The 72089-nt window shown below is 36.1% G+C and overlaps 4 protein-coding genes across 5 annotated transcripts; 3 read left to right on the top strand and 1 right to left on the bottom strand.

Moving 5' to 3' along the window:
• The first annotated feature begins 11309 nt into the window (after window positions 1-11309).
• Window positions 11310-19877, top strand: LOC125659224 (uncharacterized). Its single transcript, XM_048890829.2, has 3 exons — window positions 11310-11373; window positions 12428-14527; window positions 16759-19877. The coding sequence occupies exons 2-3, from the start codon at window positions 12436-12438 to the stop codon at window positions 16815-16817; spliced, it is 2151 nt and encodes a 716-aa protein (XP_048746786.2). The 5' UTR covers window positions 11310-11373; window positions 12428-12435; the 3' UTR covers window positions 16818-19877.
• Window positions 19878-24413: 4536 nt separating this feature from the next.
• On the top strand, window positions 24414-30261 carry LOC130050024 (uncharacterized). The gene is made up of 2 exons (XM_056148443.1): window positions 24414-24797; window positions 27522-30261. The coding sequence occupies exon 2, from the start codon at window positions 27558-27560 to the stop codon at window positions 28524-28526; it is 969 nt and encodes a 322-aa protein (XP_056004418.1). The 5' UTR covers window positions 24414-24797; window positions 27522-27557; the 3' UTR covers window positions 28527-30261.
• A 7399-nt stretch (window positions 30262-37660) lies between these two features.
• On the bottom strand, window positions 37661-40327 carry LOC125658634 (uncharacterized). The gene is given in 5 exon segments (XM_048889945.2): window positions 37661-38105; window positions 38346-38741; window positions 38744-39739; window positions 39742-40047; window positions 40050-40327. Coding segments are annotated over 5 exon segments (1974 nt in total). The 5' UTR covers window positions 40207-40327; the 3' UTR covers window positions 37661-37986.
• Window positions 40328-48434: 8107 nt separating this feature from the next.
• LOC125659514 (uncharacterized) lies at window positions 48435-66246 on the top strand. Of its 2 annotated transcripts, none has more exons than XM_048891195.2 (3): window positions 48435-48584; window positions 63612-65711; window positions 65991-66246. In XM_048891195.2, exons 2-3 carry the CDS (start codon window positions 63620-63622, stop codon window positions 66035-66037), a joined length of 2139 nt encoding a protein of 712 aa, XP_048747152.2. In that variant the 5' UTR covers window positions 48435-48584; window positions 63612-63619; the 3' UTR covers window positions 66038-66246. The 2 variants fall into 2 exon arrangements, with proteins under 2 accessions (XP_048747152.2, XP_056004419.1); XM_056148444.1 differs by lacking the exon at window positions 48435-48584 and adding an exon at window positions 49912-50212.
• The last annotated feature ends 5843 nt before the right edge of the window (window positions 66247-72089 follow it).

Below are 72089 nucleotides of genomic sequence, written 5' to 3' on the forward strand. Positions count from 1 at the left end.
TGTTACTAGTTTTACACGCTTTTTATACATGTAAACTGAAAAAAAGATAGCATACAGAGTTAGAATACGTTTGTGCATCTAGACATATAACATACTGCAAGTTAGAGAGAAAAGAATTTTTTTTCAGTATTCTTGTTGAAAAATAACGACGAATCTTGAAAGGAAGGAGAAGATTGCGTAGTATTTCTGACGAAAAGACGTGAATGAAAGGTGAAGATAATGAACAGTGATCAATCTCATAACTCGTATAAGCAATACAAAATAGATGGCTGGTCAAACACAGACCTTTCGACACATCAGAGGTGGGATCAGGTACTTAGGAGGAGTAATCATCCCCAGTCGACCGGTCACACCTGCCGTGAGCCCTATATCCTGAAAATGTAAACAGAGTAATCCGTAGTCAAAATCAGTGTGCCAAGATTGACCTAATAATCGATATGAAACACATCAGACAACACTTGACCTAATGATAGGTTGGATTGACGAACTACAAGTATATTGTTATAACGACCATAAAATTTGCGATATGCTGACTTTAATCGAGCATGTTGAGAACACTGTACCATCAACTTGTTTGTTAGTAGCTTGCCTCGATTTAAAAACTGACCATACGCAGAACAAGATCATGCCTATCGAATCAGTTGAAAGATATAAACACCATATGCTGGTAATAATGGAATATTGCTACAGTAATATGGAAGTTGACAACTGAGAAGCTGAAATCATCCGTTTGTCATTAAGTTGAATTGTCATTTTGCCGCCAATGCCCACCTCCAACAAAGCATCCAAATAGGAAGCAGAAGTGGACGACTCTATGGTGGCTTTTATTTCGAGCCCACATTGAAGGTTTTGAAAAAATTCTGCTTCATATGTCCTATCATTCTAAGTGTGGCTTAATACGACAATGCAATAGATCTTATGGTGTATTTACAAAGTGTGGCTTAAAGGACATGTCCCACGTTCGTGAATTATTTAGAAACTGAAGTAACTTTTATCACAATACATATAAAAAATGATCTCCCAGTTTTTAAAGCAATATTTCAGGTTTAATTTAACATTTCAATCGACTCAAATCGACTTCCTGATTTCGAAATCTCTACTAATGAGATAGCGGGTCACGTGATACCGTGACGTCATATGCGACAATCGCATCTCTCGCCGATCAGCTTTTTGTGAAGAAACCTGTTATTATTTAACTTCGTTTGATACCAGTGTGGTACGGGTAGATATTTTTTTTTACATCAATGACGAATTTGTTTTATTAGATATTATTCCTTTACATTAAAACTGTTCAACAAGAAAACGACGAATGGAATTTATTGATATAGCCTACTGCATACCGTGCATACTGACATGCATGTACACGCATCTACATTACGTTAACATTTTGTTTATTTGCATTATTTATAATTTACGGTCATTCAATTGATTACTAATGTTCTTCATTTATATATTTTTAAAAAAAATATGCCTTGATGTGAATATTTTACTTATAATCCACGCGTAGCTATCGAACGATGTAAACATGGCGAAATCAAAATAAAACACAATTGCTAAAAATAATACGTAAATTAGGTAGGGCTTTTTACATGTCTTATCAAATATATGATATATATATATATATATATATATATATATTTTAAATCATGAACGTAGCCGGGGGTCTTTTTAAAAAAATTGAATTACGAGAAAATAGCAGTTGTGGACAGGTCAATGCTATCAAAACTCTCGAACACAGGGCTTCCTCAAAATCTAAAGAATACCTGTAGGTACAGGCTGTTATTGTTATCAAAACCGTGGTCTACAGCTACCTGAGAAAGATGTTTTGATAACAATCACGGCTAATGATGACCGGCAGTCTTTAGATCTCGAGGAAAGCCCCTGTATACCTGAGTTTTGATAGCATTGACTTCGGATACCACATGGATTATAAATTACACAATCAGAAATCAAACAATAGCAAAAAAGCACAAATAAGTTATTGAGAACTGTTACAGTAGTAAAAAAAAAAAAGGAAGAAGAGATATTTGTATTTATAATTTATCACGGCTTTATATTTATAAAGGGAGCGAGTTATTGAGATATTTCTATTTATAATTTATCATGGCTTTATATTTATAAAGAGAGAGAGAGAGATAGTTATTGAGCTATTTATAATTTATCACGGTTTTATATTTATAAAGAGAGAGAGAGAGAGAGAGAGAGAGAGAGAGAGAGAGAGAGAGAGAGAAATGTGTAAAACTGTAGCAATAATAAAGATAGATGAAATAATATGGCAATAGTGTTGCATCTTATGACAATAATTACTCATTTAGTCAATGATTGAGAGTAAGGGAGAGAGAGAAAGGGGGGGGGGGGTTTAGACAATCTATGTGTCAGCTACTGTTTGGGATATCATCATTACACAAACACTACGTCCACAGAAACCCTACAGACGGCCCATATTGAGGGGTATCTTGATCATGTTGTACATGTACACAATTCTACTTGGATTTATTCATTCTCTCGAAGCATGGATATTTTACCTACTACACCCACGACACTGCGAACTCCCAGGACACCAGGAAGTGCCCGGAAACACCGGGTAATATTATATTTTAGGAAATTATTTATATACGATAGATAACAGTTTAATTAGAAGTTTTAAAAAGCACAGGTTTTTGAAATGGGCTAAACCTGTTAGCTGCAATACATAAATATGACCAAGTTTGAAGGTTTCGGGAAATAGAAATGCGGTATGCATGTAGGTAGAATTTTTATTTTTTTGCACAAATCGAGACACTAAGCATAATTTTTGATAACCTGAGAAGTTTCCTGTGCAGTGTATATCATAAAAATATACACAACAGCCGATCTGTAGGCCAGGTAAATCATTATTACAAACAAAATTACCGTTTCCTGTGTTTTTATTATGTGTGGTATGGAATAGACCATTACAACTATTATTATAGATAAAATTACCGATTCTTGTGTTTTCTCATCGCTCAGATTACAAACAACATCAGGCATGCATTGAAAGCTGGCCATTTTCACAAAATCGCCTGTTATTTAGAATCATCAACACGCAGTTTGAACTTGACACGAGCGATTTGAAAACAAACATTGTAACATTGAAAAATATTTTTATCTATGACAATAAAAATCCCAGCACATTTAAATAGTATCGATAGAAAACCACAATTATCCCGTAACTCAGTGACTTTGAACAAACGAAGAGGTACATGTACATCTAGGCCTGGCATGCTTTAAGTAGAATCTTTGCCCCTGCAAAGCCAGTCGCCTTCTAGTTCTCAGGATCTCGGTCTAGCTGAAGTTTTGAAAAGTGTTCTGAACACAACCGTCTAATATCTGTAGCATCAAACTTGTGTGTGATCCATGCCATCCTCCGAGCTGCATCCTTTGAGGAACTAAAATGATTAAATCGGCACCCTTTCTTCTGAATATTGGTGCAACCGTATGCCTCACAATACACCATAGTCCATTAATTGATGGGTAAATACACAGATAATGCTGTTAAAGTGGTTTTATAGATAAAATAATAGGATTATCACCTAAATCACCACCGGCTTACTACGTGCTTTCTCATTCCAATTGTCGCATATGACGTCACAGTAATATGGCGCGTAAATCTCCGATCGAAATATGCATATTGCTGTATTTGAATTTCAACTCGCAATATCTCTGTAAATATGCTCACAACAATTTTTATTGTATTTAGTATCCTTTTCAACTATAGTATAAAGAATATTTTTCATAAAATTATGCAAGTTTTAAAATTACGGGACAAGTCCTTTAATACGATACTGCAATATATTTTATGGTGTATTTACAAAGTGTGGCTTAATACAAAGCTGCAATAGATCTGATGGTGTATTTACAAAGTGTGGCTTAATACAAAGCTGCAGTTGATCTTATGATGTAATTACAAAGTGTGGCTTAAGGTAAATCCATACTCGCAGTTTTATCTGATACAAGTTTTAAAAGTGTATTTATTTCCATTCATTAGAGTTAAAACTAACAAATTATCAAATAAAATACATAGGTCATCACACTTTGTAAGATGCGAGACATTAAACAGAATCATATATCACCCTCAGAAAATTGCAATTTTTCTTAAACAGCGTTATCAAAATTTCATACAAACTGGTTATGACGATATAATTACATTCATAACAATTTCATGAAACTGTATCTTCACAAAAATATACAAAATCTCTGTACAAATAAAGGAAATCTCTCACATGATAGACTTGATAAAGAAATCAATAAAAGAGTTATTGCCCTTTGATTCAATATTTTAAAAGATGTATCATTGACTATTCATCTATAACTTAAATTTTTGAAAAGTTTTATTAACAAGAGTTTTTTACAATAGCTATCAGAAAAGACTCTAACAAAATTTATGTTTCTATCATGCATAAATCAAAATAAATCATTGATTTTGCAAAATCTGATGACATCACAGGAGGGTGGAATTACTTTAATGTGATACTGCAATAGATTTTATGGTGTATTTACAAAGTGTGGCTTAATACAATATTGAAATAGATCTTGTGATGTAATTACAAAGTATGACTTAATACGATACTGCAATAGATTTTATGGTGTATTTACAAAGCGTGGCTTAGTACAAAGCTGCAATAGATCTTATGGTGTATTTGCAAAGTGTGGCTTAATACAATAATTAAATAGATCTTATTGTGTATTTACAAAGCGTGGCTTAATTCGATACTGCAATAGATCTTATGGTGTATTTACAAAGTGTGGCTTAATGCAATATTGCAATAGATCTTATTGTGTACTGCAATACTGTTCTGTATTTACATTCATGTTTTATTTATAGAAAGAGAAATGCCTACAAGACTATCATGACCATCACTACTGGCAATGAAATATCCGGCAACTCTACAAGACATTCCTTAACTGTTCCTGTCCCTTTTCTCATGTGTGTATCACCATTTTATGTTTACTACGTGTAATACATCTATGATTCAATTTATTACAGTTCAAAATGATAAATTATCGAATAAAATATATACATGTAGATCATTGCACATTTTATGATGCAAGATACACATATACAGAATCATGGATCAACTTCGAACATTTGCTTTTAACAGCATCATCAAAATTTCACAAAAACTGTACCTTTACAAAAATATACAAAATGTGTATGTAAAATAAAGAAAATATATCGCAAAATGGACTTGATCAATAAATCAATGAAAACAGATTTATTGCCCGTGGATTGGATATTTTGAAACTTTTTGATTATTCATATATAACTTCGACTTTTAAAGCATTTTATGTTTGATTATTTACAATAAATTTTGGAAAAGACTCCAACAAATTGTGTTCGTATCATGCATACATCTGAAGAAATCATTGATTGTGCAAACTCTTATGACGTCATAGGAGGGTGTAATTACATGTAATTTAATAATGATGGAATTTATCAATGAGGTACACGATTATTGAGTGACAAATGAGTTAAATGCACTATTCCCTGGAATATCCTTCAGTGTAGTAGTGAATTAATCTAGATGAAAAGGTGAAGATAACGAACAGCGATCATATCATAACTCTTATTAGGAATACAAAATTATGAGTTGGGATCAGCTGCCTAGGAGAAGTAGGTATCCCCTGTTGATCGGTCACACACGCTGTAAGCCCTATACATTGATAAAGTAAACGTAGTGATCCGTAGTCAAAATCAGTCTGTAAAGAAAGGCCTAACAATGGGGATAAAACATGTCAGATAGCATTTGCTTCAATGACAGGTTGTATTTGCAAATTAGATCGTTATAACGACAATTTGCAAAATGCTTACTTTAAACGAGACTGTTGAAATCACCGTAACATGAACTTGTTTGTCAGTAGCCTCGATTTAAAAACAGACCATACACAGAACAAGCTCTTGCGTATCGAATTAGCTGAGTGACATAAACATATGCAGGTGATGATGGACTATTGTTACATGAATATGGGATGTTGACGATGGAGAAGGTGAAGTCACCCCGTTTGCCATAAAATTAAGTTGGATATACGCACCGCGTCCCCATTGCTGTCCCCACAACTCTGAAGAGAACAGAAGTACCATTGGGACGATGGTCTTGTGTACCGCATCCTAAAAAGAAAGCAAACACTGCGATTCTACACTCCAGTCTTTGACATACTTTCAGGAACCTTTTTATTAGTGTTATGGAAAATAAACTTACTACAGCCACAATGTAGTTGTCTTCCTTGTCCGCGTTACGTAAGTGCCTCATTCGTTGGTTTAACAGTGCCCCGACTCTCTGTTAGTTGCTTATAAGTAAATTCACCATAAAATTTTCTTCCTAGAGTGTACCCCTTCATCGACCGTTTCAGTGGTCTCCCTCTTAAATCCTTCCAAGACATCCTCATCCTCTTGTAAACATCTGATTGGACACACTTCTTCCATTGTATAAAAATATAATGATGAAATAAACATTCTTTAAATACCTAGAAATAAAACTTATAGTACCGTCATCTTCTGCTGTCTTGATGACTCTCCTTTTGGCAATGGAGGGTTGCAGAGCTCTTGTTCATCTCGTGATACAGGCTGTATTTGCGAAGACGACTCTCTTTCCACCATATCAACAAGGTAAAATCCCAAAAAGTCCTTTAACGACCTTTAAAAACATACAGTGTAAATTAGCAAAAAACTGATAAAGAAGGCCTAAGTCCAATTTGCAATGTTATATGAAGATTACGTATTTTAATAGCTTACCAAGATAGCTTCGGGTGTTATCCGGAGCCTGATGATATCCGGGGCATGCATTGCTTTAGCTGTCACCATCCAGCTTTCCCATCGGTAATCGAAATGGGGCCCAGAGATGGATTTATGCCTTTCCAGATATTCAGGATCTGCTGGCAGTGCTGGTCTGCTAATATATCTTCTCGATTCTTCTCCATATACATTTGGCATTTCGTAAACCCCAAGATGTGTTTTACTGTAAAACCTCATCGAAATATGTTTTACTGTAAACATTCATGGAAATTTCAAATGTAATTAGTACACGTACACGCAAAATCTAACTGGGTGTGTTCATTAACCTTACAGTTTCCCCATTTCTTCCCCTCTTCCTCCTTTAAAATGTATACCTCCTTTTCTGCAGTCCTGTTACTGTTATTGCTTGAACTTCTATAGAATTGAATGTGACATGATTTGTTATAGCATCAGGGTTTGCAAATCCTGACCTAGATATCAACATAAATTAAATATACCATCTACTTTGCTGACACTCGGCATTCATGACCAACTGGTGGGCTTGTGATCCTTTGGCCATCTTATGGAAATAAACAAGATGGGAGTCTAGGCTTCTTACTACCGATCCCCATTTTATGCAGATCTTGAGAATGAAGAAAGAATATTTGATTGTTTTAAACTAGAAATTATTGGCACCTTTCGATGCATGAAGATATCGATTTCCTATTATTTTTAAATATACATGTAGCTCGTTCCGTCAATTTATCTTTTCGTACAAGCGTCTTTGCCCCTATTGTTGTCCTGTAGATTATGAGCATCCATCAGATATCTACCAGACCTACATACGGTAGAGGAAGCACATGGTGCTGTGAATCCTTTTTTAGTCGCTTTCGGCTACCAAACATCAGAAATTTAATCCAGTAACTCATGTTTTTGGTAATAGAATATTGATTTGCAACTCTCAGAAAAATAATCTTCAAATCAGGCAGATATTTTTTTCATCAGAAATAAATTGTCTTTAGCCATCACTAATTTGTATATAAAAGAGTTACCCAAGTGAAGCGTAATTTTTGCAACTTCGAATTTTGAAGAGTTCCATTTGTTAGTTCCTCTATCCCGTATTAACCTCGATACTGGTTTTGAGGACTCTTAGAAGGCTCTTTAAAGATTGCTTGTTATTTACCTTCAATATTAGCACATGAGAAGTAAAATTAGGAACTTGCAGGTGAGGGCATTTAACTTCAATGGCCGATTGAAACCCCTTCAGGGTTATATATGTCCTCTACATTTTTATTTATCTCTTGATCAGTTTGTTTCATTTAAGTATGGTTCCATGTAAAAATCAGGTAGAGGGTGATAAGTCGACCGTCAGGGATTGAGCCGATACTTATATATATAGTAACATTGTTTATAGGAAATCATTCGGTGATAATATTTTTTTCATATGACGCACCTTCACAGAGCTGTGTTACTAAAAATAGAATACCCATGTTTTGACCAAAATTGACTCATAAATATGCCATATATTCTTAAAGGTTTGTGTGAAAAGATCATACATTTTCAAATGGCTTATATAAAATGAAGAAGAACATTATAGAGGTCTGAAAGTGACCCAATCTACGGACATTTCCAGGTGGCACCATTAAAGTCTGACAGTGAGGGCGGCAAATGATAGTCCAAGAACTCCTATGTGTTGCCATGATACTCTTTTCGTGGACTCTTACAAGATTACATAGCTATGAACCTCTATGTTTAGGCTTTAAGATACAAAATAATAGTGTTCCAATTAAACTCTACAGGTCAGCTAGATTGTTATGTAAGTTTTTTACAATGATTGTTAACAGTCCGTGTCTTAATTGATTTAAAAATTATTAATCTCAATCATTTATTTGCGGAGTTTGAACATTCGGCGTACTCTCGGGGCATTGATGAATTTCCTTATTGGTTGCTGGCTTCTGGTTAGTGGCTGCAAGCTTCAGCCTAGTTTTGAAATTAAATATGTATTACAACTGCATGGTGATGGAACCTGGCTCGGATATATGCATAGGGTTCAATATCTTGCTGAATGGCGAACATCGATCGAATCTTGCGTACAACAATCCATTGTATATTCCTGTTCATATTCGATTATATAATAAAATGCTTTCTTTGGTTTCTTAAATGGGATATGAAGGTCTCAAAACATTGCAGAAAAATGCAAAACCCGCGTTAGCGGATTATGTAATTTTTGTTTGAGAGCGATTTTTAATAGAATTACACGGAGTGAATGTAAATATATTGATCACTGATGTTATGAGTATGCTTCAATAATCACCCGCGATACTGACACGAATATCAATACTTATAACTATGGTTTAATTGAACTACTATTGAATGTCGAATACTAACAATAACTGCTCCTATAAATGTCAGGTTTCGGTTTCGGTTTCGATGTATTTGTAAAGTTGTATGGGAAGCAGAAAGGGTAAACAAGTCTAATTAAAATGAACAATAAATACCAAAATAAACAGCTAAGTTAGATGATCATATTCAAATGCAAAATGAACGATGCGGTCAGCAATGGAAACATTCAAAGCGCATTTAAAATTTTATTTTCTGTATTAAAAATAAAATAAAAGGAATTTAAAAAAAAAAAACCGATTGAGTCGACTTCGATCGAATCCGACATATTTAAACTAGGGCGTTGATTGATTGACTGATTAAATATTGTTTTAATGTCCCTCTCGAGAATATTTCACTCATCTGGAGACGTCACCACTGCCGGTGAAGGGCTGTAAAATTTAGGCCTATGCTCAGCGCTTACGACCTTTGTACAGGGAGGGATCGTTATCATGCCACACTTGTGACACGGGACGTCAGTTTTTGCGGTCTCATTCGAAGGACCACCCCCATTTAATCACCTCTTACGACAAGCAAGGGCTACTGAGGACCTATTCTAACCCGGATCCACACGGGATTGCATTGATATGGACGCGAACCGATCATGCATAGCGTGTGTTAATACGAAGAGGCGATCGTTATCTTTTAGCAGCCGCGAGTTTTGGGGGTGTCCAACACTTAAACTCTCTTATGGACCAATGTTCATTAGGAGTGAGAGCCACACAAAACATAGTGCATCTTTACTAGAGATTCGATATTGCATAAAAACGCGAAAGATTGATTGGAATCGTGATCGGTGTATGGATCCGTGTATGGAATCTGTTAACTCGTGCTATTCATTATCAAAGGTCTAGTTCGATCATAGACTATAGTAACTAGAGTTGAACCAAAGTACGATCGAACTGCCTATGGTCGAAACCGGAAGAGGTGTTTCTGCGCATGTCTAATCTACCAAACAACAACCTATGCTTATAGGATAGTCAAATTTTAGTAACCAGACATGCGCACTGAAGGTCTGGAAGCAAGCTAGGCATGTGCAATTACGTTTCGGAAGTCAACTACCGTAGACATCTACTATGGTTGATGATCAAACTAGACCAAACTGAAAGAGAAAATGTAGCACCTCATGTTTTTCTTTCAAGTAATCAGGGTTTATAGATTATATTTTATTCTTTTTTCAATGATAATTTCTTCAATTTACAAGTGGGAAGGGGGAGGGGGGGGGCTTTGCTTTCAGATCATTTATTTTTTAATTTGGTATTATATCTAAGCTTTGCTCTGAAAGCAAGATAAATAATTTCTTTGTATGGAATGTACAAGTTTGAAATGTATACATTAATTAACGTTCTTCAATCTTAAAAACCGCTGCGGTGGCCTAGAGGTTAGAGCGTTCGTACCCGCATGCAGAAGGCCGGGTTTCGAATCCCGGCGGCGACAGACCTTAGTCGTTAAAACAGATAGTGATAGTTCCATCGCCAAACGCTCGGCATCAGGTGTGAATGCCAAGGGTCCTCGGATATTACCTTAAAACCGGATGTCCCGTGTCGCAGCAGGTGTGGCCCGCTAAATCACTGCTCAATTGCCGTAAACCCCGAGCAAAGGCCTTAATATGAAGCCCTTCACCGGTGTTGGTGATGTCTCCATATGAGTGGAACATTAATTAGAATAACTCCGTTTTAGTTCTTTTCATTTGTTATTTGCATACTGTTTTTCGAATACCTTTAGTCTAAGCTAAAACTTAAACTTATAGGCATTTCATGTGCATTTAAAGCACAGCATGTCTATTGTAGTGTTTGAATAAAATATTTGGTGACAATGTTTAATAATTTACTTATTTTTCATTAAGTTAGCACATTGACGAACTGTCCCTGGGGAATTAATTGTTATTGGGCCGAATTGTATGAATACCCAATTAGAAGAGCTACACCCCAACTAGCGTGAATTAGAAGAATTATTTCGTTTACATTAGTAACCCTTGACTACATTTTCCAACGGCCACCATCCATTTTGTAAGAGATACTGATCATTTCGTATCTTAATTTGTCGCTTCAGTTTAGCTGACACAAGGTTAAGTATTGTTCGTTTGCCTAGTGATATATTTCCCCTCAATATTGCCGCTCATTCGTCAGTGCATCTGTTGTTATTTGCGAAAATTTGTTCTCAACAGTCTTCTGTATAAACGTCATGCACTGTATCATTTAAATAACATGCAGATACTTGAAATACGATGGGCACATAGTTTAAAGGAATCTAGCTGGAAACAGGTAAATAGAGAAAAGCTTTACTTTGTAAGAATTTTTGCAATTTAAAACATTTTTTGAAATGAAAAGTTATAGCTCTATTTTGCCTAATTTGGAAATTAATGTCGCATTATCAACATATTTGCATATTGAAATGAATTTTATAATAGCCTCTACTTAAGAGAAGGTACTGTAGTGTCGAAATCTTCCTGCACATAATCTGAGGGAGGATTTACTAAGGGTGTATGCCTTGATTTCACTTTCATTAAAAAAAAAATATATAATAAAAGTGCATTTTCAAATTTAAGCCAGCTTTCTTCAATTCATTTGGTGCATTTTCAGGGATTTTAATTTTTTTTTACTGAAATGAAATACTGACATTAATAATACATATTGGATATAGTGACATCCACGTAAGCTAAATGGTTCGAGTGCGATAGATACCTAGCACATGAAGACGCATCGAGTTATATCCATTATGTTTTATTCAGAGAACTGTGTCCTATCTCGTACCACAGGCACCTCAAGTATGGATACTACTACACCTCCCTCTTCTGATTGTGATTTTGCGGCCATTTCTCCGAAATGTGTTGATTCCCTGTCTATCTCATCCCATTACTTGCAAAATGTGCCCTGAAGCCAGAACCCCTGTTTATATACAATTTTTTGTTTCGTACCTTGTGTATTTTATTATACCGGTAAAAGGTAAATCTCTGAAATTTACCAAAAGCTTGAAACGATTATATAAATCGAAATTGGGATGAGATAGGCAGGGAATTCACTCATTTTGAAATCATAGCTACAAAAAAAAAAATCAGAAGGAGGAGTATCCATACTTCAGGTGCTTTATACGAAATATGGAAATCCCATACATGTATGGGACAATATGAAATGGTTCATTAACTTGAAAAATGCTTGTATGTTTTGTAATATGTCATTGTGTCTGATTGCGTTTATGTTTAAACAGTACATGCAATATGGGTCGGAATGTGCAATGTATCTATAATTTACTAGAAATAAATCACTTTCCTAATATATAGACATTTCCTTTCTCATTTAATTGAATCAATTATTTCAGATCGAAGCATGAATCTAAAGCTTAGCACTCGGTGTGTTTTTTTGGCAACGTTGCTTGTATGTATCGTCTTGGTTCAAGGATACTGGAAAACTCCAGAGGAGGGTCCCACCTGTAAGGTTGATACATGTAGAGAATCTGATGCTACGTGCGAATGCTCTCTCACCATTGATCACAGGTTGACAATGACAACAAAAGATCCTTTACTAGTTGTTCCATCTGGTGGTAAGCTTTACTACTATAACGATACAAACAGACTCAACCCTTTGTCAGATTCCGTCACCAGTGACATTATAACGACAGATGGATATGGATCCCGCCTTGTCATAGCAATTAATGATAAATTTCCTGGACCAACCATAGAAGCTTACGAAAACCAGCAAATGATAATCCATGTTAGAAACTTGATGCATACTGATTCGACAACGTTACATTTTCACGGGATGCATCAGCGTGGGACACCGCATGCTGATGGTGTAGCCTTTATAAGCCAGTGTCCAATTTTGCCCGGACAAACGTTTACCCACAGATTCAGTGCGATCCCACCTGGATCCAGTTTCTATCATGCACACATAGGAGACCAGCGTAGCATGGGTTTGTATGGAGGGCTTATCATTTATCCCCGGTCTAAATCCTTTTCTCAACCACAAGTTGGATTCACCGTTCTCTTGCAGGATTGGAATCACAACGATGAACCTGAAACTTTGTATCAGCGCATGCTCAACGGGATTTACAATTTTCAAAACAATCCACCGACTCGAATTGAAACTACACAGTCCGTTGATGGCGCTAATTTTAGTCGATTTCATTTTCACTCAGGTCTTATCAATGGTAAAGGAAGATTTTATTCACGGAGTCCACTCTCGTCTTCCGAGCCTAGACACAATGAGGCCCCTCTTGAAATTTTTCCCGTAAAGCCACAGACATATTACAGATTTCGAGTGATAAGTGCAGCAACTCTTTACCCTTTCCGTGTTTATGTTCAAGATCATCCGGAGATTACAATTGTAGCATCTGATGGATTTGAGATTGTCAAAGGAATTGGGGAGGAAAGTCAGGCAATCACTGTAGAATCGTTTATCATTCATCCTGGAGAGCGATTTGATTTTTTATTGTACACAGGAAAGACTGTCAACTCGTATCTTCTAGTTGCAGAGAGTATTGAAGTCCTACCGAGCAATTTATATGAATATCATGCTGCAGAGGCAATAATTGAATACGAAACGTCCACCTCTTCATACATTAAATCACGAGCAATCGATCAGACACATTGTACCAGTGGAACACCATGTGTAACATTCAACTGTCCATATCTGTATTACCCCGCCAATGAGTACAGACAGTGTCTGCCTTATGATGTAGCAAACAGCAACGAATCAAATCCAACGTATAGTGAAGTTGCAATTGTTTCTGAAACGCTGTTTTTTAATTTTGCCTTTCCTGGAGAATCAGGGAATACTCCTGGTTCGGTTAATGGACATGCATTTGTTCCGCCTGTGGCACCTATACTCACGGAATCAAACAAGGAACTGCGAACAGAATGCGATGACTCGAAATGTCGCATTGACTCTGTCTGCGCTTGCACATATTCCGTTAATCTTGACTTTGGGAAGGTATATCAGTTTGTAATGACAAATATTGGTAGTGGTCAAGGATGGTCGCATCCAGTTCATCTTCATGGTCACTATTTTTTCGTGTACAAAATGGGATTTGGAGAATATGATCAGACTACAGCCAAATTTATTGCTGAAACAGATGACATTGAATGCATGAAAACTAGCACTACAAATTATTGTAATTCTGCTAAGTGGAGAAATCAAACTTGGGGCAGCAATGTTCCTGGTTCAAAAACAATTTCCCCTCCAAAAAAAGACACCATAATAATTCCAACGGGAGGATACGTCGTTGTCCGATTTAAAGCAAATAATCCCGGAGCCTGGTTCTTTCACTGTCACATTGACCTTCACAATACCAATGGAATGGGAATGGTTCTTCTGGAGGCGTCAAACAATTACCCATCAGCTCCATCTGGATTCCCGAAATGTGGGTTCTTTGGAGAAAGTCAAAACGGAAATCCATCCATACGTTCAAGCCATGTAATGGGTATGTGTTGCTGTTGTATACTAGTGACCCCTTAAAGGAACTAGAATCATAGCATGCATAAAATGTTCCTGTTAATACGCAACTTCCGAGATATAAGCTCTTCTGTGATAGAGGTACGTTCAGTGTTCTGTTGAACGTTTGGGTGGGTACAAGATTGTAGGAGTTATGAGATTGATCACTGTTCGTTATCTTCACCTTGCATACTATAGACTAGCTATGTAAATACGGATAAAAGTAATTAAAGTATAAATTTTGTTTATATAAGCCGTTAGTACACATTAAACTGACCATATCAGGAATAACATTTAATTGAATTAGGCCATTAAATTAAATGTGAAATTATTTTTTATTTTCTCTTCTGCACGTGTGATATTTTAATCAAAGAAAAATGGTAATTATCGATTTTTGTTTGAGCTATCTTATAATTAAATACCTGTAAACTTACTAATACTGTGTGTCCTTGCAGTTCTGGTGGTTGCATGATGTCTGATAATCGGCCTTTGGGCAATATATAAAGGCAGCGATAAGTTTATGTACCAACCGCGTGTGGACGATATTAAATTTTGCGTATCACTATGCGTGAGACGAAGGGAAAGAACTATTGGGCAACTCGGAAATTAAGTATTTCCTGTTCAAATAAATTTCCACATGAGTATACTTCTTAGAATGAAAAAAAGTAAATATAATGATTAGTGATCAATCTCCTCAATTCTATAAAGGATGAAAAAAATTGAGAGCAGAAAAAACACGGACCTCTTGAAATACCAGAGGTGGGATCAGGAGCCTAAGAGTTCCTCTTTTGACCGGTCACACCCGCCGTGAATTCTCTCTCTTGATCAGATGAATGGAGCAATCCGTCATATTATTCGGCCCAATGAAAGAATGAATATAACGTAGGTACCGTGTACTTTGTGACAACATAATGTAAAAGTTACCTTGAAAATACGTCTTAGGCATGAATCTTAAGTGTCCAGGGGTCCGTGTTTGCCCACCTATCTATTTTGTATCGCCTATAAGAGTTATGAGATTGATCACTTGCATCAGGAGGAGTGAAAACAATCAACTTTTTTCTTTATTCTTTGAAAACTGACTGTGCCAAATAAGGACTCATGTGAAGATTTTTCTAGTTAGTTGTATATAAAACAAATCGTTAAAATATCGTGTATTAAAAATATCTTGTTGTTGCCTTCAACTCGATCATTAGATATATACAAATGTAGACGACGTTTATCTATTAATAATACTCATTTCCACTCGTATCTTGATTTTAGATATCAGTTCTTTGTTTGCTTAAAATGACTTTAAATGTGTTTGAAATGAAATATTTTGCGTAGTTTTATAGTTTGAAAGCGACGAAAGTCAAATCATGCGATATTCAGATTTACTTTCGATATTTTACGCGTCATTGCGTGAGACGTCACATGAGACCTTCAGCGAGTAGAAGGTTTGTAAACAGCAGTTAGCCATTTTATAAATGATTTAGAATTAATCGACAAAACACCAATTATCACGTTAACGGCAAACTAACAACTCAACTTCATGACAAACGGTTGGATTTCTGATTCCCCACCGTCAATTTCCCATATTTATGTAGTAATACATCTTGATCCCTGTACATGGTGTTTTTGTCTCTCAGTTGTTCAATACGAACGACCATGTTCTGAGTATGAGAAGTTTTTTAATTAAAGCGGGCTACTGACAAATATATATGATTGATTGATTGTATCTTGTTTAACGTCTCCCGAGAGAATTTTTCACTCATATGGAGACGTCACCAAGGCCGGTGAGGGCTTAAAATGTAGGCCTTTGCTCGGTGCTTACGGCCATTCAGCAAATATATAAGTTGATGTTACAGGGGCTTCAATACTCGCATATAAAGTCAGCATTTCGCTCATTTTATGGTCGTTACAACAATCTGATTTTCAAATGCAACCTGTCGTTAGTTTGAATGCTGTCTGGTGTGTTTCATTCCAATTGTTAAGGCCGTTCTTTACATTCTTATTCCGACTACGAATTGACCTTATCAAGATATAGAGTTCAGCGGGTGTGACCTGCCAATAAAAATGCTTACTATTCCTTGGCACATGATCCCACCTCTGGTTTGCCCACTTATCCGTGTTTGCCGTGCTATTGATGTGTTCTTTACAGGAATTTTGAGATTGATCACTGTTTACTTCACTTTTTCACACACAGTGGCTATGTAATGATATCAAGCTCTATATTTTTTCCAGATTTGGTGTTGCTGTCGTCCGTGACAATCGGAAGACTTATGGGCAGAATGTACATGTAAACTCTAGTTGGTAAAATTGTATGAGTTGTTAATTGGCTATCATATCAAGGTTGTGCAGCAGTCAAGTAAATATAACCATACAGGGTTGGATAATTATGAATATGATATATCTGGAAAGTAGCAACGGTAGCATATCTTCTGTGCTTGCATTGTTATATATACATGTAATCAGTTACTGGAGGGCTCTCCACTTCATAAATTTCACCATGCACAGTATAGTTAGGGTGGACAATGGAAATTTCGTCGAAAATATATAAATCATTTATTAGGACAGATGGAACATTACTGATATTGGATCAAGTTATGATGGACTAAAATACATGTACATATTCAGGGCAATTATATTTATATTTAGAATGATCACGTGATTTGACGTCACTTGGTTTTAACAAATATACCCTCGATATTGAGTTCATGAATAAATGTAGATATTGCATGGTGATGATGTTGAAATTCAAACTTTTACTTTTAAACAACCTTTGAAGTCTATGAAAACCACTAAGGAGTTTTATCTATTCCGATTTATGATTGTTGACATGGTATTGAATTGATGTTTAAATTTCTTATGGGTCAGCTGCATTTTAATTTAAGATAAGTTATTTCTAAGATTCATTAGGTCTGCAGCACTTTTCAAATAGCTCAATATTTCTTTGGTTCATTTAAAAAAAACCTATTGTGATGCATTGAGGAAATGTCATTGCAATAAATCGATTTGTAACATCCAATCATCTGTCCCCTTCTCAATAAATAAAGCACTAATGCTTTCCTACAGGATAAATCAAAAATGTTTTGTGACTCTATAAGAGAGGCATTGCTATCAAATTAATAGTCTGCAAACATTTTTTTATTCAATTGTAATTTTTATTCAAAAGATTAAATAAAAAGAAAAATAAGAATAATAAGAAAAAAACCCAGTTGATCTGTTGCTTACTGCAAATGATATGCGTCAGACTATCATGATGACGTCAGGATGACAAGTAAATACTGATAACATTTTGGTTATATCTCAAGGTGTTAGATTACATTAAGGACAAAAACTCGTTTAATGTTAAGTTTTTCTGCAGTGTCATACTTTCGTGCACTTTAGAAACATTGATTATTTTGTTTCATGGTATTTTGAATTGTTGTGATTTTTTGCTGTTTTTTTATTTAATGTCATAATATACATTTCTGTATATATTACGGCACGCCTCCTTACTTGAATCTTAACTGTACTGCGTGGGGGAAACTGCATGCAAGTGAAAGCACGAATGCGTGTTTGACCTTCTAGTTTTATTTAATCAATTTTTGGTAATATTAACAACAGATCATATTTGTGTATTGATCATTTACAAAGTACACTATGTAATCAAGTATATTTGTACCTAATTTACAAGTACGTTTAACAGCAATTTCCATTCTCCTGTTATGAATGATTGACCATAAGTCAGAATCTCAACCGAAATGAAGTTAAAAGAGATTCATTGTACAAGCGCATTCATCAATACATCAATATGCATTAGATGAAATTCTGACTAGTCATATTTTAAATATATATAGTTTAAAGATCTGTATAGGAATTACATATCCCAGGGCCCTCACAAATAATCTTTAGTTGAAGCATTTCAACATTTTAAAGATGGTCCACGCACACACCAATTTAACCATGGCGGGCCTCCGTGACAAACCAACTGAACACTGAAGGGTTTCTATCAGCGACAGAAAGAAAAAAAGAACCACGTTTTAATGTTGTATGACACTGACAGAAATTTGGTATCTAAATCGATGAATATTTACAGAATCACAAGCAATTCTTGCGTTTGAGAAGGAAAAAGAACTGAAAAATAGAAAACAATATAGTTGTCTGAACATTTTTCTGTATATAATTAGTAGTTTTTAAACCTTTAAGTTTTTATGGTTTAGTATTTGCAATGTTAAAATGTGACGTAAAAACGTAAAAATGTAAAAAAAAAAAAAAAAAAAAAAAAAAAAAAAAAAAAAAAGCCAATCAGATTATAATATGTTAAGAAATCAGATCAGGAGTAAAGGCCAATCAACCTGAGACAAAGGTTGTAAATACATTCTGATCCCCTGTTTACATGCTTCTCTGACAGTGAACCAGCTGTGATAAGTCTAACGGCTATGTCGAAATGCAAACAGACATTATTAAGCATCTACTCGGTATCTGGGCATGGTTCTGTGTGTATCTAGGTTTTACTTATAGTATATTAGAGAATCTCTAGTAATAGTATCCGTGTTACTTTTGCATAGTGTTTGGAAATAATGGTGGCGCTAAGATACCTTAGGAGAATAACAGAAATGTTAGTTAGCTATACTCAGTAGGTCTTAATTTGGTTTTTGTTACCTTACAGTTACTTGTTGATATATTGTTGCTTTGGTGTTCTTTGAATCATTATCCAGAAAAGACCAAGGATATATATACTGACTAGATCTTAAGAAGTAGTATGATATGTTTTGTGATTTTGTAAAGACAGAATTTGTTGTTGTTCTGATATTGCCTGCAGTCATTGGTGTAAATTTTGTTGTGATTGCTTGATTTTTAGGAAGGAAACCAAAGCGGACATGATGAAAACTATTGTAATCAAAATGAGTTATTTGATTATGGAATTTCTTACATACATACATGTATACAGTTAAAATTGAATACCGGAATACGGTGTAAAAGAACTAACTTAATGACTTTGAACATGGTGAACAAGTCGCATCCTCTCGTAGGGCTCTCTAAGTACATTATAATACATTCACCAATGTTTTGTCCAAAAAAATCGTTTGTTAGTTCCATACTTACGGTGCAAAGAAATTTTAGGTGAAAAGTTATTCACATCATAACAATCTAATGTAAAATGTCTGACGTAAAGAGTTTGAATGCACCTAATTTTCAGTTTACATTGCTCGACTTACTTAGTGTGTCATATAAGTTCATATTTAACGATGTTTTCCATGTCATGAAGGGTCTCATATTGCTTTGTAGATGGCGTATAATATAATATTTGTTGTTGTGCTTTTTTAGTATTCAATACATGTACTATTTTCCAGTATAATAAACGTGGTATTCTTCAATATATCTTATTCATGTACTTGCTAAGAGCATTCCTTCATAAAACACAAACTTGGTACTTTAGGGCGATATTTGTCTCATACATGTACAGTATGGAAGGTGAAGATAATATGGAAGGTGAAGATAACGAACAGTCATCAATCTCATAACTCCTATAAGCAATACAAAGTAGATATTGGGCAAACACGGACCCCTGGGCACACCAGAGGTAGGATCAGGTGCCTTGGAGGAGTAAGCATCCCCTGTCGACCAGTCACACCCACCGTGGGCCCTATGTCTAGATCAGGTAAACAAGAGTTATCCGTAGTCAAAATCAGTGTGCCAAGAACTGCCAAACATTTGGTATTAATTAGAGTTAACGCCTTCCGAGTTAGCTCCCGTTATGGAGACCAGCTGTACATGTGCAAAGAACGATAACTTGCGCGGGATGCGCGATATTCGGTAACTAGTTCTACCCATTACCGGACCATGCGCACTACGGGTGCTTTCTTTTGGAATCTGAAGCTGCTGCAGACGACATCGAAAAAATCTGACATCTGTTAATCCAATTTTATATCCTTTTTATCCTAGTCATCTGTTGACAACGGTAGGCATAAGGGCATAATCATGTTATTCGCTCCGCGGATCGAATTAGTTTGACCTTGTAGACGTTAACGTCAATTTGCAGTATTAAGGATATTAGTGTGTTTCTAACCTGATAAGATGAAATATACACCACAATGAAGACATTTGTGTTTGTAACAGGTCAACCTCACTGTCTACAATGGATTATGAACAAATAGCGGAGCGAATAACGTGAGTATATACATGTATATACAGAGGCAACATTCTAAAAGATGTTGAAAGGGGAAGTTTTCTCCCGGGGAAAGGGTTTTGGGGGAATAAAACAGACAAAAATCGGCCGGGGGGGGGGGGGGGGTAAGTAAAACTGTGATGAAAGTGGAGCGAATAACATGAGTATATACCGACGAAAAATCACAAATTTTTTGCATTGAAATATCAATATAATGTGTACCGTAAATTATAAACCAATAGCATAGCGAAACGGCAATAATATATACACACACACACATAATAAATATATAAATAACTAATGATTTATTCAAATCATGCTATTTATTCCGTTTTAAAGTCTAAAAGTTGCACGGACTAACTAGTTAATATTTTTTTTTTTTTTTTTTTTTACACATGTTAACTAATCATGCTATTTATTCCGTTTTTAAATAAAAAATCATTCAGTCACCTTTACGGAATAAATGCTATCGTTCCTCACCTCACCTTACCTATCATCTTCATGCCCGCTGGCACATTTATAACGTCCTAAATGCTATCGTTAAGTACTTAGAAAACATATACGTAAGTTGGGATTCTTTTATTCAAATTGTATTTATTCCGTACATGTTACATATACATAATATGTAAAGATGAGAGAGAGAGAGAGAGAGAGAGAGAGAGAGAGAGATCTTAAAAACGGAATGAATAGCATGATTTAAGTTCCTTACACAGTCTATCGTATAAACGACTTTATGTCTACCTATTTCGCTGTTTTATACTTGCTGTATGCTTTATCATTAAAATTTAATTATTTAAATAAAAATACTGTCTTTATTTTGGAGACGTGTTCTGTGTGTTTTGATAACTCATTCACTTAATGGCAAATTTAGAATGAGTTTCCAAAAAGTGCGCAAGTTGTTTTGCTACAGTCAGTTTCCGTGCATTGATTGTGAGGCATGAAAAGTATGCTATCACCCGAGTTCTCTGATACATGTATGTGTTCACTACATAGTGTTTGGGTTGTAATTAATGAATATGTACTCCACCCCCTCGTGAATATGAATGAAAGAGAATGTTTTGCGTCAGTATACTCGTGTTATTTATCCGTCTGTTTCTTGTTTTTAAAATTTAACACCCCCCCCCCCAAAAATACCAAGCCCCATTTTTTAATGTTTTATCCCCCAAAGAAACCCTTTTCCGGGGAAAATCTCCCCTTTCATCAAACGTTATAATGTTGCCTCGGTATATATATACTCCTGTTATTCGCTCCGCTAAGCTCCACCCTCATCAATTAAAATTAGTTTTCCGTCCGTATATACTAGTGTTATTTGGTAAGCTTCCTTCTTTTACATATTCCGCCCCTTCTTAATATCAATGGGAATTTATGAATTTTCATTGATAGACCCAACTATTATTGGATCCACTTCTTTAATTTATAAAATATTGGCCCCAAAAGAAAAGAAACAAAATTTTTGTGTCTTAATCCCTAAGATATAATACTTTTTTCCGGCGAAAACCTCTTGATTATAATTTAGAATGTTGTATATGATATATATTCCTGTTAACTCGCTATTTGTACAGAGTGAATTTGCGTAAATTTCTATGAATAGCGGAGCGAATAACATGAGTATATATATATATATATACAGAATAAACATACTAAAATGCGTTAATAGGGGTAGTTTTCCCCGGAAAAGGGTTTCTTTGGGGGATAAAAAAGAGAAAAATGGGGCTTGGGGGTTTTTTTGGGGTGGGGGTGGGGGTGGGGTGGGGGGATTAAGTAAAACCACGATGAAAGCGGAGCGAATAACATGAGTATATACCGACGCTAAATGTATATCTTTCAATAATCAAAGACTTTTTCGGTTTTTTTAAATGCAGTGTATTTCAATGTAAGGAAATGCTTTTGCGTCGGTATATACTCATGTTATTCGCTCCGCTTTCATCGTGGTTTTACTTAATCCACCCCCCCCCCCAAAAAAAAAAACCAAGCCCCATTTTTCTCTTTTTTATACCCCCCCCCCCAAAAAAAACCCATTTCCGGGGAAAACTTCCCCTTTCAACGTCTTTTAGAATGTTGCCTCTGTATATATATACTCATGTTATTCGCTCTGCTATTTGTTTATAATCCATGTAGCGCGGAGACCACAGACAGCCCACTCCCATAAATTCCTTTGCGCAGCGGAGCGAATAAAACCCTTTTCTGGGGAAAACTCCCCCTTTCAACGTCTGTTAGAATGTTGCCTCTGTATATATATACTCATGTTATTCGCTCCGCTATTTGTTTATAATCCATTGTAGACGGTGGGGTTGATCTGTTACAAACACAAATGTCTTCACAGTGGTGTATATCTCATCTTATCAGGTTAGAAACACATTAATATCCTTAATATTGCAAATTGACGTTAACGTCTACAACGTCAAACTAATTCGATCCGCGGAGCGAATAACATGATTATGCCCATTAAGTTTCGTTGAATTATTGATGTTTTCATGAACTTGGCCAAAGATCATAGTTTCATTGACATGACACCGCCATGCATGCCACATGTTCGTCCTTAATAAAGTCGCATACTCATAGCAATTCATGTTGGAGATGTATCCATTGATATATTAATGTTTGGGTATATATATATATATATATATATATATAATAATAATAATAATAATAATGATTGGTTTTATATAACGCCTTAGCCAGCGTATGCTGCTCAAAGCGCTTTACAATTATCAATGTACATTATTACCCCGGCAGACCTTATATCAATCTAGAACTTTCTCAGCCTCCTAGGAAGCATACAGTGCAAGCTGCCACTACAAGCGCTAGAGCACTAACATTCTAACAATATTTTTCACTGTCTATAGCCAGGTACCCCTTTTACACTTGGGTGGAGTGAAGGAAATTTATGTAAAGTGCCTTTCCCAAGGACACAACGTCATCCCTGCCGCGGCCAGGACTCGAACCCACGACCTTTCGGTCGAGAGTCTGACGGCCTAACCACTCGGTCACCGACGCCATATATGTAATATATGCCTCTTGATAAAGACAAGGCAGTAAACACGCTTTACAACAAAACCACCATTTTTATCACCCAGTACAAGAGTGTATCATTCTTGTTACCAATGTAGATTATTGATAATTCTCGTTTTTCCTGGTGTGTGTTATTTATCTATGTAATATATGCCTCTTGATAAAGACGCGGGTTGCGTCGAAAATTTGAGTTTTAAATAACCAACAGTGTCGTGGCCTTTTCAGTGCTTTTATAAATTTCTTTACTGGCCTTGTATCTTCTCAGATCCGACACTTTAAGAAAGTAGGGTGTTGTTGGGTTTTCGTGCTTATATATATATATATATATATATATATATATATATATATAATCCAAATAGAAAGAGTTGATATCACACAGTCAAAATAATTCAATAAAAAAAGCAGGAAAATATACAGTTCCAAAATATATTTAAATCACTAGCGCTTTCTGGATTTTAACATCCATCCTCAGGTGAATACAAATTAATAATGAATACAAAGTTGTTTATCTTAGAGACCTTTGTATTCATTATCAATTTGTATTCACCTGAGGATGGATGTTAAAATCCAGAAAGCGCTAGTGATTTAAATATATTTTGGAACTGTATATTTTCCTGCTTTTTTTTTTATTGAATTATATATATATATATATATATATATATATATATAGATAGATAGATAGATAGATAGATAGATAGATAAAAAATACGGTTATTGACATGTCACCGTCATGCATGCCACATGCTTATTCTTAGAAACAGACGCAATATGCTCTCATAGCATTGTAGGTTTGCGGTATTAGTAACCCATTGTTGTATAAAATTATCAAAATATATAATGCACAAAATCTATAACAATTAAAAATGTTTTAAGGCAATATACATCATGCTCATGGCATCGAAGAGGAGTAGGAAAACCCCCTACATCGGGGCGGCAGCGGGGACACGGGGAGCTGCCAGTAGGCGTAGGGCCACCTCCACACTACCCAGAGACCATTCCAATTCTCAAAGTAAGCTGCCAGCAGCCACCACTGTTACCATGGTACCTTCTACTACCCCTCCAATGGATACCGCTCATTTGCATCAACCTGTACAGCAAGGGAGAGCGTCATATACAGGTGAAAACTTCAACTCATTCACACCGGTTATCAATATTAGACAACCCACCATATCACCTTTAGTTAGTGTGGTAGATGAGCTGGCCATACATGTTGATCAATCAACAAAAGAAAAAATCTGGGCCAAAGAATATATAGACTTATCAAAATTGCTCCAGTCTGACTTCGAACATACAAACGAACAAAAGGTATCGATCGTGGGTGGCCAGCTGACTATTCAACCCAAAAACCCACTTTAAAGAATTGCATCTATTCATGTCTGGACTGATGCATTTTTGATTTTTGCCAGCATTTACTTAACAAGGCACCCTGTTGATCTCCAGGGCATCCTTAAGTACATTCACACGGTTAGACTGGCAGCAAACAGATCAACCGGTGGGTGGGTGGAGTACGATAGACAATTTAGGCTACGGATGTCCAAGAATCCTTACATTTCTTGGGGTTCAGTGGATGCTGATCTGTGGTTACTGTTTATTTCTAACCCAAGCCAGCCTCTCCCAGCCCAATCCACACTCAAATGCTATGACTTTAATTTCAAGGGCTCATGTTCTAGACAGACTTCTGTATGTACTGTAATAAACCCCACCCAAGAATTCATTGTTGGGCCAATTCCAGTAATTCATCCCTGCAAGCCTCGAATCAAAACACTCACTCAAACACTCAATCTCGTCAACCATTAAGTCAACCCAATTTTCGTCCCTTCAACCCCCGATCACAACCCAATTCCTATCAACGCCCAATAAACATGGGCCCTCGGTTCAACACCCATTAATCCATTAATTTTGCAACAATATCTTGTGAAATACCCAGATACCCATTTAGTGCAGTATGTCATTTCTGGTTTCACTCATGGTTTTAAATTGAATTATACTGGTTTAAGGTCCCAATTTCACCAAAAAATATCAAATCTGCTACTCAACATGAAACCGAATTGCTTCAAATTATTCATAAAGAAATCCAATTAGGCCGCATGGCAGGTCCATTCCTTTATCGCCCCTTGTCAAATTTAAGGTGTAACCCAGTTGGGGTATTGCCTAAAAAGATGGTGGCTGGAGGTTAATAACAAACCTGTCAGCCCAATCAGGAAATAGCGTAAACCAGTTTATCGACCCACAATTGTGTTCTGTTTCATATGCCTCATTTGACCAGGCTATTCAAATGATCCAAACTTTAGGAAAGGGGGCTTTATTGTGCAAGATGGATTTATCAAGTGCTTTTAGATTGTTATCTGTACATCCTACAGATTTTTCCTTATTAGGCATACATATAGATGACCAATACGCCAGTTTCGAGATACGAACTCTTCTGTATAGGAGGTGCATTTAGTGGAACTTTGAATGCCTATGTGGGACAGAGTGGATATACAGCCAACGAGGAAGACGATGAAATGTATTAAAAGCGGCTTCTCTTTAAATATGTAAATGTGGGGAATACTAAATACTATCGAAAGAAATGTTTTACCGAAGTGGAAACGTACAAACAATGTCATATTTGCAAGAAATATCTTGGATATGGTACTTATGACCAGCGAAATAACGTGATAGGATAAGAATTCTATGTAATTTATTACTCCCTAAATACTCATTACTTACTTAGTTTGTGTATCGGTCGAATTCGGATTATCAAACAGTGTATAGGAAACTTACTGAGTACATTCGCTTACACAGTGATGCATATCTGTCCCACTCCCGCGTGTAAACAAATTCTTTCGCGCCTTACTACGTACGAGAGTTCTCCAAAGGGTAATAACTCGGACGTACTTCGAAACCGGCGTATTCTACACTGACAAATGCGTGCCATTTGGATGCTCCATTGCTTGTTCAACATTTGAGAAGTTTTCTTCTTTACTTCATTGGATAGTAGCAAAAGAGGCAAACGATAACCATATCACCCATTACCTTGACGACTTTTTGTTCGCTGGTAAGCTAAGGTCTCGAGATTGCTATACCCTCGCTCTAGTCTTTAGACAAACATGTCAAGCAATCGGTGTTCCCATAAATGACAAAACATCCGAGGTTCCAACCACTAAACTAACATTTTTAGGTTTGGTTATCGACACAATTAGTCAAACAATTGTTATCCCAGAAGAAAAGTCTATCAAGCTTAAGCAAATGTTGTTATTTTTGGGCGCGTCAAAAGAGCTTACACTTAAAGAAATGCAGTCATTGTGTGGCTCTTTAAATTTTTTCTCCAAGGAAACCCAGCTAGTAGAGCATTTACTCGTAGATTTTATAACTCTACCATAGGTATACACAAATCTTATTTTCGTGTGCGAGTTACCCAGGGTAAGAAACTGGATGCTCAGGTTTGGTTGGACTTCCTTGTGAACTTCAATGGCCAAACGCCATTTCCGGCATTAACTTGGTCATCCAACACCTCCTTAAGTCTATTTACATATAGTTGTGCTTCTTGGGGAGGTGGGGCCTTTTTTAATAACAGATGGCTGGTTATAAGGTGGCCCATTACATGGGACTCCCAGATACTCAGGGACATTATCTTCTTAGAATGGTATGGTCAGATTGTTTTACTGCTAAGAAACTGTTACTCAATACTGACAATCTTACGTTAGTGCATATCTTAAATTCTCAGACTAGCAAATCAGGTAGGGTCATGCAGCTAGTCCGACCTTTAGTACTCCTTTGCTTAAGACCCAATATACAAATAAAAGCAGTCCATATTCCCGGATATAGGAATTCAATTGCAGATGCTATTTCTCGCTTTCAGTGGGATCGTTTCAAATCACTGGCCCCTCAGGCGGACATGTATCCTACCCAGTTACCTCCGGCATTATGGGAAGGTCGTGTAGAGTCACTACTTGCAGCAGCAGTTGCCAAAAACACAGCAGCAACTTATCGCAGAGCGCTAGACTCCTTTACTAAATTTCGAATTCAATACATGCTTCCTGCACTATGGCCACCTTCCGATGAACAAATTGTTTATTATTTAGCTTATTTATCTGCAAATAATATATCACATTCATCAGCAAAATGTTACATTAGTGGTCTCAGTTATCAGCTTCAAATCCAAGGAAAACAAGACACAACTAAAGTATTCATAGTTAAGAAAATGCTAGAAGGTATGCATCGTTTAAATCCTTCAAATGACATACGGGCTCCCATTTCTCCCCCCCCCCTCTTAAATTGCATTACATTGACACTCCCTTCAGTTTGCAAAAATTATTACGAGGCCACGTTATTTACTTTGGCCTTTCATTTGGCATTCTTTGCATTGCTTAGAATCAGTGAGCTAACAGTTTCTCACAACTCGTCACTTGTAATTTCCATCCAGGATCTTCAGTTCCTTCAAAATCAAATTCAACTAACCATTAGGGGTTCTAAGACAGACCAATATGCTAACAGTTTGATTGTTCATATCGGGCTTAGTAATGACACCAGTCACACCACTACACTATTTCAAACATTGCAGCAATATCTACATAGTATACCAAGATCACCTGTCCCATTATTGCTTCACTTAAATGGCAAGCCTCTCACTTCATATCAGTTTACTTCAATATTGCGCAAAACCTTGCAGTTTATTAAAGTAGACACATCTACATTCAAGTCTTATTCTTTTCAAATTGGGGGCGCAACATATATGCACCTCTTAGGGGTTTCAGAAGAAGATATCAAAATCAAGGGTAGGTGGAAATCTAGTGCTGTCAAATCTTACATTCGGGTATGGTATTTCATAATTTCCAAATGCTTGCAACATTTCATTGGTTATTGAGAGTATGCTAAGTTTGCAGGTTCCCATAAAACTGTCTGGATAATTGGATCATCCTTGATATATCATGCATTCAGCCACACTAAGATCTATTTTTGGTAATCTGCACCTGAACCTTCTATCCAAGAACATTTCAATCAGATGGTTTGGCCAGAGGGGCTGACATGGGAACACATGGCACCTACAATTCAAGGGTTGCTTGATCAGTTTGGCCCTCCGGACGCTATAATGTTGCATTGTGGTGGCAACAGCATTGGTACAATGTCTCTGAGACAGTTGTAAAGATTTATGAAACTAACCATTTACAACCTTTATCAATTGTTACCTAATTGCAGATTTATTTGGTCTCAAATTTTGCCACGCACTTATTATCGTCACATGTTCTCTTCAACTTCTGCAGAAAAGTCCCGCAGGAGAATAAACAGTGCAATGAGTGCATTCATAATTCAAAGGGGAGTGGGATATATTTCATACCCAGATCTTAAGTATTGTTCCCCTGTTTTGTATCGAGATGGGGTTCATCTAACTGATATTGGTCAGGTTATATTCTTGAATGCCATTCAGGGGGGTCTTTACACTATTCTCAGGGAAGGTATACAACACTTCCCACAGCGAACAGTTGGTTAAGGACAGTTGATTAGTTAATTGGCAGTGTGTCATGGTGTTGACCAAAATTTGCCGCATGTGGCGGATGTCTCCGAGCACCTTGCTCCAAAGCAGGTATTTGTCGACATATGCCCGAATTTTGATATTTGAAGCCCGCCCTAGATTCCTGTTGTTTTCCAGGGTCTGGGGCCAATAATTGGGCTTTTGTCATTTTTTCATTTTCATTGAACTTGCTACGCCATACACTATTGAGAAAGTCGGTGTAGATAATTGTCATTGTATATCATTGTCATTGTGGAAAATTGTCATTGTGTGACTAACTAATTCTATGCCTAATGTTACATCCATTTCATTGTTTAAACACTTGCTTACCCTAATATTGTTCATACCATTGTTCAGTCAATCATTTGATTTATATATAAAGACATGTAAACACTGCCAAACAGTCTTGTGGTGATTATTGTGTCGACATAATTAGAGTTAACTCCCGTTATGGAGACAAGCAATTCACAGTTACTTGTACATGTGCAACGAACGATAACTCGCGCGGGATGCGCGATATTCGATAACTAGTTCTACCCATCACCAGAGCATGCGCACTACGGGTGCTTTCTTTTGGAATCTGAAGCTGCTGCAGACGATACCCTTCCACCCATCCCAACTTTTTATATTTATCGGTGTTTGCTGTTGCGTGTCTTTCTTTCTCGTTTCAGATTTTGGTGAACCACCAGCGTATTATATCTACTTTCATCAACCACAAGCGTCATGACTTTATACAGAATGAGCTGTTCTTGTTAACTAGTGAGATTTTATAGGGGACTTTGTCGAATTTTGATATTTGAAGTCCGCCCTAGATTCCTGGGTTTTTTTTTCAGGGTCTGGGGCCAATAATTGGGCTTTTGTCATTTTCTCATTTTCATTGAACTTGCTACGCCATACACTATGGAGAAAGTCGGTGTAGATCATTGTCATTGTGTATCATTGTTATTGTGAAAATTGTCATTGTGTGACCAACCAATTCTATGCCTAATGTTACATCGATTTCATTGTTTAAACATTTACTTACCCTAATATTATTTATACCATTGTTCAGTCAATCATTTGATTTATATATAAAGCCATGACAAACACTGCCAAACAGTCTTGTGGTGATTATTGTGTCGACATAACTTATTTCCTTAAAAGTTCCTTGAATGAATCTGAGATCTTTTATTTGCCCGAAAGCAAACGCACTTAATGTAGATTCCTTATTTTATCCGAATACTTAATATCATAAAATGACTCGTAATCGTCAAATCACGAGAACAGGAATGGTGAGTGCTCTGTTGATCAAGAGTTTTTACATATATTATAGCAATATATAAATAAAAGCAGGTAATTTTATTTTGCGATTGATGCTTCTCGCAAAATTATGCGATAATAGATTCCTCGCATATATTTAGGGACCACAGTAATTTCCAGTAGATCGTGTACATGACAAAATGCAAAGCATATGTTATGGCCTCTTCTGGTCACACGGACGTACACTTCTTAATTTCTATCAAAATGATTGAATTTGGAGAATAACCGTGATTTGAAAGACTAGAACAAATGACTGAATATATTGATCTACAAACAGAGCGTGTCCAACAGGTTGAAACTAAATTATCATTGCGAGTATACAACTATATGTTGTATAGTCTATGGCTCCTGCAGTACAGAAGACAAGAACTGTACGGCATATTGTTTTCGTCGTCTGTCTATTACAGTTCCCTTGTTTGATTGATTGAATATTGTTTAACGTCCCTATCAAAAATCTTTCACTCATAGGAGACGTTTGTTCCATTGAACCTGAGCCTTGAAGTAAAACCTCAGTTGTAGGTGATGTCCTAGAAAATTCGAGTGTGTTCGAATTGTATAAGAAATATGTTGCCACGAATAGACTTGATAATATCACCATGTGTGTCGTGCAATGAATTCTTTTTATACATTATTGACGATATAATGGCTATGACAACATATAACAAACAGAAGTCTGTTATTATCTATCCAGTATATACATGTAGTTGAAACATTTCTTGTATGAAAGTTACACAGAAATTATAAAAGTATTCTTTTGTATAATTAACTGATGGATTCTTATTTCTCTTATTTATTGAATCAAAGAATAACCTACACCATCGAAAAAGATGAGGTATGAACATAAAAAAGTGTACAATAATTAATCATAGATGACAGCTAAAATCTATATTTTCGATAGATACGAAGAAAACCCAATTGTTCGATGCAGAACAAGATCTGCGTCAGATATTTGGCATAGATATCCTGCTCAAACGGAAATGGTTGTGGTTCTCCCGTAAGTAAACAGTCGATACCGATGGCCATAGTTATGCCAGAATCAAAAATATTTGTTCGAATAACCAGGCAGAAAAACGAGTTGGGATGAAAGCGCATTAGCTTTAGATGTGAGGCAGTGTATTTTCATTTGACACCGGACTAGCCCATAACCACTGCCAGCTGACAAATTCTGATCTACAAGTAACATGGTACCAATACCACAAAAATCACTACGAGTTTAAAATTTAGGCGTAGGGTAGAAATTAAAGTCAATGACACTGGCTTACCCGCCATTGCCAATGTACTACTGCCTTGACATGATGTCAAAAGTCACAGAAAACTCCATCATGTTATTTTAGATAAAGTTAGAATATCTAGTATAAAGTCTAATGTAAATGGTATTTTAGTATTAATATTGCTTGTGGATATATATGGTTAGCAGAGTTTGAAGGCTAAAGAGATTGACCCATGATGCATAAAGAGTGTCAATGAGATTGTTCTGTGATGGTTGGGAGAGGGTTACAATATCATAATTAATGGGCGATAGTTTCTGCGTCGTAGCAAACAAAGGGTTATTGCTTTATTCCATTCCACAATGGAGTAAAGCAATAATTTTACAATGGATTGAAACAATAACCCGTGGTTTGCGATTTTTCCCCACCCTAAAGTATTAATGATTTTGTCGGTGTGAATGTTGGAGTGATGTTTAAGCGGTTTCATTCATGGGTTGGGTTTGGTTTTTTTGTATGAGTTTAGAGTTAGAAATTAGGTGCTGCTTGTAGATGTTGATTATAATGCAATGAATGGAGTTGCACATTTCTCTGATCCCTAGGGACATGTCATAAGTGATATTGTGATACTATAATACTTATTTGTCAGTGTTGTCGACAAACGCGTTCACTTTAATGCGGACAGGGTATCCATTGTAAATTGATGTGTTGATTGGATTGTGTGGATTTATGCAAGAGGTTGAGGGTGGTGTTGAGTAGATCTTGCCTACTAGTTTGAAATGTTTGTGGTGTACTAAGGGAGTCATTGAGAAATACCCTTCTTCAATATCCCTTACAGTGAATGTGTTTGAGCGCAGCAATTAGAACAATTATCTCTATCGAGTAGACATATCTATTGTCCGTGTATCTATGCCCTTCTTCGTAGGAGATGCACCCGCTTTGCCTGTGGTGGGTACTTTGCTCCTACCAGTGCATATTTTTGGAACCCTTGATAATGTATCTGTATTTGTTGTAGTGCAACTGGCTTAATACGTATTGGGTTGTTGCGTTTTGGGGGATTACTCTGCCGATGTTGGTGCAGACGGTAGGGGAAGATGTGATCCATGACGCCATAGACAGCAACTGTTTGGTAAATATATCAGGTTGCCCATATGTGTATTTGTATTTGGAAACCAAAGGGACCATCCTCTCACGGTCCGAGGGTTTTGATATCAGTGTATATGTACGCAGTGGTTAAAGGTGACACGAGCAAAATAAGAAGTAATAACAGTATATTCAAATCAAATTAAATTCTTCCAAGAGTCGCATAATTGTACTAAAAATTGTTTGTCAATATATAAACATCGTACCACGTACGGAAACCTCTCCTTTAACTATTACAAAATAATACAAGTTACGTAGAGCAATTTTTATTCGCTAGACTTTCAGTTGCTTATCACCTCAGCACAGGTGAACAAACCATTTACAGTTTGGGTTTGATATGTTGAAATTGATATGACGAATTGGAAAAGTGATCCGGACCGGTACAATATCATATTTAGCAATTTCCAAAATATTGATTTAAATATTGGGCATTTGGCACACTCATTGTCAAAGTTTGTCTAAACTAGGCAAAAAATCCTACCTTCCGTATCAAAAACCTAAAACTGCAATTTTTGGAATATACCTTGATCGAAATAAAATATCGGCAGATTTCACCTGTGCAAATTCGATATGTACACACGATTGTCTTTCTTTATTCTAAACGATTATGCACATCGGGGGCGATTTCAAAGTCACAATGTAATATCAAGATTACTGTAGTGTACACTATATACAAAAATATGAGATATATATTATCAAAGAAAACTGAAAAAAAAAATCATCTTACAAACATATTTACACATATACTGCTTGAATACTGGATAACGTTAGTGAATAGCGAGAAAATATTATGACATTATCCCCGAGATGCGACTACAGACCTGTAAGTCGTGATGTAGTTTTACATTGTGACGTCATATAATGTAAAACGCACTGAGGTACAATGATGATATTTATTTTACTTTACTCGGGACATCTTAACCCCACTGTGTAAGTAAGAGGTGCTTGTAGTCCTGTATTTGCGGGGTTTGTTTTGTCAGAGGGAACCCTAACCCAGTACCTTAGAGAAAGTTGGAGTCTGTGTAGGTTAAGTGGTAGTTCTTCTGATTCGAAATATCCTGTACTCTTTTCTGTGTTGCTATGGGTTGTAAGTGCAATTCGTAGTACAGATGCTTGAATGCTGTCGAGACTGTGAAGATAGGTCCTGCAACCAGAGTTGTAATCCTGGCAACCATGGTCAAGAGTTAATCTCATAGGAAATGTAAAGCATTAGAAGAGTTTGTTTGTCTGCAGCAAACTTTTTGCTTGCAACATTACTTAAGTTTAAGAATTTTGCGACATATAGTATTGAAGTTTCGATGTGAGCTTTGGATGTTCATTGAAAATGACTCATAGAAAAGGAGCCTGTGATTTTACCTTGATGGGTTGATTTGTTTTGTAGAGTTTAAAATTAGCTAGGATTTGTATTTTATGTTCATGTGATCAGAAGTACCAAATAGGATTGCAACAGTGTTTGATTATAACATATTACAACCCCATTGGATGGATCGAGTCCAGAGTATTTTGCAACCTGATGTGATGATTTTGATATACCGACTTTGTGATATATTTTTATGTCATCTGCAAACTGAGAGACATCAGCTATTTGATATACATGTAGTTGTTTGTTGTGGTGAATTGTGGATAAGTCATTGTTCATGAGAATGAAGAGTCTTCGACTTATAACAGAACTCTAAGGTGTATCACGGTGTGAAGACCTGAAAGACCTAACGAAGCATAGTGTATTACCTTTGATGTGGAACTGATGACGAAGCTTGTATATTATTAGTACATCATGCCATACAAGATGAAAGACTTTAGCGCTGTGGATGACGACTGCTCCTGTATAATGATTTTTTGCCATTCCTATTATGACTTTGATTTCTAGCTGGACAGGATTGTCTATCATACTGCATCTTGGATGGAATCCACTCTATGCAGGACCTGGTGTGCCTTGTTTATCCAGAAAGCAAAAGCATTTCAACCTGGTGTTGAGCATTCTTTAAAAAAATTGCACAGTTGTGATGTCAGTGATATTGGTCTGTAGGGAAGTGGAACATGATGGGCCTTGTTTGGTTTAGATATTGAAATGGATATCACATTGCTCCAAGATGTTGGAAATTAAATTGTAGCGGTTAGCTGTTTGTAGAAATTGAGTATAATTTTTGTGGAATTTGTAGGGATGTGTTTAAGCATGATATATGTAATTTTCTCCACTCTAGCTGCAGTTGTTTTATGTGTATGAGAGCCCCTTTGTGTCCGTGCAATGTAAATGGTACATTGTGTGTTCTAGTGTGGAGGCCTGTGTCCTTGATTAAGAGTTTACGATTGAAGCTCTCCCTAACTAGCGCATGTGCTAGATCAACGTTTGTCTTTGAACTAGCTTGTTAGAATGTCTGTCTTATCTTGTGAGCTGTATTAGAATAGTCCTAGTAATGTTGCCTGGAAGATCTTGGCCCTTTTCCACAGTGTTGTTATATTTGTACATGAATACTATGTTGGATTGAAGTTTTGCCAATGTGTTTGTTGTTCTTGCAGGATGACATGTTTAGTGTGTTCACATGGTTTATTGTATTTCGGCCCTCCTGGATTTTCGTAAATAATCTCCAGTCTCTTGTACTTAACAAAAGCTCGTACAAAGAAAGATGTATTGCTGGATCGAGGTAATTCCCTATCTTTACTTCTCACGAAAATGTGAACATCTGTGAAGGAGAAACTTCAAAGTACCATACCACAACATATACCAGAAGTGATGTAAATCAAATTAGGATTCTAAAAATTCCAAGAAATTTTTAAGTTTTAGTAAACTTTTTTCAAATCAATAACATCAGAACGTATGACTTTTCAACACTTTACACGACCATTCCTCACGATAAATTAAAGCCTAGAATTTTTTACATCATGCATAGTTGCTTCTTAAAAAAGGAAAATGGAAATAATTGTAATTAGTGATCAGCTATCCAGAAATCAATTTCTTAAACACCACTCTGATTTCACGCACAAGTATTCTGAAATTGAAATGTAAAATATGATGGAGGTCCTCATTGACAATATCTTTGGAGGATTTGGTGATCAACCTATAATTGCGTCAAATGCTGTCTGACTTGTTTCCTATCGATTGTTAGGCCGTTCTTGGCAAACTGATATTGACTACAGATTACTTCGTTTACCAGATCAAGACTCACGGTGGATGTGACTGGCCAACAAAGGGTGCTTACTCCTCCTAGGCACCTGACCCCACTTCTGGTATATCAAGGCGTCTCTGTTTTCCCAACTCTTTATTTTGTATTCCTTATAGGAGTTATGAGATTGATCACTGTTATATTCACCTTTCATCTCCTGGCTTGAGTGAAGTTGTGAGTCCACGCTGTACTGATTGGCCGAGTGCTTGTTTTACCAGCTGTCATGGGAATATGTTATATAGCTGTCTGATGACGTTTTTAGCTAATGTTGTCTAGGTATTGGTCTATGTTTTCATGTGCAATTAGGTCAGACTCAATTGTGCTACAAAGTGGTCACCCTTGCAGTTGAGACAAGACATGGTTTTGCTATCACATGTTAAATTTTGGAATCGTGTTGGCCTCCACATTTGGGACATGATAAGGATTGATTGCACACTCCCTTGTGATAACCATACAATTTAGTGCAGATGATTATCAATGGTACATGTGTTGTATATTTCTGGCTTTTGATGTCTTGGTGCTTGAAGTATTATGATAGCTTACCATAACAGATAAGCTTATCATTGTATTTGTTGTCAGACCTTTGGCCTCTGGGTAGGCCTGGTTGAGTTAGTAATAACTCAATATGATGTTAACATATACAATATTTATAGGGTTTGACGTTTGATGCACAAACTTGAACCTTGGAAGGGGTAAGTCGTTCATCGGAGAAATGTTACAGAGCACCAGTATGCGAACACTGAAAACTAACATGTTCCCTATCAAAGACTTTATACCAGAACACCAGTGTGTGAACACTGAAAACTAACGTGTTCTCTGTCAACGACTTTATACCAGAACACCAGTGTATGAACACTGAAAACTAACGTGTTCTCTGTCAAAGACTTTATACCAGAACACCAGTGTATGAACACTGAAAACTAACGTGTTCCCTATCAAAGACTTTATACCAGAACACCAGTGTGTGAACACTGAAAACTAACGTGTTCCCTATCAAAGACTTTATACCAGAACACCAGTGTATGAACACTGAAAACTAACGCGTTCCCTATCAAAGACTTTATACCAGAACACCAGTGTATGAACACTGAAAACTAACGCGTTCTCTGTCAAAGACTTTATACCAGAACACAAGTGTGTGAACACTGAAAACTAACGTGTTCTCTGTCAAAGACTTTATACCAGAACACCAGTGTATGAACACTGAAAACTAACGTGTTCTCTGTCAAAGACTTTATACCAGAACACCAGTGTGTGAACACTGAAAACTAACGTGTTCCCTATCAAAGACTTTATACCAGAACACCAGTGTATAAACACTGAAAACTAACGTGTTCTCTGTCAAAGACTTTATACCAGAACACCAGTGTATGAACACTGAAAACTAACGTGTTCTCTGTCAAAGACTTTATACTATGAAACGTTTTCATATCTGTTACCACGTACACATGTAAACATAACACTAAATGTTTCAATTTTTACGCAGTTCTTTAAGCAACGTTGTTGATAATATTACTATTGAATGCATGGTTTCTTTATATTTCAGTCAGATACTATTTTGTTCGTTTATTGTTTATGACATATAACAATATGTATATCGAAACCAGTGAGCTAAAGGTACTCTGGGAAGGATTAGAATGGCCCATTATACTGCATAACGATTTCATACACAACACTTAAATTCAAAATTGATAATTGTATTGGCATCTGAAAATATATCTACGTTCAATTCACATCATCGATTTATATTCAATCATATATAAAAATTGTATATAGTTATATTTCAAAACGAGGTCATGTTAAGAAGGTTGCTACTTAGAATTTCTTGAATTTCATTGTAAATAACATGTTTTTCAAACATTTACAAGTTTTGCTTAGCAATGTAGTTATACTAAAAACTGTGAGATTGCAATGATTAAACAAAACATGTATACAGTTTTCTTCCACATGATATATCCGGTATTTCACAACTCAGAATCGGGAAAATTGTCAAGAATGTTCATTTTTCTAAATTGTTTCATAAGTAGATTTACGTTTACGCAACTTGTATACCAGTATAGCGTTAATACAGGCGCTCAGAACAAGGATACCAAATATTATGCCACTCACGTTATTAAAGTCCCAATCTGCAAAGTAAAGATGTTTAGCTTAATCATATTCGTTAAATGTGTCAATCTTTAATAATCCTGCATATAGATATCCACTGAGTGTGTCAAATGCTAAGGAAGATAATCCTTATCTGTGATAATTACACAAGGTGTATAAATAAAATTCGTGCAAAATTGTTTTAAGACATATATTTTGAAGTTTGAAGCAGAAAAACATTTTTACAAACACAGAAAGAAATATTACATTATATGATGTACCTTTCGACTTGGCATTTTTGTTGACAACATCCCAACAGGACTGGAAATTTTCCGGTTTGGCTGGGTAATTGTCTTTGGCTTCCAGTAGAACCATGCCCATTCCATTAGTGTTGTGAAGATCAATATGGCAGTGAAAGAACCAAGCCCCTGGATTGTCAGTCTTAAACCGAATAACAACGTATCCACCCGTTGGGACTATAACTGTGTCTTTTTTCGGTGGAAATTTTGTATTCAATCCTGGTATTGATGACGCATCTTTGATCCAGGTATCATTTTTCCAGGAAGCAGAATTGCAATAGTTTTTTGTACCAAAACATTTAACATCGTCAGTTTCCGTCATGAATTTTGCTGTGATGTTATTATAAACACCAAACCCCATCTTTAATACGTAGAAATATGTCCATGAAGATGAACTGGGTGAGACCAACCACGACCATCGCCAATATTTATCAGGACAAATTGGTAAACTTTATTTTGGACAAGGTCTACGGTATACGTACAGGTGTAGATAGAATCAGCATTACAAAGGGACGCGTCACATTCTGAGGTTAATTTCTTTTCTGAAATAATAGGATACTCTGGTACTTCAAATTGATGTCCATTGATAGAACCAGGTGTATTTCCCGGTTCTCCGGGAAAAGCAAAATTGAAAAACAGTGTGTCATCAACGTTATCAACCTCTTCAAAAACTGACGATGTTTCATTCCCGTACACATTGTCATACGTGATACATGTTCTGTTTGATTCTGTAGGATAGTACAAATATGGGCAATTGAATGTTGTACATGGTTTTTCCTTCGAACATGGATTGGGGATAGCCTTATTTGGATATACGAATGCCGCATTTTTGTATTGAATGACAGCTTCTGCAGCACGATATTCATTAAGATCTTTTGGGATTACTTCAATGCTTTCTGCAACCAATAAGTAGGTTGCGGGCCTTTTATCTGTTTTTAATATAAAATCATATCGCTCCCCTGGATGAATTATGAAGGACTCAACTTTTAATTCTCTCGATTCATTTTCATATCCTCCTCGGATTTCATATCCATCCGAGGCTTTTATGATCAACTCTGGATGACCTTCAACAAAAACCCGGAAGGGATACAGGGTAGCTGCACTAATTATTCGAAAGCGGTAAAATTTGTTTGGTTCTACCTGAAAAATGTCCAAAGGGGCGCCATTGTTAAAATTTTCAGTGTTATAAAAACGACCTTTGCCATTGAAAATTCCTGAATGAAAATGAAATCGACTGAAATTCGCACCATCCACTGCTTGTGTGGTATTTATCTTCATATGAGTTGTGAGATCGTAAATGCCGTTCAACATACGTTGGTATATTGCCTCTGGGTCGTCACTATGATTCCAATCCTGGAGAAGAAGAGCAAAGCCTTCTGAGGTTGAGATAGATTTTCTCGTGGATAGATAACAAAACCTTCATCCAACCCCATACTTCTTTGATCTCCAATATGCGCGTGATAAAAGAAAGAGCCATGTGGATACGCAGTAAATTTATATGTATAGGTTTGGCCTGGTGGTATTGGACACTGTGTAACGAATGCCACACCGTCGTTATGTGTTGTATGTTTTTGATGTTGACCGTGCCAGTGTACAGTCGTTGAATCTGTGTGCATCAGGTTGCGGACATGTATGATCATGTTTTGATTCTCGTATGCCTCAATCAAAGGGCCTGGGAATTTCCGTTGATAAGAAGAACGAGACGTGATCCATAACCATCGGCAGTGATCACATTTTGAACTAAGTTATAAGGCAGTGGACTTTTACCTGTTGTGTCATTATATCGATACAGATTCCCATCTTTAGGCCAAACTAAAAACGGATTGGGTTGCGAAGTCATCATCGTCAAACCATGCTCTATGGTAAAGGAACACTCACATGGTGCATCAAATTCTCCACATGTACCAATTTTGCAAGTAGGTCCATTTTCGGGGCTTTTCTACCAGCCATGCCCTATTGCAAGTGAAAAGAGAAGAAACAGATGGAGCACGTATTGCATATTATTCCTGTAATTAGAACAACAAAACCACAGCAATGAAAATTTCAAATAATATTTCCCGTATGAATGAAATGCCAACTCATGATGTGAGTATTTTTTTTTACTAACATATCTATCAGTAATGATTTATCTGTATGTTGGGACATACTCAATATACGTGAACATTCTCGACGAGACACTCAAAACCCCAATCAATTTGTATATTGGTTTGATGCCACATTCGTTTGTTCGCTCGTATAGAAAATTCATCAGCAGTAGGTGCGACCAGGACTGCAGCAAAGAGAATTCTTCATCAATGTTAACGACTACCCTGAAAAGGGGTTCTGTTTTGTTTCTCTTTTTTTATGTTTTACATATACATGTATATATAACAATATTCAATTTTCCACAGCAATTGATTCGATACATGACAAAATGGTTTGTACATGGTCCATTTTTAGATTTAGGGAGGCAACAATCTAATCAAAATCAGACTTCTTAAATCCATGTCGTATATTGTGACTATTGAGTATAATCGAGACTGTTTATATCGATTAAAAAACTAATCATACATAGAACAGGCGTTTTTTCTTATCGAATCAGCTGAGATACATAAACGCCATGAACAGGTGATAATGGAATATTGTTATATACATATGGGGAGGTGACAATGGTAAAGCTGAAAACATCCCGTTCGACATATACATTGTAGTTAAGTTGTTACTTTTCGGTTAACATCTATGTTCAATAAAATATTTACATTTGAAGAAGATATAGAAGACTGTGGTGTCGTTTATTTCCAGAGCACTGGGATATATCGAATTTGACATGTTGACAGGAGATGCTTACTGATCCCAGGCACCTGATCTCACCTCTGGTACATGTATACCCAGGGGCCGATTTTTTCCAACATCCTATTTTGTATTCCTTTTAGAAGCTATCAGATTGATCACTGTACATTATTTTTAATTTTCATGAATGAAAGGAATTGGAGTTAATAGAAAAAATATCGTCGATACATCAATTTAATGAATCAATTTTGAGATGCATTTCATGTTTATTGCCATTGATATTGTATTACTACCGTTTCGAAATGGTTTTAACATCTTCAATAACAATTCAAATGAATTTCAAAACGTTGTCAGAAGAGAATATAGTTACCAGGTGGGTTAAATTTGTAAAGAAAAGTAGTAGTATATGTGTCAAATTAATGCGAAAAATCGTCAGATTGAATTTTTATCTATGAAATGTTGGTAAACTGGAATAGAAACTTCACAATCAAATAGTGAGTATGCTAAACGCACAATCCTTGGAGTTTGATACTAGTGATATATAATAACTCTAGCAAATGTATTGTTATTTCCACAGGCACTCGACGTTTTAAATATCTATAATAATAAAAAAATTGTCTTCCTGTAAACATAATATTGACAAGGTATACCACGCCGCCATCTTGGTTTTCGTTTTTACCAGCTGCATCGCTTGAAAATTTCGGCGAAAAGTTCGATATAATACAATAATTAGAACCCTACCGTCTAGCAACAACTCTGTCAATATCTTATCTCTCGCATCGTTATGGAAAACTCGAAATAATGTCAATTGATCAGATATAATCAAGCATCAACTATCGTCTACTGCTCCTCAAAATGCGATAACTCCTGATCTAGGGACGGAAGTTGACATCATTATGCAAATGAGAATTCCCTTGCTAATGTACCCACTGACGCTTGTGCCGGGGGGGGGACTGAATGCAGGGTAGTTGCAGTCCTGCAAACAATAAAACTCGGCACAATTGTGTGGTTTCGGGACAGGCTGGCACGGGAAATTTAGTAAATCTATCACATTACCAAATAACATTGGAAATGTTCATGACCCCCCCCCCCCCCTGCTTCGACTCCAACCCACGTTTTGTCACCCATTGTGACAACACTGAAAATTTACAGATAAGCAGGACAGGGCATTTGGATGTATAAATGCTACTGTGTACGTTTGAGAGTATACCCACGTGTAGGCGCGCGTGCGTGTGTGTGAATTCAATTTTGAAGTTTTCTTATTACGTTATGAAATTTACTTTCAACAGAAACGAATGCATGAATAAGTGAAGTTATCATGTTTAACGTTTAAAAAAATAAATAAAGTATGTATTAATAGAATAATGTTCAAGATCTATTACCTCGCTCACTAGAACATATTTACTGCTAATTATAATATTTACTATTTTTAATTTTATCGACCAATGAAAAAAGGGCTATCCCAAAATTATGTCTACGTACGTCCACCTTTCAGCGATTTCTCGCATTTGAGAAGCAGTAGACGATGTTTGACGGTTGATTATAGCCGATAAATGGACTTTATTTCCAGTTCACCATGACGATGCGAGAGGTAAGACCTTGACAGAGTTGCTTCTAAACGGTAGGGTTCTAATAATTGTATTATATCGAACTTTTCGCCGAAATTTTCAAGCGATGCAGCTGGTAAAAACGAAAACCAAGATGGCGGCGTGGTATACCTTGTCAATATTATGTTTACAGGAAGACAATTTTTTTTTATTATAGATATTTAAAACGTCGAGTGCCTGTGGTTATTTCGGATTTCAAACATTTCGGTTGAGCATCACTGAAGAGACATTATTTGTCGAAATGCACATCTGGTGCATCAAAATGGAACCTATAAGTTTTACATTATGACCCCAGGGTCGAGGCCTCTGCTGGTGGACTGTTAGTTTCCGGGTTCTCTACAGCCCAGTAGCTAAGTACCTCGTTACTAGCTTGAAATACGGATGCATATTCAATTGCTGTGATAAAATTTAGAAATTCATTTCAAAATTAAGGATTATCTTCCTCACGCATAGCTCTTATCCTTAGACGAATTTGTTTCCACTTTTTTGGCACTCTGTTTTCCCCTATAATAGCTCTAGCAAGTTTATTGTTAATTCGGATTTCAAACATTTCGGTTGAGCATCACTGAAGAGTCATCATTTGTCGAAATGTGCATCTGGTGCATCAAAATTGGTACCGTATAAGTTTTATATGCTGCCAAATACGTTAACCTAGCTGGTCACAAATGAGGACCAGTTACATCAAATCATGAGTGGTAGAAAGATCCATAGATACATTATCAATAAAGGTTTGACTCATGTCGGGTTATAGGTTATGAAATTTAAAAGAATAAAAATGTTATTATATGACTACCCTAAGTAACATCACAATAGTTTTCTGAAATGAGTTGACAAAAATTTGCATGTTTAGAATGATTGTACATCTTTAAAGAAGTATTAAATGCTAATGCCACTGTCTGTGTGTAAGTTACAGCGTAAGAAAATGTTAATGTGGCTACCAGTATTTACTATGACTTCAAATTAGTAAAGATCACCTACCTATCAAGTAGAAAGACTTTTTCCTCCACACATATTTAACAATTTGAAAAGAAGGTAACTAAATGAACATACTATAATGCTATCAAAGCCATTACCATATATTCTTGTGGCCCTCGTCTTTTAAAATCTAAAACATAATCACACACACACACACACACACACACACACACACACACACACACACACACACACACACACATAGATATATATATATATATATATAGATATATGGAAGTCGTTGTGGCCGAGTGGACTTACGCACTGGTTTGACAATCTTGCTAGGCGGTGGGTGCCGTACGTCGCTGGTTCGACCCCGGGCTGGGGCGAAAATTTTCAGTACCTAGTTGTGATTATTTAGTGCTTTATATATTAATTAATTGATTATCACATGTATCGTTTAGATCCTAGGGTTAAACGTAAGGTTGGGTGTTATAATTGTTTGTTTGTGCTTTATATATATATATATATATATATATACTGTATATAATATATATATATATATATATATATATAGATAGATAGATAGATAGATAGATAGATATTCCAACTTAATTCGAAAGAAATGTATGCCTCTTAAAGATGCAAGATAATTGAATAAATTTATGTTGATTAATTTTGTTGGGGGGATACCGGTTGCCCACATGACGCAAAGAAAAGAAAAAGGATATAGGACCCACGACGGGTGTAAATGGCTGACAAGGGATGCTTGCTTCTCCTAGACACCTGATCCCAGCTGTGGTATTTCTAGGGGTCCGTGTTTGCCCAACTCTTAATTTTGTATTGCTTATAAGAGTTGTGAGATTAATCATTGTTCGTTATATTCACATTTCATTCCGATCATTTCTACCGTATGTGTTCGTTTATGATAGATTAACCACACGGTGTTTATAAGATTGGGTTTTAGAATTTGAAAATTCCACACCAATGCTGATGATATCCTTAATATCTGGATAACTAGGATCTGCCAATGACTCTATGCATTTAGAGCGTTTCTACGTTCTTTTTGGAAGAAATTTTCGATAAAAGTGACAAGAGGCTATTTTACGATCAGCTAACGTGTATTAGTATAACACACGAAAAAATACGCTTATTTCTGACATAAATCTGCATGTACAACTATCAGTAAATACCGTCACACACGTAAGTGTACGTGGGTTCAGATTTACTTTTACGTCTACGAACTTTTGTGAATATGATTCCTAGCTCCAGCTCTGGTGTTTTCAGGGGGTTTATTTAGTTCTCTTCTCGATTTTGTTTCTTTGTAGGAGTTTTTAGATTGATCAGTATTCCTTACCTTCACCTTTTTAAACTTGGATAGTTTGCTTCGTAGGAGAAAGGCTATGACTTTGAGCCCCGCGTGTGCCATGGCGAAATTAAACCTACGATGTAAATGTAGTAGTGTGAATTAAGACGGTGATTGCTACTTTGCCAATTGCTCGGTATTTAGAAGTGATAATCACGTGTCTTTCAGATATGACCTTACAAACGGAGGCCCTGTATCCCGCCATGCGTTGGTACTTTAATGAACCCTCACTGGTATTACCCTGAACAGTAATCATAGGTCTGAATTTGTGCTACTTCACTTGCAGCTGGTGACGTCCCAATATAAATGCAAACAAAACAACGTTCATGTTCGGAAAAGATTGCCAGTTTTCTACGATTCAATATCTAGAGAAGGTGGATGCCTGTGCAAAAGTATTTCTTCAAATTGTTATCCATTTTATATGATGGAACGTATATCGATGATACATTATACTTTGGAACTGATTGACACTTTAGAATTATAAATATATTTGTAAATCCATACTCACACTTCGGCGAATGACTAAATACAGTGAAGAGTTATTACGGAATGAATAATATTATCTACTGCGTTCTCCTTTAACGTGTGATAGATAACAAGTCATATTTGATTATTTATCTACAATAAGGTAGTGAATTTTTCTGGAATACCACTTGAAGTTAAGTCATTCTATCTATTGCTTAATTTCTTCTTAATCTTGTTGAGTGCTTGACACCAGTCTGATTAAAATTACACCTCTCACTTCACTCGATATACGGACAATTGATGCACGCATCAGATCTTAATAGCGACCATACGATTTGCGAAAAAACCTCCTAAAAGATCAATTTATTTGTAAATAGCGTACATTGATTTATAAATCAATTAAACTCATAATATGATCTCGCATATCAAAGCATTTTGAAAACAATAAATGTCTCTCTCAATTGCTTCAAAATGCGAGAGCATGTTCTCCGTATGATTAGTTTTTCAAAGGAGGCAAGCTTCTGACAAATCAGTGCTGCAGGGGCTCCAACATTCAACAACTTCAAAAGTCTCGTTTGTATGTGGTCGTTATAATGATCTTATCTGCAAATGCAGCCTGTCGTTAAGTTAAATGCTGTCTGACCTTTTTCACAAGAATAATTAAGACGTCCTTTACAAGTTAATTTTGACTACGGATTACTCAGTTTACATGATTAAGGTAGAGGGTTCGTGGTGGGTGTGACCGGTCGACAGGGATGATTGTTCCTCCTCACAGGCAGTTATATTGCTTGGGTTTGAATTTCCTATTACAGAGTAAAGGTATAGAACTTTAAATATAGGGTACCCTAGTTCGCCGATGTGAAAATAATAAACCAAACATATAAAATTCTACTCGGTACTTAAAATGGATAGGGTATATCTTTTATCTAAAAAAAAATGACATCACAATATTTTGCAAGAACTCAAAAAACAATTTTATGTTATTAATTATGAGTTATTTATAGCTGCAGCGCTTTGAAATTGAAGTAATTTTGACGTTTTAGTCCTCTATAAAATGTTTGTCTGGAGGACAATATATTAAACTGGTACCCCGCTGATTGGTGACTACACACAAACACGCCCTGCGACTGTACCAATAAATAGAAGTTTTGAGCATTCCGACAAGCAAAACATAAAAAAAAGATGAATGGGTCCATAACGATTTAGAGACTCTAATACTAATTTTTATCACTAACAATTCATTATAGTTCGTAAATTATGCTAATATCAGGTCGTTATAAAGATACATATCAGTACACATCTTTTATTATGTCTATTTTTATCCAAGACACATTAACACAGGTATTGGACGATTTACAATCATGATGTTAGTTTGGGTAATTAGTGGCACCGGTTAAAAAAGTTGGGATAAGTGAAGTGCAGACGGTTTTACAATATTTAGTCACTTGGAGCAATCATAAATTTCAGCTTATGAATTGGGGTAAGTAAGTGCACTTAAAATTATATCTAATATTGCACATTGTATATACATGTAATTGCTTGGTGCAATACATAAACATTCTGTTTGGTGGTACAGTGTCAGGGTCCAGCTAAAATCGCTATGAGGAACTATATGGATTTTATTATCATTATTATAAAGTTTGAACAAATATAATAGGCGTTTTTTCGAATTTGTTTCTGCATATCTTGGGAAGTATAAGGAATTTCGGGATGAACTTTTGTAGTAATGTACAATCATTATGTGTTATTAAATTAGAATAGAAATTAGAATTTTATATCATTTGGTTTATTGTATGACAGGTGAAGACAATCAAATTTATTCCTTTAAGATAAATTCAGTTATTGAGAATGACGAATTTGACATGCTTGAATATTTTGAAGTGCAATTCAATTTTCCGGAATTTTGCTGTCCTTTCTTGACACCAGACTTAGTTCATAAATAGTCCTAACGCGAGCATGCGCTCTCGGCCTTTTCATCTTCATCCTCGGGCAAGTGCAGACGAATTCCAGGCAATCAAGAAAAAATTCAATTAAATCGGCTAAGTATTGTATCAATCCAGCAAATTTAAGTATCGAAATTGATTTTGATGAACTTATATATTGTAATTAATCGTTTCATTGAATTTATATCAAACAATTTTGCAAAAATTGTAATCTGTAATTTGTCGGACACCGCATTTTTATGTACACGATTGAAATAGATTTATTGCACAAACTTTTTAATCGTTTCATAGAATTTATATCAAACAATTTACAAAAATTGTATCAGTAATTTGTCGGACACCGAATTTTATGTGAGAAGAAAAAATCTCTCACTGTGACATTCAATTCGACTTTTAGATATATCGATGACGTTTTGTCTATTAACAATGATAGCTTTCATTCATATGTCGATTTGATATATCCCTGTGAGCTCGAAATAAAGGACATATAGAATATCACACTCTAATGTTGATCTCGGACCTGGGATTGGCCCCGAGATCACTCGAGGGGCAATCCCAGGTCCGAGATCAACATTAGAGTGTGATATTGTTTATATCATATACCTAAAACACAACAAGTTGATAAACTTTTTTTTTTTAAATTGGGGGGGGGGGGTATTGACCCAAACATAAATACATGGTATACTGTACAACGATATTTGACTATTTTATTCCTTCAGTGAGTTTACTTTAATGGTTATGTTTCCAGTACTATTGGCATTATGAAACATGCTAAAGTCTGGGTTTTGTAGCTTTATTCCACTGCTGGTCTCAATAATTGGATGATTAATCATGGACATCCCCTCATGTGGTCTACAATCTGAACGTTTCTGAACTGCTTGGCTGAGAAACTCGTCATATCTATCGCTGTGCTGTTCATGTACATGTATATACTATTAAGCAGCTCTTAGGGGCTTCCTAATGAATACTAAAATTGGAAATAAGTGAATTATTTTTTTTTTTTTTTTCGGATTTACCAAACTCGCCCGTTTTCATTATTTCATATAATTTGTAAAAGTTGTAGAACTTTGTTTACGTGGCGTCATCGTATGAACGGGAATGTTTACAGATCTGATGCTGCTATTTATTTGCTTAGGGAATGTTACCTTATACTGAAGTAAGTTTTTTTTTTTACCGTTTCCCATCTGTTTAGCATCTATAAGTCGTTGAAAAACGTCGGAAGATATTGGTTCTGCCTTTCTCGTTTTATTGCCAAGTCCTCGGGATTTTAGATTTCAGAAATCGTTTTGATTTTCTACATCAAAATTACCGTAAATTAACATTTTGATCTCCATTAGGACCGGGAATTTCTAATAATGCTTTAGTATCACCCTCCATAATCCTCCTACTGTTTTCTGTCGCCTAGAACGTTGATTGTTTTTAAATGAAGTTAAACGTGTTATTGTTCTAAATAAACAATTGTTACTTGGGTTACGCCCCTTTGCTTAGATACTCACTACAATTTAGCGTTGTTTTTGAAAACGTTTTTATTTAATTTTTCTGCTTAAATTAAATTTTGTCGTGGAAGAAAGTATTATATTTGAAAAAAATTGTGTCTAACATCATTTTTTCATGTAGTTATATTAGATTTCAAAAGATTAAAGAAGAAATAGCCATTTGAAATTTGAGGGCGAGACAGCCCCTTGACAACGGGCCGAGACAGAGATATCTCGGCCCTTAGGGCGAGACAGCCCTACCTACTTGCAGCTGTCTCACCCTAGCCAAGATAGGTGTATCAGGGCTGATACACTACTAGGTATATGATATACCACAGAGTCGTTCACTTCTGCTTCATACTTAGATACTTTATTGAAAGTAGACATTAACGGCAAACTGACAACTCAACTGCATGACAAACGGGATGATTTCAGCTTCTCTATCGTCAACTTCCCATATTTGTGTAGCAATATTCCATTATCACCTGCATATGGTGTTTATATATCTCAACTGATTCGATATGCAAGAGCTTGTTCTGGGTATAGTCAGTTTTTAAATCGAGGTAAGCTACTGACAAACAAGTTGATGGTATAGGGATTTCAACAGTCTCGATTGAAGTCAGCATTTCGCAAATTCTATGATCGTTATAACGATATAGTTCGTCAATACAATCTCGCATTGGGTCAAATGCTATCTGACGTGTTTCATACCGATTGTTAAACTGTTCTTGGCACACTGATTTTGACTGCGGATAACTCCGTTTACCTGATCCGGATATAGGGCTCACGGCGGGTGTGACCGGTCAATAGGGGATGCTTACTCCTCCTAGGCACCTGATCCCACCTGTGGTGTATCCAAGGATCCGTGTTTCCCCAACTATCTATTTTGTATTGCTTGTAGGAGTAATGAGATTGATCACTGTTCGTTATCTTCACCTTGCACGTACACGATTGAAATAATTTTACACTAGTAGAATTTTTTTTTACTGTTTATTGTATATTTGCATGATGATTAGTACGAAAATGTTAAGAGCGGGATCTACTAGGCGCTCTTATACCAGACCACCGGCTCGGGCAGAAGTCTCTGTAGTTCTCCCGTCACAACCTCGCAATTCCTCGCTGACGAGTGCACGTCCTACACAGCAGCATCAATCTAGCCAATCCACTTTATGTGCTGACATATATCAAGATGCACCCGGGGCCATTGCATTGCACAACACGCAGCCCACCATCACCCCAGATATTTATCTTCAAGAAAACGCTGGGCCTGCAGAGGCTATACCTACCGAAAATGTACCACACCAAACAGGTACTCACGTAAACCCTCTTGTTAGTATCACGGCAGATCTTGGGGATAAGATTCCATTGTCATTACAGAAAAAAATATGAAATAATGAATATATAGATCTTGCCAAGGTATTGCATTTAGATCCTGCAGCTGAAACCCAACAATTTCTTGTGTTTGAAGATGGTAAAATCAAACTTAAAAACAAATCTAAAGATAAAAAAAATTGCTTCAATCTCTGAATGGACTGATTCCTTCTTGATTTATGCTGCCATTTACTTAAAAAGTTTTCCGCAGCATGTACAAGGCATTTTGAAGTATATCAATTCAATACGATTGGGGGCATAACGCGATTCTACTCTGTGATGGAGGGATTATGATGTTCAGTTTCAGCTTAGGCGTTCAAAAAACTTTTTCAGTTGGGAAAATATTGATGTGGAATTGTGGTTGACTGTGGTTGATTCATATGGGTCAGTCCGTTGTAGCTGAACAGAAGCATACTTCTAGTCTTCAACAGCACAAGCTTGTTATGATTTCAATTTGAAGGGATCTTGTCTTTAAAAAGACTGCAGATTTTCTTATGACAGTCTGAAATGTGGCAAAAATCACCCATCCATCAATTGTTACAGCAATCAAACCAGCGATAATATGCCCAAAGGATTTGCCCAGAATGCCATTCGTAATCCCAATGCGACCCAGACACGTTTTCCAAGGCCGTTGCGGCAATAATTATCCATGTCTGTGGGAGTTAGGTTATACACCAATCAATGTTAAAGTGTTAAATATTTTGTTGCAAGATTATCCAGACAAAACTGTAGCAGATCAACTTTCACATGGATTTACATTTGGTTTCTCTTTGAACTATATGGGTCCTCGCGATCCAGTATCTTGTAAAAATATGGTTTCACCATTAGATCATCAAGATCAATTGTTAGCTAAATCAAAAAAGAAATTGATTAAGGTCACATAATTGGCTCATTTGATGCCCCACCATTTCAAAACGTCCATTGTAGCCCAATAGGTGTTTTGCCTAAGAACAAAGTGGTTGAACGAACAGTGATCAATCTTATAGCTCCTATAAGCAATACAAAATAGATAGTTGGGTAAATACGGACCCCTGGACACACCAGAGGTAGGATCAGGTGCCTAGGAGGAGTAAGAATCCCCTGTCGACCGGTCACACCCGCCGTGAGTCCCATATCCTGAACAGGTAAACAGAGTTATCCGTAGTCAAAATCAGTGTCCCAAGAACGGCCTAACAATCGTTATGAAACATGTCAGACAACATTTGACCCAATGATAGGTTGTATTGACGAATTATATCGTTATAACGACCATAGAATTTGCGAAATGTTGAATTCAATCAAGACTGTTGAAACCCCTGTGCCATTAACTTGTTTGTCAGTAGGTTGTCTCGATTTAAAAACTGACTATACGCAGAACAAGCACTTACGTATCGAATCAGTTGAGATATATAAACACCATATGCAGGTGATAATGGAATATTGCTACATAAATATGGGAAGTTGACGATGGAGAAGCTGAATCACCCCCTTTGTTATAAAGTTGAGTTGTCAATTTGCCGTTAATGTCTACTTTCAATAAAATACCTAGGTATGAAGCAGAAGTGGACGGCTCTGGGGTTCTTTTATTCCGAGCTCACAGGGATATATCGAATCGATATATGAATGAAAGTTGTCATTGTTAAAGGGAAAGGCAATCCTAAGCACATTGTTGCTTTTATGAATAAAGTATTACTTACATACAATGACATCATACGGAAGCGCATGTTTGTCATGTTGTTATGATACAAAATGTTCTCATGTAAACAACCAAAATAGTTTTCAGAGTTAATAGATCCCTCTCTCTGTGTAAGACATATTTCAAAAGTATGCAGTTTATGTGCATAAATGACGCATGGCTTGCTTTAACATACCCGCGGAACTGTAGCATGAAAGGTGAAGATAACGAACAGTGATCAATATCATAACTCCTATAAACAATACAAAATGAAGAGTTGGGTAAACACGGATCCCTGGATATACCAGAGGTGGGATGAGGTGCCTAGGAGAAGTAAGCATCCCTTGTCGACCGGTCACACCCGCCGTGAGCCCTATATCTTGATCAGGTAAACGCAATCAACCATATTTAAAATCAGTGTGCCAAGAACGGCCTAACAATCGGCAAGACATACGTCAAACAGCGTTTGACCCAATGATAAGTTGTATTGGCAAAATATAGCGTTATAAAGACCAAAGAACTTGCAAAATACTGATTTTAAACGAGGCTGTTGGAACTCCTGCACCATCAATTTGTTTGTCAGTAACCTGCTTATATAAAAAAAAAACCTGACCATACAGAGAACAACGTCTTGTTTATCGAATCAGTTGAGAAATGTAAACACCATATGCAGGTGCTAATGAAATATTGCTACATATATGTGGGAAGCTGACGATGGAGAAGTTGAAATCATCAGTTTTTTCATAAAGTTGAGATGTTAGTTTGCCGTTAATATCTACTTCCAATAGAATATCTAAGTATGAAGCATGAAAGGTGAAGATAACAAACAGTGAACATATGTTTATTTCAACTTCAAAGTACTTGTGCGTAGAATCTGAGTGGTGTGTATTAAAGTAATTTTTTTGATGACTGATCACTAGATATGATTATTTCCGTTTTCTATTTTTGCTGAAAAAGCAACTGTGTATGATGTCAAAAAGTGTAGTTTTTAAATTATCGTGAGGAATGGTCGTGTAAAGTGTTGAAAAGTCATAGGTTTTGATGCTGTTGATCTAAGAAAAGTTTCCGATTTCAAGTTAACTAAAACTCGTTTAGAATTGTTTAGAATCCACATTTGATTTACCCCACTTCTGGCATATGGAGTCAGGCTGCAAGTTCGAAGTTCCTCCTTCACAGATGTTAATATTTTCGTGAGGAGCAAAGATAGGGGCTTGGTAGAGCCCTTACTGGATACAGCGATGTATCTTTGTTTGTAAGGGTTTTATATAGTTTAGGAATCCATTATAGGTACGGTAACTCATATTCATTCGACCCATCGACTGATATACCAAATGTGTCTATCTTAACTGAAACATGGTTTTGAAGAATTTTATATTTTGAATGGACAGTTTGGAGTTTAAATACGATTACGATAAAGGCAACTTCAGAATACTTCATATAATCAGAATGGTGTTTAGGAGACATGGGAAGATATGAATATTCCCTTTATCCATTTGTATCGAAGAAGCAGCAGTCTATGATATCAAATAGCATAGTCTTTAATTCAACGTGTGGAATTGTTGTGTGTAAAGTGTTAAAAAGTCATACGCTTTGATGTTGATTTGAAAAAACGGTTTTTGATTTCAAATGTACTGAAAGATTTGTAAAATATTTAGAATCCATATTTGAGTTTTGGCATATATTGTGACACTATAAGTATGCAGTTTCTTCTTTAGAGAAGTTAATATTTTCTAGAAATAATCGGCCAAATTAAGGAGAAATCATGTCATAGTTTAAGTAACAAAGAACGTGGAATGGTATGCGTGGAAAACCCGGGTACCGTGCTCTAGATAGATAAAAATGTGATTTTTCTATTGTCATACTTTAAAACAGAACACAGTATAATATCTTATCAACACTCTTGGGTGTACTTTGGCAATACTTCGTCAATTGCTCAAACGTAAGTATGCATTTATTATATATTTCCCTGCTTGACCTATCGTCAATATGCATTCTATCTGCTGCATATTCCTCAAGTTTTAGAAATGCTTTGGTACGGGCATGCATGTCTTCAATGCACATTCGAATGGTATGCCATTACTGACCCATAAACACGGATCGTCAGTCGGCATTTCATTCATACAGGAAGAACCATTGAATTTGCAGTCTCTATTACTTTGTGTATGTTCGCCTAAGGTATAGCGTCAAATTATTCATAACAAAGAGATCATACCGAAGAATGTAAACATGCACGTAGAGGAGAATGTGTATTTTGAGATCAATTTTCTTGGTGCTATGTCTATCGGTTATCTCCTGTGCAGTCTGTTCACTCCTGAGTAACTGTTTTCTGGGCTCGTCATCGGAAGTGGAAATCCTGAATAAGCCAAGCTGCATTATTAATTAGTAACTGAACATGACGTAATTCGATAGCAAGTGTAATTTTTGTTTGCATGACAATTCATAACATGTAGTATTTCAAATGTTTTGCTTTCAAAAATGATTGCTGTTGTTTCGGCATTGTTGTAGAAGGGATTTCGAACGGAGACTGTTTTGTAAGATAAACAATGAGTCTAAATATTAACTGCCTACAACTTTCAACCTTACCTATTGATTTCGAAATAAGAGATATATATTAATATCATCTACATTTTAACGCCGCGAATAGATACCCACCCGGTGTATACCCGAGAAAACAATAAATTGTTCGTCCACACTACAAGCATTGTGGTCGACAACAGTTAGAATGTTCAACAAGTTTACACTGGGAACAAGAACGATTCTGATTGATCCGAAGAACTACGCACGCTAACTCTGGATTCCTGCCTACATTTTCAACTCGTATATTTTAAAAATCTTTGCAATTTTGCTAATGATATTTTCTAAATGCAAAGTGGAATCCATTAAAAATTGATTTTTAACTTTAATACCAGTTTTAATTAATTATTTGCTCTTAACTCCAACTCCTTTTGATTAGGGGGTAGACAAATAATATGTTCTTTGACACCGGACTTTATTAAGACATATATCTTAAAATTCTTGTTGATATCAATAAATAACAATATTCAAATTACTTTATATTATTTAGTGAAGAATGGTTAATCTTCATTTCTTACGCTTTAAAATTATTTGCAATTGATCGTACAGTGAACATTTTCGCTGTATTTTGGTCTGTAGGCGTACGTTCCCCCCGTAAAACAACAAAAGTTTTGGTATAAATTTGCTAATTGACAAGTTATAATACACGCAAAAGGAATTTGTGTTTTACGAGGGAAGGGAGATCGTTTTAAATTTTTTTTATACCTTTTCCATTGATTCTTAATGAAATACGTTATTTTAACCCAAATCATGGAGTTATCTCTCTTTCTTTTGTCAAATAAAAACTTTTATGAAAATTCATATAAAAATCTATATTGACATAAGAACAATCGTTTAAAAATGATAACTCTTCAAAATTGACCAGAAGGTAGGCGGCGAAATAAAATTATCGTTCGCAGTTTTTTGTTGTTTTTTTTGGTTTTTTTTTTAGAAAGGTCTATAACTCAATCAACAATGTACAGAAGCATGTTACATGTCAAATCTTTATTATGACAATAAAGAAAAGTTCTTGGGAGATTCAAGGAAAAGCAAGAATCAAGCTGATAATGGACGTACACAATATAAAGTCATCTAATAATCTGATCGAAGTTAGCTGTTGTCATTCTCGACAAGTGTGCACATTGAATAGGTACTATATCATCTATTTCTTGTATCGGCAATAGAAATAAAATACTTAAACGGTATACATGTACGTATAGAGCATGAAAATTTATATATCATTTCTATTCAACCTATAAACAAAATCCTAGATCCTGGTTGCATCAGATGCAAAATGTTAAAATCTACTATGGATACTGTATAAAAACTACTTGGCATTTCATTTGATATGTCACTGTTTTAAAAATATCCCGAACTTGTTGGAAAATAGCAGGCGAAATCCCTCTTTTACCGTCTTTAGTTACCCTTTACAGACTTGTGTCGTTAATTTGTGGTACTTCACATTAAGTAAATGACTTTGCATTAGGAGTGACAAAAATATCGAAGGGATATCAAACAAACAGCATCATAAGTTATTTAATGAATATTAAGGCATTTTTACCGAGTCAATCCAGAATTTCTCCACAGAACATTACAAAATCATAGACCAGATTAAATGTTTTTCACATACAATTTATGGAGAAATAAAATTATTAATGATGACATGTAATTATAAAACGATAAAATCATTCTTCTTTGTCTAGGATAACCCAGCAAAGGGACGTATTTATTTCCAGTGGGGTCTTATTTTTTCTGCGATAATACATATTTGAATTGATAAACTTGATTATGAATGATGATACGTGAATAAATGATTGATTGGCAGAAGCACCACAGAAATTTATCACAGATGAAGTTAAACACAATATAAAAGATGAACATTGTATCTATATAAAAACAAGCTGTTTTCCCTTTGTTTAGCAGTCCTACACTAGAGATCATTTGCTTTATATTATGTGTAAACACATAACTGTTTTAGCTTATGAGTAAAATCGTCTCATCTTTACATTCTGTGAAAACTTTTAACCACCAATCCCCCTATTATGCATATATTTGCCCGGCTGAGTGGAATAATTCAATCCATGTTGTACGAGTTTACAAAATATCAAAAGCACATTTTTACCACTGTTATTGTGTTGACAAACTGTGCTCTTGCGTTTCTCGAGGATATGCTGATTATTTTAAAGATTTAAAATTGATCTCTACTAAGTCACGTCCTGGTCTTAGGAATCATGGTATTAACAAACCTAGATATATCCTAATTTTGTGGCCTCGCTGCGGCACTGGGGGTCGAATGGGGTAAGGGGTAGTCATAATTGGAACAAACCTGAATTTCGATTATAGGACAATGCTTGCATATCAAAACTGACATATTCCAGCCTTGTAGTTATCGAGAATTAAGATTAGATTAGTTAAAATAGTCCCTCTTCTTTGTTGTATGAGTGTCAACACCCGGACACCATGAATAAGGTATAGACATTGGTTCTGGAGAAAAACGTGAAAATGGGAAAAATTACGAAGAGACAAATACTGTAGATGAAGAAATTTCGATCAGAGAGGATCACTTAACGTTTCAGCTCAGGTGAACTAAACATAATAATAATAATGATTGGTTTTATATAGCGCTTTTTTCAGCTGCTCAAAGCGCTTTACAATACATTATTACCCCCGCATACCTTATATCAATCTAGAACTTTCTCAGCTTCCTGGGAAGCATACAGTGCAAGCTGCCGTTACAGGCGCTAGAGCACTAACATTCTAACAATATCTTTCACTGTCTATAACCAGGAGAATAGTTTGGGCAATGATGAGGTTTCAAATTTTCTATGGAAAGGGGTCATATCAATTAATCTCTAAATATCATTCTATCGCTTTTAGTATCTTATGAAACTTTGTCAGTAAAAGATTATCAGAATATTTTAATAGTTGTGGTTTTCACGGTACTGAGTAAAGTAGAATAGCCTGTTGTGCAATATTCAGGCATACTGTAGATTTGGAAACTTACGGTATGGGGGTTATGTACACTAAATACGCGATTATAAGAATTTCGTTTAAATTACCCCATGCATACTTAACACTATGCAGATGGTTTGCAAAGGAAAATACGCGTATTTAACAGGCCGCGGAAATATCTAGGCTTACATAATTATACATTGTAAGAGTAAAGTTCCGAGAGGCACTGATATAATGATCAGAGGAAAACCACACTAACACTATTCACGGATCAGTTGCCAGTCGACACCGGATGCAATACTTTAAATAGACATCCTGGGCGATCCGACGTCTCTGGGTTCTGTGACGTCGTAATGCAGGTGTTAACACTGTCTTATCACGATGCAAACACGGAAAGATCGGTTGCACTGTAGATAAGCACGGTAGCTACCCGTACCCGTACGTCCACGGAAAAATTCGTGGTTGGTGCCGGCATGATCACCGATCGTATGCAAGATCATCGATCGTATACAAGATCACGGTTTCTGCCGGTCCATCCACTGTTGTTTCACGGAGATACGTGGATGTCCACGGATTATCACAGTCTTTCTCCCCTACGTTTATGGATGACCCCGGCCGGACTTTTCTACGGTTACTTCGGTGGATACACGGAATTCTCGGTTGATACACGGACCTCTCGTTCGATACATGGAGGTAAATGGTATCTACATGGATCAATGAAACCCCTTTCACAAATTCACGGATGAAACGCTGAATTATCCCGAATTGTCAATCCGTGATGGGGCGTGACAATCCGTCATCACCGTGTACAAACTGTAAGCATTCTGCGGCGTCCGGGACAATTCGGCTTGGCCAATTTAATTTTTACTCGGGATCGTCCCGGAAGAAAATTCTCCGTATTGATCCGTTTAGGTACCGTGTAACAATGTGTATCAACGAAGAGGTCCATATATCAACCGAGAAGTCCGTGTAGCCACCGAAGTAACCGTGTAAAGTCCGGGGTCATCCGTGTACGAAACTTTTCTGCTGAAGAACACGGATGTCTACGGTCTATACACGGATTGTTACCGGTAACTACACGGACAGACACGATAAACACATAGAAAAAAATACCATGATAATCCATGTATTCCATGAAACAACCGTGGATGGACCGACAGAAATCGTATCTTCTGTACGTTCAGTGATCATACTTCCACCGACCGGGATATCCCCCCCGGGACATACGGGTAACTACCGTGCTTATCCGTAGAGAGACCGGTGTTTTCCGTGTTTGCATCGTGATAAGACCGTGTTGACACCGGCATTACGTCGGATCACCCGGATGACTAGAATTTCGCATCCGGTGTCGACCTGGTCCTGATCCGTGAATCTTCCAGGACGATCCGGGGGGATTAAACATGTTTATTTTCCCCCGCTCGGCTTGACCAGGCCGGATGGTCCCGGACGACGCTGGATGTATATAAGGATCGTACATGATGATCACGGATTGACAATCCGTGATGATCCGGCGTCTCATCCGTGAATGTGTGAAAGGGGCTTAACACTGTTACGGTCAGTTTTTCCACGCTAACGTTGTAGGGTCCGTATTTTTTCTGCGATGAATAATGATTATGTTTGAAGCAATGTTTTCCATAATTGCAAATTTAAGACCGTCAGCAAAACCATTCAGAGCAAGGAAATCCGAAACAGGCATTCAACCCCAAAACAGGGGTCTTCAACCCCGAAACATTTCGACGTGACCTCAAGAGCAATACTTGTGTGTCGCTCAAAAGTTACTTATGTGCAGAGAATTCGTAATGGACCATGACTTCCATACATCAATTCAATTACTGTTCGCGCAAAATAAGTGAGTTTTTGCTTTTCTTCAACTGAATTAATTATATTATCAATGTTGCGCTCATGCGCTCATCAATTCAATTGATGAGACCAATAAATGGATTCATAAGCGCACCGATTCCGTTGATAAGAGCAATAATTAATTTGATGCGCGCATCGGTTGAATTCTTAGACACGGTAATTAGATTAATGATACATGTACTTTTAAATACTTATTTCTATTTTTTTTTCAAACATCTGTATATTTCACGTTTATAAATATGTTTAACAAAATCCAGAATTGATACATACTTTTTAAAGAGACAGAGAGAATTACACATTTCACTACCCTAGTATTTGAATATCTGTATAAATGGGAAAATCAATAAAATTCGTTCCCAATTTAGAACGGATCCTTGTCAAGAACTGCCAAATATCTAAAAATTTAGAGGAGTATGCAGGTCTAGTGGGAAGGTCAAGGAGTCATGATAAAATGCTATTCAAACGAGATGAAGTGATCTGGATTTTCATCTCCCATTAAGTTTGCCTTGTTTTTGGTACTTTTCATTAAAAATACAAATCTTTTTTTCCGTTCATGACCTTGTTCAGACCCCCTTATCTTTCAGATATTTTCATTCATAGCTGTTTTATTATACTCAATTGAATTAAGGCCTCCCATACAAAAATAAAGTAAAAGAGATGCATAAAATGGCCTTTCGTGTTTTATATGGAAAATATTTAATGGAAAATATCCGAGAACGAAACGACGTTTAAACCGTTACCCAGTAGGCTTCCATATATTTTCATCAAGACATGTGTTTAACATCACGAGACTATCACGTGACATTATATATTTAGAACCAACAACAATTATTGTGATGATTACAAAAGTGCAACGATATCGGTTACATGCAGGCCGACCCTTTTAATATTGAAAAACAGAGCCTCCTTTACATTAACTGAAAAGTTTTGGGAGTAAGTTCTCCGATAGAAGGAAGGAAGTTTAAAATGCATCTAATGCAGCATATTTCTTAATTTTCGAGAGTATGCAAGAGTTTATCAGATGCGAAAAGGGGTTTCTTTTTGTGTCAGAAGTTGCTCTCAACACTTTTCTGATATATCAATGTAATAAGAATATGAATATATAAACATCAAGCACCACAATACATTGTACATCGTTGCAGTTTTACATTTACTGCAGCTGGCCGCAATAATTATGTAAATTAAACGCAGTGCTAATCCGAATCAGGGGAATATGTAGGGGCGATTTCAAGGTAGCAATATAAAATGAACATCACCTTCGTGCAAACTAGATATGATAAATGCATTGTGATTTGATATGAAAAAGAAATAATATATGATTATATGATAAGCATTTGACAAGAAAATTTTTCATGTATACTGCTTATCACTTGATAACGGTAGTAAATAACGACATAATATTATGACACTTTCCCCGCGATACAACTGTAAGAACTTGTACGTCGTGACGTACGTTTTTATTTTGACGTCATATGGTGCGAAGTGCACTGAGGTACATTTAAATACAGCACTGTAATTTGTTCTCGGGAAGCCTTAACTGAACTTAGTAGGAAAAGTTTGCAAATGCATAGATTTAGAACATGTATGTTCATTTTAATATTTAATTTTAATGCTTTGTCCTTACTTTGGGAAAATGTCTGTCACGTAATTGCACTGTACACTGTGTTAAAAATGAGAAGTTATGGATTTTGCGTTTAAGGGTGGCAGTGTATCCTTAGAAGAAGCTTCAATTCTTTTCTCTTCTCTGTTATGAACGGCTTTTAATTTGAAAAAGAAACATCTGCAAATTACCTTTATTATGTATTTTGCATAGATGTCTATCTCTTATCACACATCACATAATAACTACTCTAATCATCAATGCAAGAGACATTAAACGTATCAGTTGTCCCTCTCCTTCAACGATAATTTAAAATCAAAGATATCGTGCATCCGGATGCACTTCTAATCTGCATGAGACAAGCCAATGCGACAGGTGTCGACTTGTACGTCTTTTGTGTTTATCTTTATGCCCTTTAAAGCCGCTTTATTGCCTTCCTTTGCTATTGTCATTCAGCCTATCTTACCCATTATTTTGCCTTTCTTTCATGTTACTCTGCCTTTCTGTAACATTAGATTATGTCGTTTTTCACGTTCGTCTGCCCTTTGAAGCCGCCCAATTGTTTTACGCATTTTTCAAACGTTATCACGCCTTTCTTTTAAAGTTATTATGCCTTTCTTTTAAAGTTATCACGCCTTTTAAAAGACTTTTCTAATCAGAATATGTGTGGTATCAATTCAGGGTGCGTAATATACTTCAAGGTTGAATTTCATAGTCCAAAAGGCGTATGTTGTACCGTTTGGGGTACTCTTGATCATATAATAGGTAAAGTAATGTAACACTTATTAGCATGGCCTCGATAAGGAAGAGAACCTGAGAAACATTCCCATGAAGTCATGTAATAATTGTAGAAGGTAGACAGAATGTTCTCTGATACATTTAGATTTTTACACATTGATCGCCATTTCTGCAATGCTTCTACTGTATAACTTTTTGGAATTGCATATGTGATAATACCGATGTAATAATGTGCATAATGTTATGGAATAAAGTAGGTATAACGAATCATATTAGAAAGAGGAGATATTTTTTTTTCATTTTGTTAAGGATTATGAAAGGTGAATATAACGAACAGTGATCAATCTCATAACTCCTATAAGCAATACAAAAACAGAGTGTTGGGCAAACACGGACTCCTGGATATACCAGAGGTAGGATAAGGCGACCAGGAGGAGCAAGCATCCCCTGTCGACCGGTTACACCTGCCGTGAACCCTATATCCTGATCAGGTAAACGGAGTTATCCGTAGTGAAAATCAGTATACCAAGAACGAACTAACAATTCGTATGCAACACGTTAGCATTTGACCCAATGGTAGGTTGTATTGGCAAACTAGATCGTTATAGCGACCATATAATTTGCGAAATGCTGATTTTAAACAGGACTGTTGGAACCTTGCACAATCAACTTGTTTGCCAGTTGCCAGCTTCAATTTATATAATTTAAAATGACCAAGAGAGAAGTAACAAGATTAATACGTCATACTTTACTAATCCCCATTAATTTTCTCGGTTAGGATTTCTTTGTTGAGTATTTACGTCTTACGTTTGAAAAGTTCATCATCGCTGTTACCAATGAGCTATCGCGACCAGTGTTTTAATCGTAGTAGTGAGAGGGATATACATTTATCTTAAGATCAATATTTGTTTGCGATTTTTTACTTTCTCAGTCGAATATCGGAAATATAGATACTGGCATTTAATTGCTGTTATAAAATTTAGAAATTCATTTCAAAATTAAGGATTATCTCCCTCACGTATAGCTCTTATCCTTCAACGAATTTGACTCCACTTTTTTGGCACACTGTTTTTGCCTATAATAGCTCTAAAACTTCATTGTTATTTCGGATTTCAAACAATTCGGTTGAGCATCACTGAAGAGACATAATTTGTCGAAATGCTTATCTGGTGCATCAAAATTGGTATCGTATAAGTTTTACATCATGATGTGGATTTAAGAAAAACACTTTACCCAAATTACATTTTTTATATCAGATATAGGGCTCACGGCGGGTGTGACCGGTCAACAGGGGATGCTTACTCCTCCTAGACGCCTGATCCCACCTCTGGTGTGTCCAGGGGTCCGTGTTTGCCCAACTATCTATTTTGTATTGCTTGTAGGAGTTATGAGATTGATCACTGTTCGTTATCTTCACCTTGCATATAGAAAATCTTGAGAAATCCTTGCAGTCAAAACACAACCAATGTACTTAGATTTTCTTTTCGAGTAACATCAACTTATTTTTTAGTATCCTGCATCGATTAAAAACTATATCATATGTAGAACATGCTCTCATGAATAAAATCAATTGATAGATATAAACGCAATGTACATGTGATAGAATATTGCAACATAAATATGGGAAATTAAAGATGAAGAAGTTGAAGATATCCCATTTTATATAGAGTTGATTTGTAAATATGCCGTTCGATGAAATGGCCGGGTATGTATTAATCAAATTAAATATAGTAATTAGATGAAACTCCGTTGATATATTTAAATTTTGAGTTGATGATCACCGCAAGAGGTCATTTTCATCCAATATAGAAGCTTTATTTTGAATAAATTCTGCTTCATGAAAATACAAAAAACAGGTCAGTTAATAAAGGATGATATATCGTGTCCATGGTATTTATGGTAAAAGTATGTATCAATACCTTGCTAAAACACCAGTGTTACAAAGAAAAGATTTTCAATTCCATTTAACTAAACTTTCAGATCAAGATATGGATAGGAAGAACACTACTTCGTGCATTTCTTTGGCAACCCTGATTGCCTGTATCGTCTTGGTTCAAGGATACTGGAAAACTCCAGAGGAGAGTCCCACCTGTAAGATTAATACATGTAGAGAATCTGATGCTACTTGCGAATGCTCTCTCACCATTGAACACAGGTTGACAATGACAACAAAAGATCCTTTGCTAGTTGTTCCATCTGGTGGCAAGCTTTACTATCATAACGATACAAACAAACGAGCCCCTCTGTCGGATCCCGTCATCAGTGAAATTATAACGACAGATGGATATGGATCCCGCCTTGTCATAGCTATTAATGAAAAATTTCCTGGGCCAACCATAGAAGCTTACGAAAACCAGGAAATGATCATCCATGTTAGAAATTTGATGCATACTGATTCGACAACGATACATTTTCACGGGATGCATCAGCGTGGGACACCACATGCTGATGGTGTAGCCTTTATAAGCCAGTGTCCAATTTTGCCTGGACAAACATTTACCCACAGATTCACTGCGAGTCCGCATGGATCCAGTTTCTATCATGCACACATAGGAGACCAGCGTAGCATGGGTTTGTATGGAGGGCTTATCATTTATCCTCGGAACAAATTCCTTTCTCAACCACAAGTTGGATTCACCGTTCTCTTGCAGGATTGGAATCACAACGATGAACCTGAAACTTTGTATCAGCGCATGCTCAACGGGATTTACAATTTTCAAAACAATCCACCGACTCGAATTGAAACTACACAGTCCGTTGATGGCGCTAATTTTAGTCGATTTCATTTTCACTCAGGTCTTATCAATGGTAAAGGAAGATTTTATTCACGGAGTCCAGTCTCGTCTTATGGACTTCAACACAATGGGGCCCCTCTTGAAATATTTCGCATAAAGCCACGAACAACCTATAGATTTCGAGTGATAAGTGCAGCAACTCTTTACCCTTTCCGCGTTTATGTTCAAGATCATCCGGAGATTACAATTGTAGCATCTGATGGATTTGAGATTGTCAAAGGAATTGGGGAGGAAAGTCAGGCAATCACCGTAGAATCGTTTATCATTCATCCAGGAGAGCGATTTGATTTTTTATTGTACACAGGAAAGACTGTAAACTCGTATCTTCTAGTTGCAGAGAGTATTGAAGTCCTACCCAGCAATGTATATGAATATCATGCTGCAGAGGCAATAATTGAATACGAAGCCTCCCCCTCTTCATACGTTACATCACGAGCAAGCAATCAGAAATATTGTACCAGTGGAACACCATGTGTAACATTCAACTGTCCATATCTGTATTACCCCGACAATGAGCACAGACAGTGTCTGCCTTATGATGTAGCGAACAGTAATGAACCAAATTCACGTTATAGCGAAGTTGATATTGTTTCTGAAACGCTGTTTTTTAACTTTGCCTTTCCTGGAGAATCAGGGAATACGCCAGGTTCGGTTAATGGACGTGCATTTGTTCCGCCTGTGGCACCTATACTCACGGAATCGAGCAACGAACTGCGAACAGAATGCGATGACTCAAAATGTCGCATTGACTCTGTCTGCGCTTGCACCTATTCCATCAATCTTGACTTTGGGAAGGTATATCAGTTTGTAATGACAAATATTGGTAGTGGTCGAGGATGGTCCCATCCAGTTCATCTTCATGGTCACTATTTTTTTGTGTACAAAATGGGATTCGGAGAATATGATCAGACTACAGCCAAATTTATCTCTGAAACATATGACATTGAATGCATGGGAACTAACACTACAAATTTTTGTAATTCTGCTAAATGGAGAAACGAAACATGGGACAGCAGTATTCCTGGTTCAAAAACAATTTACCCTCCAGAAAAAGACACCATAATAATTCCAACGGGAGGATACGTCGTTATCCGATTTAAAGCAAATAATCCTGGAGCCTGGTTCTTTCACTGTCACATTGACCTTCACAACACCAATGGAATGGGAATGGTTCTTCTGGAAGCGTCAAACAATTACCCATCAGCTCCATCTGGATTCCCAAAATGTGGGTTTTTTGGAGAAAATCAAAACGGAAATATATCCAATGGACCAAGATGTGTAATCGGTATGTTTTAATGTCTTGGTTCAAGGAAATGCTCCCTTGAGTAACTGTTTAAGATATAAATAAAGTATAACTTTGTGACATCATAATGCTCATGCTACCGTGAAATGTTGTCCCATCGTCATTTATCTTGATGACGTATAAATCTAATACACTTTTTGAATACAATAGGTTTATGCTGAAGAGCGATCAGCTGATTTTCTTTGAGTAAATACGACTGTAACTGAACAGCTGCATGCATGATTTCACTATGAAATGATACCTAGCCGTATTTTATTTCAGATATGGTATTGCTGTCGTTCGTGATAATCGGAGGACTTTATGTGTAAAATGGGTAAAATTCCAGGAGTTGTACATATTACTATCATATCAAATACATGTATATAGTTTGTACAGGATTCATATCTTGCTGAAAACGTTATGGAAATTAAAGTAACAGAGGTAACATATTATGTCGCTATTGTTTACAATCTCATACATAATCATCCATTGGTTCTATCAACAATTGGAATTAAAAAGCAAAGTTACTACATATAAAGGATTATTTTACTAACAGAGAAGAAGTTATGTTTAACATATCGACATCAGCGAATAATTACGAAATTAAAATCTTGGATGGAATATATGGTTGGTGAGACAGTGGTGAGGCAGATGTTATTATATTTAACCTATTATAAGACATTTCTATTTTGATTATGAATTCTGTCTTATGAATTATTGCAGGATAATCATTTTCAACATGTTGGTGGAATTTTTATTGTCATTTTGAGAAATTCAAATAATCAGAAACACAAAGTACGAGTTAATGTTGAGTAAAAGAGATGACAAAATTTACCTGTTAATATCTGTTTGTTGACTATAACGAAATCCCTATTATTGATGTTTTAACTTCCTGGATACCACTGAATGTCAGAAATGTGGAATATAATAAAAATAAATAGTTTCTCTATGATGGAGAGAAAACTAATAATTTGAAAGCAAAATGAAAAATTCCGATATTTCTTCAGAAAATCTCTCCCAGCCGGTTTATAATCCCTTTTAAAAACTCAGTTTGGTTCATTTCCAAGTTTTCTGGTTTGAACTTGTATAAAATTTCTCTATGATGTTAGGAAATAATTCTGATAACATTTTAGTTATCTTCAGACGTCTCTTCTTTCTACATGATGTACGGGTGTCTCTTGGGGATGGGGAAATGTTTGCTGAATATATGTTTACAATCACCAGTGTTTTATCAATGATAACCCTTCGCTAATTCAAAATATATATAGATGTATCCTCCTATAGTAAAGTTGTGCTTACGTGACAACGAAGTTTGCTTTGCATGGGAACTTGAGTTTTGGGGAACTCAAAGTTATAATCTTTTTTCGAGAGCTGGATTGATATAAATGGTTTGGCTTATTTCCCAATATTTGATATGTAAATTGAAAAATCATTATATATCAATGAAATGAAATATCGTATAATCTAATTTTGTTTCAATTTTCAAAATACGAATGAATGTCCAAGTTTACTCTCCAACCAGAATTAAGTAAACTTCACTAATACCTCTGTCGATGCTTTTAAAAAAACAATGTTCTTGTAATAAAGTGTTCAACATACATGTATATACAAAAGAGGAAAGTACTCAATCAATAAAATTCTTATTTCTATGAAATCAAACGAATTTCTCTAGTACATAGTCTTTAAACATTGACTTTATCATGAAAAAACGATGAATCCCATGTGAAAGTAAACAAATTTACGTGTCGAGAAATTGCAGAATAACAGTTTTACGAATTGTTTACTTTACAAGATGGAAATGAATTTTGTTGTGGAATTCATAACCTTATTTGATAGATACAGCTACATAATCATTTTATCCTAAATCCTTAACTGTAGAATGAGTTTCAGTAACGCAGTCATAGAAATTTATCCCTTTACTTGGACCCTTGGATCTAAATCAAAATTTGCAGAACCTTACACACAACTAGAAAATCTGACCAATTATAAACAAATACAACATGTAATTAGGTCGAATGCTGTCTGGTTTGTTTCATACCAAATGTTAAAGAAACAGTACTATAGCTCATTTTCCACATTTGAATGTCAGAGTGGTTTTTTTATAATCACGTATTGATAAAATGATAAAAATCATATCGATACTGACAATTTCAAACAATTTGGATACATCAATTTGCTCTCAACTGCGCTTTGAAGGTCATCCGGAATTCAATGGTTTCTTCATGCTGACTCGCACTTTTGAATGCTTATTTATATCACATGATTTCGAATGACAGCAAAGTTGTTGTGTAAAAAAAAATTGATTACCACATAGTGGTTTCACACTCGCCTTTCTAGTATGAAAATATTCCCTGCTTCTTATAATTAAGTAATTATTCACAGAAACCCTTGTCTGTTCTTATTGACCAATGTTTTTACAACTAATGCGTGCCATGTTCAGATAAAGATATAATCACTTACGTTTAAAACAGTGTCTTCGCGGCTTGCCCCAATGGCAGATTTAAAGGTAGTTGGACCCTTTCCCCTTTTTTCGCCACAGATTGTGAGTAAACCCCAGGTTTGGAACCCAAACTGGCTGAATACTTTGGCTAATATTTGACTTTCACACACCCCCTTTGGAAATCTTAGAACCGCCATTGAGTCCTGTGTGCGTTTTTCCTAGCTCTTTATTTTCCAGCATGCAAACTGATCCCAAAGTAAATCTTAGTTCACAAATTAGTTTCATCTTATTCTATTTTTACCTCTTTTCTCGCAGACTCTGTCAAAATTCCGGACCTATTCACTACACTTTATCTCATTGAACGACATGCCGCACTGTTTACTGTCTATGCAGATGCGGCCTAAGACCGAAAGGAGGAGACTCGATATTTTGTTGCATAGCCTGTCCAAAAGTATTAATTTTTACGTTAAAACTAGAATTTTTAACTTTAGATAAGTGTTATTATTGCAAAATTCATACATTCAACTATGCAACAAAAATTGAGAAAACGCTGGGGAAAATCGTCATTTCATGTCTAATTATGATTTATAACTAGGGGCTCCTGCCTTTGCATGATTGGGATAGATAATTCACGACGCATGTGACCGATCAATAGTGAACTTTTAATCTGCCCGGCCACCTGATCCCACCTCGTGTATGTTTTGGGGTTTTGGGGTCCATGTTTTCCTATTCTCAATGTTGTATTCTCTATGGGATTTATGATATTAATCACTGTTCGTTACCTTCATTTTCTTGAGATTGATCGCTTTTCGTTCGCTGCACCTTTTTCATGGGAAAATACTTTTCTTCTCTTTTCTTTTCTACATTCTAAAATGTTTACCCCTGGAAACCCTGGTTAGAATAGGACCTCAATACCCCTTGCTTGTCGTAAGAGGTGAATAAATGGGTCGGTCCTTTGGAAGGAACCACAAAAACTGAGTCTCTTTGTTATAGCAGGTGGGACACGTTAAAGATCCCGCCCTGCTGAAACACCGTAAACACCGAGCATAGGACTATATTTTGCAGTCCTTTCCCGGTAATGGTGATGTCTCCATTTAAAGGACATGTTCCACGTTCGTAAATTATTTAGAAATTGAAGTAACTTTTATCACAATTCATATAAAAAATGATCTCCCAGTTTTTAAAGCAAAATTTCAGGTTTAATTTAACATTTCAATCGACTCAAATCGACAATCTCTGCTAATGAGATAGCGGGTCACGTGATACCGTGACATCATATGCGACAATCGCATCTCTCGCCGATCAGCTTATTGTGAAGAAACCTGTTATTATTTAACTTCGTTTGATACCAGTGTGGTACGGGTAGATATTTTTTTTTATATCAATGACGAATTTGTTTTATTAGATATTATTCCTTTACATCAACAAGAAAACGACGAATGGAATTTATTGATATAGCCTACTGCATACCGTGCATACTGAAATGCATGTACACGCATCTACATTACGTTAACATTTTGTTTATTTGCATTATTTATAATTTACAGTCATTCAATTGATTACTCATGTTCTTCATTTATATATTTTAAAAAAATTATGCCTTGATGTAAACATTTTACTTATAATCCACGCGTCTATCGAACGAAGTAAACATGGCGAAATCAAAATAAAAAACAATTGCTAAAAATAATACTTGAATTAGGTAGGGCTTTATACATGTCTTATCAAGTATATGATATATATATATATATATTAAATCATGAACGTAGCCCAGGGGTCTTTTTAAAAACAATTGAAATATGAGAAAATAGCAGTTGTGGACAGGTCAATGCTATCAAAACTTTAGAACACAGGGCTTCCTCAAAATCTAAAGAATACCTGTAGGTACTGGCTGTTATTGTTATCAAAACCGTGGTCTTCAGCTACCTGAGAAAGATGTTTTGATAACAATCACGGCTAATGATGACCGGTGTAACCGTGGTGGCTGTCGCTGGTGACCAGGGTCGCTCTTAATAGAATATATAGGGAAAAGAACGACTCGGATCACCGGCTTCTGCGCATGCGTGGTATTTAACTCGAAGCGGTGCCCTACTGGTTTTAAATCCATAGTAATAATAAACCCCCTTCTCAGTTTTCTGTTTCGTATGCACATCATAACTTGAAAGATACAAATTAACTTGTATTATCCAACTCCAAAATTGATATTTTAATGCATAAGATTTCTGAATTATGTCTAAGATATCTAATAACGAATAAACAACTTGAAAACAATGGCTTTTTATTCAAAGCATATTTACAATAGTGTAATCTCCATAACAATTCCTAAGTCATCTTTTATATTTTAATCACATGATAACAGGTGTGAACAAGGCACAGCTAGACGCCTTAAACTTGGATTAACGTGGAGGTGTAAACAATTACCTGTAAATAAAATAACACCAGGTTATTCTACCGTGACCAACCTTCGTAATCATAAGTACAAATACCACTCGCCCAATTTACGAACAATACGTAGGCACATATTCAACATTGTTTTATTATTCATTTATTTATTTTGCATAGTATGTTTCTTCTCTCATCCTCTTTTATTTCAAATATATTTTCTGATTATCTGAATTCAAATTATCTCCGATATGCGAACAACCACACATCTACTGTATACAACTTGGAGGTTTACTTTGGGTGTTTTTGTACAAAAGTGGAAGACTTTCCTATTACGAGATAATTCTTTTTGTGTTAAAATTTAACCAACTAGACTCTATATACATGTACATATAGCAGGGTCGAGTGTAGAAACCAGCAGGCATGAGGGATCGTGCCATCCTTCTTATTCCCAATAAAAACCATAAGACAACAAAACTAACGTCTTGCGGCTTTTTCTTCTTCTGGAGTGAAAGGAAGCCAACCATAATTCTGTCATCAGATTTTGTTTTGACAATCATTAATATGTAGTATACTAAACCAAATGATCATCAAGCTTATTTTTATTTTATCTACATAAGAAATCTCTCTTTTTAAAAATAAAAATGATATTGTACAATAAATATGATAAAAGGAATAACAATTTAATCTATAATTATTATCAAAATCTCATAGAAAATATAAATAAAACAGATATGTTTTCAAATATCACTATCAAAAGTCAATAGATTTTCATTTTCTTATAAATTGTGACTTCTTGTCCTATGACATTTTGTTCTACTATCATAAAATTCTAATTGTGACTTTTGGGTATATTTTCTTATAAAACTGTGACTTTTTGTCCTGTGACATTTTGTCCTACTTTCATAAAATTTCTTTTTGTAACTTTTTGCCCATGGTCATATTGACCGTGACTTTGTAATTTGTAAAGTTGTAAATGGTTTGAAAGGTACATAATATCAGCACAATGTATATATCAATTATGACTTTAAAGGTTGAAATATTTTCATGATCCTGGTTCTAATTAGGAACATTTATTTGAATCATTTTTAATATCATAAAATTACAATTTTCTTATATCAAATTCATGACAAGGAACTACTTAAAAATGAGCAGTACTTTGAGTGAATCTCACTCTTTGCAGTCAGCCAATAATATGATAGGACTGGCTTCACGAGTATGTACAAAAGCCACGGTATCGACGTCCAGTTGTTTAATATCATCATGAAAGCTGGCGTCTTTGGATCGTCTTTTGTCTCGCGTCTCGGAAGATCTACCGAAGCAGACCCGAGAATAAAATATTTTGGAGTTGGTGGCATGACAGCAAAGGAGCCAAATCAAACCTGCCTGCAAAACCTGCTTCAGTATTCCCCTGATCGAGTTTTCATTCATCTCGGTGGAAACGACATCAGCGTTGACGAAAAACATAGGAAGGTGGCTGAAAACGTCCTACAACTGGTGCAGGTCCTAGAAGACAGCAGAGTTGGAACTGTTCTTGTGAGACAGATTCTAGACTGGGG

Source organism: Ostrea edulis, chromosome 9 (assembly GCF_947568905.1).
Source record: "Ostrea edulis chromosome 9, xbOstEdul1.1, whole genome shotgun sequence".
NCBI lineage: Eukaryota > Metazoa > Mollusca > Bivalvia > Ostreida > Ostreidae > Ostrea > Ostrea edulis.

Coding starts and splice junctions, on each gene's coding strand:
- LOC125659224 (XM_048890829.2), top strand. CDS start 12,436: ATGAATCTAAAGCTTAGCACTCGGTGTGTTTTTTTGGCAACGTTGCTT. Junction 14,528..16,758: donor ACGTTCAAGCCATGTAATGG/GTATGTGTTGCT, acceptor TATTTTTTCCAG/ATTTGGTGTTGCTGTCGTCC.
- LOC130050024 (XM_056148443.1), top strand. CDS start 27,558: ATGTATCCTACCCAGTTACCTCCGGCATTATGGGAAGGTCGTGTAGAG.
- LOC125659514 (XM_056148444.1), top strand. CDS start 49,912: ATGATTAGTACGAAAATGTTAAGAGCGGGATCTACTAGGCGCTCTTAT. Junction 50,213..63,611: donor AAATGTACCACACCAAACAG/GTACTCACGTAA, acceptor CTAAACTTTCAG/ATCAAGATATGGATAGGAAG. Junction 65,712..65,990: donor TGGACCAAGATGTGTAATCG/GTATGTTTTAAT, acceptor ATTTTATTTCAG/ATATGGTATTGCTGTCGTTC.